The following is a 72,089-nucleotide window of genomic DNA, read 5'->3' as shown; positions in this document are numbered from 1 at the left end:
CTCAACCCCAGTCTCAGCCCCAGTCTCAACTCCAGTCTCAGTCTCAACTCCAGTCTCAGCCCCAGTCTCATTCTCACCCCCAGTCTCAGCCCCAGTCTCAAACCCAGTCTCAGCCCCAGTCTCAACCCCAGTCTCAGCCCCAGTCTCAGCCCCAGTCTCAGCCCCAGTCCCAGCCCCAGTCTCAGCCCCAGTCTCAGCCCTAGTCTCAGTCCCAGTCTCATTCTCAGCCCAGTCTCAGCCACAGTCCCAGTCTCAGCCCCAGTCTCAGGCTCAGCCCCAGTCTCAGCCTCAGTTTCAACTCCAGTCTCAGCCCCAGTCTCAGTCTCAGCCCCAGTCTCAGTCTCAGCCCCAGTCTCAGTCTCAGCCCCAGTCTCAGTCTCAGCCTCAGCCTCAGCCTCAGCCCCAGTCTCAGTCTCAGTCTCAGTCTCAGTCCCAGTCTCAGCCCCAGGCTCAGCCCCAGTCTCAGCCCCAGTCTCACTCTCAGTGTCAGCCCCAGTCTCAGCCCCGGTCTCAGCCCCGGTCTCAGTCTCAGACCCAGTCTCAGCCCCAGCCTCAGCCCCAGCCTCAGCCCCAGTCTCAGTCTCAGCCCCAGTCTCAGCCCCAGTCACAGCCTCAGTCACAGCCCCAGTCCCAGTCCCAGTCTCAGCCCCAGTCTCAGACCCAGCCTCAGTCCCAATCTCAATCTCAGACCCAGTCTCAGCTCCAGTCCCAGTCCCAGTCTAAGCCCCAGCCTCAGTCCCAGTCTCAGCCCCAGTCTCAGTCTCAGCCCCAGTCTCAGCCCCAGTCTCAGTCTCAGTCTCGGCCCCAGCCTCGGCCTCAATCTCGGCCCCAGTCTCAGCTCCAGTCTCAGTCTCAGCCCCAGTCTAAGGCTCAGTCTCAGCCCCAGCCTCACTCCCAGTCTCAGCCCCAGCCTCAGTCCCAGTCCCAGTCTCAGCCCCAGTCTCAGCTTCAGTCTCAGTCTCAGCCCCAGGCTCAGACCCAGTCTCAGCCCCAGTCCCAGACCCAGTCCCAGTCTCAGTCTCAGCCTCAGCCCCAGTCTCAGTCCCAGTGTCAGCTTCAGTCTCAGCCCCAGTCTCAGCCCCAGACTCAGTCTCAGCCCCAGCCTCAGCCCCAGACTCAGTCTCAGCCTCAGCCCCAGACTCAGCCTCAGCCCCAGTCTCAGTCCCAGACTCAGTCTCAGCCCCACTCCCAGTCTCATTCTCTGCCCCAGTCTCAGCCCTAGTCTCAGTCCCAGTCTCATTCTCAGCCCAGTCTCAGCCACAGTCCCAGTCTCAGCCCCAGTCTCAGGCTCAGCCCCAGTCTCAGCCTCAGTTTCAACTCCAGTCTCAGCCCCAGTCTCAGTCTCAGCCCCAGTCTCAGTCTCAGCCCCAGTCTCAGTCTCAGCCCCAGTCTCAGCCTCAGCCTCAGCCCCAGTCTCAGTCTCAGTCTCAGTCTCAGTCTCAGTCTCAGTCCCAGTCTCAGTCTCAGTCTCAGTCTCAGTCCCAGTCTCAGTCTCAGTCTCAGTCTCAGTCCCAGTCTCAGCCCCAGGCTCAGCCCCAGTCTCAGCCCCAGTCTCACTCTCAGTGTCAGCACCGGTCTCAGCCCGGTCTCAGCCCCGGTCTCAGTCTCAGCCCCAGTCTCAGCCCCAGCCTCAGCCCCAGCCTCAGCCCCAGCCCCAGTCCCAGTCTCAGCCCCAGTCTCAGACCCAGCCTCAGTCCCAATCTCAATCTCAGACCCAGTCTCAGCTCCAGTCCCAGTCCCAGTCTAAGCCCCAGCCTCAGTCCCAGTCTCAGCCCCAGTCTCAGTCTCAGCCCCAGTCTCAGCCCCAGTCTCAGTCTCAGTCTCAGTCTCAGTCTCAGTCTCGGCCCCAGCCTAGGCCTCAATCTCGGCCCCAGTCTCAGCTCCAGTCTCAGTCTCAGCCCCAGTCTAAGCCTCAGTCTCAGCCCCAGCCTCAGCCCCAGTCTCAGCCCCAGCCTCAGTCCCAGTCCCAGTCTCAGCCCCAGTCTCAGCTTCAGTCTCAGTCTCAGCCCGAGGCTCAGACCCAGTCTCAGCCCCAGTCCCAGACCCAGTCCCAGTCTCAGTCTCAGCCTCAGCCCCAGTCTCAGTCCCATTGTCAGCTTCAGTCTCAGCCCCAGTCTCAGCCCCAGACTCAGTCTGAGCCCCAGCCTCAGCCCCAGACTCAGTCTCAGCCTCAGCCCCAGACTCAGCCTCAGCCCCAGTCTCAGTCCCAGACTCAGTCTCAGCCCCAGTCCCAGTCTCATTCTCAGCCCCAGTCTCAGCCACAGTCCCAGTCTCAGCCCCAGTCCCAGTCTCTGCCCCAGTCTCAGCCCCAATCTCAGCCCTAGTATCAGCCTCAATCTCAGCCCTAGTCTCAGCCCCAGTCTCAGCCCCAGTCTCAGCCACAGTCCCAGTCTCAGCCCCAGTCTCGGCCCCAGTCTCAGCCCCACTCTCAGCCCTAGTCTCAGCCCCAGTCTCAGTCTCAACTCCAGTCTCAGTCTCAACTCCAGTCTCAGCCCCAGTCTCAGTCTCAACCCCAGTCTCAGCCCCAGTCTCAAACCCAGTCTCAGCCCCAGCCCCAGTCTCAGTCTCAGCCCCAGGCCCAGTCTCAGCCCCAGTCTAAGCCCCAGTCTCAGCCTCAGCCCCAGTCTCAGCCAGAGCACCAGTCTCAGCCCCAGTCTCAGCCTCAGTCTCAGTCTCAGTCCCAGTCTCAGCCCCAGGCTCAGCCCCAGTCCCAGTCCCAGTCCCAGTCCCAGCCTCAGCCCCAGCCTCAGTCTCGGCCCCAGTCTCAGCTCCAGTCTCAGTCTCAGCCCCAGTCTAAGGCTCAGTCTCAGCCCCAGCCTCAGCCCCAGTCTCAGCCCCAGCCTCAGTCCCAGTCTCAGTCCCAGTCTCAGCTTCAGTCTCAGCCCCGGTCTCAGCCCCAGTCTCAGCCTCAGTCTCACTCTCAGCCCCAGTCTCAGCCCCAGTCTCAGTCTCAGCCCCAGTCTCAGCCCCAGTCTCAGTCCCAGTCTCAGTCCCAGTCCCAGCCTCAGTCTCGGCCCCAGTCTCAGCTTCAGTCTCATTCTCAGCCCCAGGCTCAGACTCAGTCTCAGCCCCAGTCCCAGCCTCAGGCTCAGTCCCAGTGTCAGCTTCAGACTCAGCCTCATCCCCAGACTCAGTCTCAGCCCCAGCCTCAGTCTCAGCCTCAGCCCCAGACTCAGTCTCAGCCTCAGCCCCAGTCTCAGCCTCAGCCCCAGTCTCAGCCCCAGACTCAGTCTCAGCCCCAGCCTCAGCCCCAGCCTCAGTCTCAGCCTCAGCCCCAGTCTCAGCCTCATCCCCAGACTCAGTCTCAGCCCCAGCCTCAGCCCCAGACTCAGTCTCAGCCCCAGTCCCAGCCCCAGCCTCAGCCCCAGCCTCAGCCCCAGCCTCAGTCCCAGTCTCAGCCCCAGTCTCAGCTTCAGTCTCAGTCTCAGCCCCAGGCTCAGACTCAGTCTCAGCCCCAGTCCCAGCCTCAGCCTCAGGCTCAGTCCCAGTCTCAGCCCCAGACTCAGTCTCAGCCCCAGCCTCAGCCCCAGAGTCAGTCTCAGCCTCAGCCCCAGACTCAGTCTCAGCCTCAGCCCCAGTCTCAGCCTCAGCCCCAGTCTCAGCCCCAGACTCAGTCTCAGCCCCAGCCTCAGCCCCAGCCCCAGTCTAAGGCTCAGCCCCAGCCTTAGCCCCAGCCTCAGCCCCAGACTCAGCCCCAGCCTCAGTCCCAGTCTCAGCCCCAGTCTCAGCTTCAGTCTCAGTCTCAGCCCCAGGCTCAGACTCAGTCTCAGCCCCAGTCCCAGTCTCAGCCCCAGACTTAGTCTCAGCCTCAGCCCCAGCCTCAGTCTCGGCCCCAGTCTCAGCTCCAGTCTCAGTTATAACTATAATGTTGATATCATGGATGGTCATTCCTGTATAGCCTCATAACATGGTTATAACCATAGTGTTGATGTCATGGATGGTCAGTCCTTGCATCCATAGCTCTGTCTATTAATCTGAGAGTGGTTACATTTCTCCAGGCCCGTCCCTCAGGTTTTTACCAAAACAGAGGCGGGGCGACCATTTTGTTATTGTTTCATCTGTGGACTTGCCCTTTAAAACAGCTGTATATTATCAAGATATCAAAGTGTCACCAACCAAAAGGTAAACAATAGGCCGATAGCAAATGCAGCATATGGCCACAGATAGAGCAATGAGCCAGATATTTCACAGATGTATAAATGTGAAGCATCCGCTTGGCGTTTCCTCTCACGACCAAATATGGTGCAGAGAGGAAGCCCAGTGGCCAGCAGTGGGAGAAGATGAAGCTACACCAATTTTGGCTAAAATTATGCACATTTTCTCATCAATGAAACATTTGATCTCCATACAGTCTTCTGTTTCCAAAACTAGAATCTATAACAAAATAGATATCTAACTGGCTAGCTGATCCCAAGTAGATATCTAGCTGGCTAGCTTGTCCCAAGTAGATATCTAGCTAGCTAGCTTGTCCCAAGTAGATATCTAGCTAGCTTGTATAGATATCTAGCTGGCTAGCTTGTCCCAAGTAGATATCTCACTAGCTAGCTAATTCTCAACTCACACAGAAAAAGCGTACGTGTCTTAAATAGCTATAAATCAATGTCTTTGTAAGTTTTGTACACTACAAGTACTCCTCCTGTGAATCAACTTTTTTTCACGATAAGAAACATATGTCTTCAATAAATACCGTGTTTTTCTGTAAAATGTTCTCTGTGATTTTGTTTAGGGGAGGGGAAGCAATATAAACAATAAAAAATTAATTATTCTTAATTAATTTACCGCTTGATTATGAAATTGTTTGTGTTTGTTGTCAAAGACACGGATAACTACTGCGATTACTGCAATACTGTCCAGAGGAGGAAAATCATTGTTCCAGTTTCCAACAGACGTTGAAAGGTATGTAATAAATAATGAGAAGATGCATTTGGAGTAATTATTGCATGGTGAGACACACGTCATTGGCTGTTTAATCAGAAGGGTGCTGTATCCATGACTACCCTTCGAATCAATCACCAAAGCAAGGATCACTGAAAGACACAAAAAGTGTCAGTAATGAAACAAAACTACAGCTGGGTTTAGCACAACTAGCATGAGGCAGCATGGCTAACTAACTATAGTTCACCAGGAGACCTTAAGCAGAGACCAACATCCAGCAGAAACTACAGTAAGGGGGAGAAAGGCAACAGGAGACCATGAGACCCAACTCCAGCAGATGATGCCGAGTTCAGGCGGAGGCTCAGGTGACAGGAAGAGGTTCAGGTGGTCTGTCAGGTGACCGAGGTGACAGGAGGCTCCTTCACAACCATACACGCGGAGGCTCAGGTGACAGAAGGAGGTTCAGGTGGTCTGTCAGGTGACAGAGGTGACAGGAGGCTCCTTCACAGGTGACAGGAGGAGGCGTCCTCCTGAGCATACAGGAAGCACAGGTGTCAAAGGAAGCAGCGTGTAGCATAGGTGTCATGCAGGAGTCCATCAACCAATAGAAGGAGGTGTATAGTATAATAATAAGACACCCGTGATTGATTGCACACATATTGAAATAAAAATATCACAAAGATAATCTCATACAGATGTTTCATTTTCTTTAAAGAGAATACAGCTCCTGGAAAAGAAGCTGTCAAAATCACACAACCTGGCAAATGCAAAGCAGGTATCCTGCAAGACTGACAGCCACCAAAACCACGCAGTACATCATCATCTCACAGATTGGATTAACACATACGTTGGCTTCCAATAGACAACATTAGGATTGATTATACAATCACTGTGATTTGATCATCATGCATCTATCCTCTTTATAATTTGCAGAACAAAACAAGAACTTCTAAAGTACAACAAGGAGCAGCCACCTCTACCCTGTCTTCTAAAGCACAACAAGGAGCAGCCACCTCTACCTTGCCTTCTAAAGTACTACAGGGAGCAGCCACCTCTACCCTGCCTTCTAAAGTACAACAGGGAGCAGCCATCTCTACCCTGCCTTCTAAAGTACAACAGGGAGCAGCCACCTCTACCCTGCCTTCTAAAGTACAGCCAACTAAAGTACAACAAGGAGCAGCCACCTCTACCCTGCCTTCTAAAGTACAACAGGGGCAGCCACCTCTACCCTGCCTTCTAAACATACAACAGGGAGCAGCCACCTCTACCCTGCCTTCTAAAGTACCCTGCCTTCTAAAGTACAACAGGGAGCAGCCACCTCTACCCTGCCTTCTGTACTCAGGGAAAGTAAATAAACATAAATATGGTCTCTCTCTCTCTCCCCCCTCTCTACCCCCTCTCTCTCTCTCCCTCTCTTTCTCTATCCCCCTCTCTTTCTCTCTGCCCCCTCTCTCTTTCTCTGCCCCCTCTCTCTCTACCCCCCTCTCTCTATCTGTCTCTCTCTCTCTACCCCCTCTCTCTCTACCCCCTCTCTCTTTCTCTCTGCCCCCACTCTGTCTCTCTCTCTACCCCCTCTCTCTCTCTCTACCCCCTCTCTCTCTATCTCTGTCTCTCTCTCTATCCCCTCTCTCTTTCTCTCTCCCCTCTCTTTCTCTATGCCCCCTCTCTCTTTCGCTCTGCCCCTCTCTCTCTCTCTCTTCTTCCCCCCTCTCGCTCTCTTCCCCCCCTCCCCCTCTCTCTCTCACTCTACCCCCCCCTCTCTCTCTACCCCTATAAGTATTTGGTCACCTACAAACAAGCAAGACTTCTGGCTCTCACAGACCTGTAACTTCTTCTTTAAGAGGCTCCTCTGTCCTCCACTCGTTACCTGTATTAATGGCACCTGTTTGAACTTGTTATCAGTATAAAAGGCACCTGTCCACAACCTCAAACAGTCACACTCCTCCGCAAGCGCCGGCCCCCCTTCAGCAGTGAGATAATGGGAGCCGCCACCTGACCAAAACCCCGGATAAACCTCCTGTAGTAATTGGCAAACCCTAAAACCCACTGCACCTCCTTTACCGTGGTCGGAGTCGGCCAATTAAGCACGGCTGTAACGCGGTCACACTCCATCACCACCCCAGAGGTGGAAATGCGATAACCCAGGAAGGAAACGGCTTATTTGGAGAACACACATTTCTCAGCCTTGATGTACAGGTCATGCTCCAGCAGTCGCCCAAGTACCTTAAGCACCAGAGACACATGCGCGGCGCGTGTGGCAGAATAGATCAGTACATCATCCATATACACTACCACACCCTGCCCGTGCAGGCCTCTGAGAATCTTGTCTACTAAAGATTGGAAAATGGCTGTAGCACTTTTCAACCCATACGGCAAGACGAGGTACTCCTAATGGCCAGATGTTGTACTAAACGCGGTCTTCCACTCATCTCCCTCCCGGATACGCACCAAATTATACGCACTCCTAAGGTCCAGTTTTGTGAAAAAACTCGCCCCGTGAAATGATTCCACCGCCGTGGTGATGAGAGGTAGTGGGTAGTGGGTAACTAATCCAAACCTTAACGCGAGCCCACGATCCATAAAGTTCCCAGCTGAGCCTGAATCGACTTGCGCCTTATGCTGTAGAGAGGAGAAAAACTCAGAGAAAGAAATTAGTAAGAACATATGACCAACAAGGAGCTCTGGGTGAGTCTGGTGGGGTGAACGAGGACTGCTCTGCCTGCCATCCTGACTCCCAGACGAGCTCCTCCAGCACCGATCGGCAGTGTGTCCTCTCCGACCACACCAGGTGCAGGAGGAGCCTCCTCCCCCGGTCCCCCTCGATGCAGCCCCCCCTAACTCCCTGGGGATTGGAGCGGGAGGGCCTGGAGGTGGAACCAACAGGGCCCATTCTGGACACCCGCGGGCAGCCAGCAGGTTGTCTAGTCAGATGGGCATGTCAATGAGTTTGTCGAGAGAGAGGGTGGAGTCCTGATAGCGTACGTACTCCCGGAGGCGACAGCGATAGTGGTCCATCAGGGCCCTGTTGTTCCACCCCGCCCCAGCAGCCAAGGTCCGGAACTCCAGCGCAAAGTCCTGCGCGCTCCTCGTCTCCTGACGCAGGTGAAACAGCCGTTAATCTCGGGGTATTGATCCCTTGCAGAGTCTGGGCCATTCCACACTGCGTTGGCCCAGTCCAGGGCTTGACCCGTTAGACAGGAGACGAGGACGCTCACGCTCTCCTCCCCCGAGGGAGTCGGACGAACGGTAGCCAAGTACAGCTCCAGCGGTAGTAGGAACCCCTGGCACCCAGCCGTCGTTCCATCGTACTCCCTGGGGAGTTCCAGACGCAGAGCACTGGATCCGGATGCCGTAGGATGGGTAGGTGGTGCTGGCGGAAGAGGAGCTGGGGGTGAGGTAGGGAGGCCACTCCTCTCCCATCGGTCCATCCTCTCCATCATCTGGTCCATTGCCGACCCGATACGGTGGAGAATGGCCATATGACGGAGGACTCGCTCCTCCATGGATGGGAGACAAGGTGCAGCTGCTCCTGCTGACTCCATTGAGGGGTTCAGAGGATTCTGTCACAAACGCCTGGAGTGGTGGGAGCAGAATCAGATGCAGAGAGGAAACCGACTTTATTAGGATTCCCAAAACCAACACAACGGGCGAAAATAGACAGAAAATAGTCCAACCCAACACAGGGCACAACCGGACAGGAACACAGCACGCACAACCGGACAGGAACACAGGGCACAACCTGACAGGAACACAGGGCACAACCTGACAGGAACACAGGGCACAACCTGACAGGAACACAGGGCACAACCTGACAGGAACACAGGGCACAACCTGACAGGAACACAGGGCACAACCTGACTAACAGAAAAACAATCACGCATAAAAATAGGCGGGCCTAACATACTTAAATAGACATGAATCAAAAACCAAAATAAGAGACAGGTGCAACCAATAAGACCAAACAAACAGAAAAGGGGATCTAGTAGACCGGCGACGACGAGCGCCGCCCAAACAGGCAGGGGAGCCACCTTGGGAGTCGTGACACTAGTGGCCACTAAGAGTACTTCCCAGGGTCTCCCTGTCTTGAGGGGAGTGATTCTCACGGACTCCCCTAATCTTTGTCAGCTGGGTAGCAGGACAGTGTGTGTGTGTAGGATACCTAATGTTTGTGTGTGAAAGTGTGTGCGTAAGAAGCCAGTATAAAATGAATGGTTTTATACAGACCAGTGCCCTCGTGAATAAACCTTATTCATTATTTTAGCTGGGCCTCCGTCTGTTGCATTCAACCAGTATCTTACAAATTCTAGGTTGCAGACTGAGTAATATAATTCAATTGGGTTATGAACCTTGAGAACATAATTCTCATGACAGGGGGAATAGGTTTTGTCGTGCCCTCTTCACAACAGTCTTGGTGTGTTTGGACCATGTTAGTTTGTTGTTGATGTGGACACCTAGGAACTTGAAGCTCTCAACCTGCTACACTACAGCCCGTCAATGACAATGGGGCATGCTCGGTCCTCCTTTTCCTGTAGTCCACAATCATCTCCTTTGTCTTGATCACGTTGAGGGATAGGTTGTTGTCCTGGCACCATACGGCCAGGTCTCTGACCTCCTCCCTATAGGCTGTCTCGTCATTGTCGGTGATCAGGCCTACCACTGTTGTGTCATTGGCAAACTTAATGATGGTGTTGGAGTTGTGCCTGGCCGTGCAGTCATGAGTGAACAGGGAGTACAGGAGGGGACTGAGCACGCACCCTGAGGGGCCCCCGTGTTGAGGATCAGCGTGGCAGATGTGTTGTTACCTACCCTTACCACCTGGGGACGGCCAGTCAGGAAGTCCAGGATCCAGTTGCAGAGGGAGGTGTTTAGTCCCAGGGTCCTTAGCTTAGTGATGAGCTTTGAGGGCACTATGGTGTTGAACGCTGAGCTGTGGTCAATGAATAGCATTCTCACATAGGTGTTCCTTTTTGTCCAAGTGGGAAAGGGCAGTGTGGAGTGCAATAGAGATTGCATCATCTTTGGATCTGTTGGGGCGGTATGCAAATTGGTGTGGGTCTACTGTTTCTGGAATAATGGTGTTGATGTGAGCCATGACCAGCCTTTCAAAGCACTTCATGGCTACAGACATGAGTGCTACGGGTCGGTAGTCATTTAGGCAGGTTGGCTTTGTGTTCTTGGGCACAGGGACTATGATGGTCTGCTTGAAACATGTTGTCCACAGACTTGGACAGGGAGAGGTTGAAAATGTCAGTGAAGACACTTGCCAGTTGGTGAGCGCATACTCGGAGTACAAATCCTGGTAATCCGTCTGGCCCTGCGGCCTTGTGAATGTTGACCTGTTTACAGGTCTTACTTACATCGGCTACGGAGAGCGTGATTAGAGTAATCCGGAACACCTGATGCTCTCATGCATGTTTTAAGTGTTACTTGCCTCGATGCGAGCATAGAAGTAATTTAGCACGTCTTTTAGGCTTGTGCCACTGGGCAGCTCTCAGCTGTGATTCCCTTTGTAGTCTGTAACAGTTTGTTAGCCCTGCCACATCCGACCAGCGTCGGAACCGGTGTCGTACGATTCAATCTTAGTCCTGCATTGATACTTTGACTGTTTGATGGTTCATTGGAGGGCATTCCAGGATTTCTTATAAGTGTCCAGGTTAGCAGTGAAACCTTCCCTGTAATCTGTAACTCCACTCTAACAGTCAGACCTGTCCTGTAATCTGTAACTCCACTGACAGTCAGACCTGTCCTGTAATCTGTAACTCCACTGACAGTCAGACCTGTCCTGTAACCTGTAACTCCACTGACAGTCAGACCTGTCCTGTAATCTGTAACTCCACTGACAGTCAGACCTGTCCTGTAATCTGTAACTCCACTCTAACAGTCAGACCTGTCCTGTAATCTGTAACCCCACTCTAACAGTCAGACCTGTCCTGTAATCTGTAACTCCACTCTAACAGTCAGACCTGTCCTGTAATCTGTAACTCCACTGACAGTCAGACCTGTCCTGTAATCTGTAACTCCACTCTAACAGTCAGACCTGTCCTGTAATCTGTAACTCCACTCTAACAGTCAGACCTGTCCTGTAATCTGTAACTCCACTCTAACAGTCAGACCTGTCCTGTAATCTGTAACTCCACTGACAGTCAGACCTGTCCTGTAATCTTTAACTCCACTGACAGTCAGACCTGTCCTGTAATCTATAACCCCACTGACAGTCAGACCTGTTCATATATTTATTTATTTTTTCCTCAACTTTTTTCCGGACGCTTTATCTCAATTCATGATGCCTTCTCCTGTAATCTGTAACCCCACTGACAGTCAGACCTGTCCTGTAATCTGTAACTCCACTGACAGTCAGACCTGTCCTGTAATCTGTAACTCCACTCTAACAGTCAGACCTGTCCTGTAATCTGTAACTCCACTGACAGTCAGACCTGTCCTGTAATCTGTAACTCCACTGACAGTCAGACCTGTCCTGTAATCTGTAACTCCACTCTAACAGTCAGACCTGTCCTGTAACCTGTAACTCCACTCTAACAGTCAGACCTGTCCTGTAATCTGTAACTCCACTCTAACAGTCAGACCTGTCCTGTAATCTGTAACTCCACTGACAGTCAGACCTGTCCTGTAATCTGTAACTCCACTGACAGTCAGACCTGTCCTGTAATCTGTAACTCCACTTTAACAGTCAGACCTGTCCTGTAATCTGTAACTCTACTGACAGTCAGACCTGTCCTGTAATCTGTAACTCCACTGACAGTCAGACCTGTCCTGTAATCTGTAACCCCACAGGCCCTGCCCCGCCCCCTCAGTCAGACCTGTCCTGTAATCTGTAACTCCACTGACAGTCAGACCTGTCCTGTAACCCCACTCTAACAGTCAGACCTGTCCTGTAATCTGTAACTCCACTCTAACAGTCAGACCTGTCCTGTAATCTGTAACTCCACTCTAACAGTCAGACCTGTCCTGTAATCTGTAACTCCACTCTAACAGTCAGACCTGTCCTGTAATCTGTAACTCCACTGACAGTCAGACCTGTCCTGTAATCTGTAACCCATCTAACAGTCAGACCTGTCCTGTAATCTGTAATTCCACTGACAGTCAGACCTGTCCTGTAATCTGTAACTCCACTGACAGTCAGACCTGTCCTGTAATCTGTAACTCCACTGACAGTCAGACCTGTCCTGTAATCTGTAACTCCACTCTAACAGTCAGATCTGTAACCCCACTCTAACATCCTGCACCTCTAATGTCAGCAGCATACCACCCTGCATACCACTGCTGGCTTGCTTCTGAAGCTAAGCAGGGTTGGTCCTGGTCAGTTCCTGGATCATCATTGCAGACGTCATTTCCGGTCACAACTTGCATGCTTGTTTTCGAGTTGCTGTGCGTTTTGTTGCCAACCTGTTTTGCTACCTGACAACTTTACGGTTTTCACTTTTTAATTACCGTTCATATATTTATTTATTTTTTCCTCAACTTTTTCACTCCGGACGCTTTATCTGGACACGATTCGTCAGGACCTCCAACAGCCGAAGCTAAGTAGTAACATTAACATGATGCCTTCTAATTGCAGTCGCTGTACTCGCCTTACGGTGAGGATAGCTGTGCTGCAAGCCCAGCTTCAGACGCAATCGTTAGGCAAGGGTAATTTCAGTGTAGGAAAGGATGAAACAGCGTCTGTGCCACCAGTAAGTACAGATAGTAGTATAAATCCCTGACACAGTCCCCGCAGCCGGACAACTTTCTCACGGTTTCTGGAAGGAAATGCTGTAGGAACGCTCAACCGGTGTCGCTCATTCAGCCGACAGAAACTTTCAACCGGTTTTCCCCATTAAGCAGCGGGTCGGAGTCAGAGGCCGATTCTTCTCTGGTCTCTACTCCTCCCGTTACGGGGTCTGAGACGCCGAAGCTTCCCACCATTAGCTCTGACAAATTGAAAACTCTAGTCATTGGCGACTCCATTACCCGCAGCATTAGACTTAAAGCGAATCATCCAGCGATCATACACTGTTTACCGGGGCAGGGCTACCGACGTTAAGGCTAATCTGAAGATGGTGCTGGCTAAAGCTAAAACTGGCGAGTGTAGAGAGTATAGAGATATTGTTATCCACGTCGGCACCAACGATGTTAGGATGAAACAGTCAGAGATCACCAAGCGCAACATAGCTTCTGCGTGCATATCAGCTAGAAAGATGTGTCGGCATCGAGTAATTGTCTCTGGCCCCCTCCCAGTTAGGGGGAGTGATGAGCTCTACAGCAGAGTCTCACAACTCAATCGCTGGTTGAAAACTGTTTTCTGCCCCTCCCAAAAGATAGAATTTGTAGATAATTGGCCCTCTTTCTGGGACTCACCCACAAACAGGACCAAGCCTGACCTGCTGAGGAGTGACGGACTCCATCCTAGCTGGAGGGGTGCTCTCATCTTATCTACCAACATAGACAGGGCTCTAACTCTTCTAGCTCCACAATGAAATAGGGTGCAGGTTAGGCAGCAGGCTGTTAGCCAGCCTGCCAGCATAGTGGAGTCTGCCACTAGCACAGTCAGTGTAGTCAGCTCAGCTATCCCCATTGAGACCGTGTCTGTGCCTCGACCTAGGTTGGGCAAAACTAAACATGGCGGTGTTCGCCTTAGCAATCTCACTAGGATAAAGACCACCTCCATTCCTGTCATTACTGAAAGAGATCATGATACCTCACATCTCAAAATAGGGCTACTTAATGTTAGATCCCTCACTTCAAAGGCAATTATAGTCAATGAACTAATCACTGATCATAATCTTGATATGATTGGCCTGACTGAAACATGGCTTAAGCCTGATGAATTTACTGTTTTAAATGAGGCCTCACCTCCTGGCTACACTAGTGACCATATCCCCCGTGCATCCCGCAAAGGCGGAGGGGTTGCTAACATTTACGATAGCAAATTTCAATTTACAAAAAAAAAAAAATGACGTTTTCGTCTTTTGAGCTTCTAGTCATGAAATCTATGCAGCCTACTCAATCACTTTTTATAGCTACTGTTTACAGGCCTCCTGGGCCATATACAGCGTTGCTCACTGAGTTCCCTGAATTCCTATCGGACCTTGTAGTCATAGCAGATAATATTCAAATTTGTGGTGATTTTAATATTCACATGGATAAGTCTACAGACCCACTCCAAAAGGCTTTCGGAGCCATCATCGACTCAGTGGGTTTTGTCCAACATGTCTCTGGACCCACTCACTGTCACAGTCATACGCTGGACCTAGTTTTGTCCCATGGAATAAATGTGGTGGATCTTAATGTTTTTCCTCATAATCCTGGACTATCGGACCACCATTTTATTACGTTTGCAATTGCAACAAATAATCTGCTCAGACCCCAACCAAGAAACATCAAAAGTCGTGCTATAAATTCACAGACAACACAAAGATTCCTTGATGCCCTTCCAGACTCCCTCTGCCTACCCAAGGACGCCAGAGGACAAAAATCAGTTAACCACCTAACTGAGGATCTCAATTTAACCTTGCGCAATACCCTAGATGCAGTTGCACCCCTAAAAACTAAAAAAAATTCTCATAAGAAACTAGCTCCCTGGTACACAGAAAATACCCGAGCTCTGAAGAAAGCTTCCAGAAAATTGGAACGGAAATGGCGCCACACCAAACTGGAAGTCTTCCGACTAGCTTGGAAGGACGGTACCGTGCAGTTCCGAAGAGCCCTTACTGCTGCTCGATCATCCTATTTTCTAACTTAATTGAGGAAAATAAGAACAATCCGAAATTCCTTTTTGATACTGTCGCAAAGCTAACTAAAAAGCAGCATTCCCCAAGAGAGGATGACTTTCACTTTAGCAGTGATAAATTCATGAACGTCTTTGAGGAAAAGATTATGATTATTAGAAAGCAAATTACGGACTCCTCTTTAAACCTGCGTATTCCTCCAAACCTCAGTTGTCCTGAGTCTGCACAACTCTGCCAGGACCTAGGATCAAGAGAGACGCTCAAGTGTTTTAGTACTATATCTCTTGACACAATGATGAAAATAATCATGGCCTCTAAACCTTCAAGCTGCATACTGGACCCTATTCCAACTAAACTACTGAAAGAGCTGCTTCCTGTGCTTGGCCCTCCTATGTTGAACATAATAAACGGCTCTCTATCCACTGGATGTGTACCAAACTCACTAAAAGTGGCAGTAATAAAGCCTCTCTTGAAAAAGCCAAACCTTGACCCAGAAAATATAAAAACTATCGGCCTATATCGAATCTTCCATTCCTCTCAAAAATTTTAGAGAAGGCTATTGCTCAGCAACTCACTGCCTTCCTGAAGACAAACAATGTATACGAAATGCTTCAGTCTGGTTTTAGACCCCATCATAGCACTGAGACGGCACTTGTGAAGGTGGTAAATGACATTTTAATGGCATCGGACCGAGGCTCTGCATCTGTCCTCGTGCTCCTAGACCTTAGTGCTGCTTTTGATACCATCGATCACCACATTCTTTTGGAGAGATTGGAAACCCAAATTGGTCTACACGGACATGTTCTGGCCTGGTTTAGATCTTATCTGTCGGAAAGATATCAGTTTGTCTCTGTGAATGGTTTGTCCTCTGACAAATCAACTGTAAATTTCGGTGTTCCTCAAGGTTCCATTTTAGGACCACTATTGTTTTCACTATATATTTTACCTCTTGGGGATGTTATTCGAAAACATAATGTAAACTTTCACTGCTATGCGGATGACACACAGCTGTACATTTCAATGAAACATGATGAAGCCCCAAAATTGCCCCCGCTAGAAGCATGTGTTTCAGACATAAGGAAGTGGATGGCTGCAAACTTTCTACTATTAAACTCGGACAAAACAGAGATGCTTGTTCTAGGTCCCAAGAAACAAAGAGATCTTCTGTTGAATCTGACAATTAATCTTAATGGTTGTACAGTCGTCTCAAATAAAACTGTGAAGGACCTCGGCGTTACTCTGGACCCTGATCTCTCTTTTGAAGAACATATCAAGACCATTTCGAGGACAGCTTTTTTCCATCTATGTAACATTGCAAAAATCAGAAACTTTCTGTCCAAAAATGATGCAGAAAAATTAATCCATGCTTTTGTCACTTCTAGTTTAGACTACTGCAATGCTCTACTTTCCGGCTACCCGGATAAAGCACTAAATAAACTTCAGTTAGTGCTAAATACGGCTGCTAGAATCCTGACTAGAACCAAAAAATTTGATCATATTACTCCAGTGCTAGCCTCTCTACACTGGCTTCCTGTCAAAGCAAGGGCTGATTTCAAGGTTTTACTGCTAACCTACAAAGCATTACATGGGCTTGCTCCTACCTATCTCTCTGATTTGGTCCTGCCGTACATACCTACACGTACGCTACGGTCACAAGACGCAGGCCTCCTAATTGTCCCTAGAATTTCTAAGCAAACAGCTGGAGGCAGGGCTTTCTCCTATAGAGCTCCATTTTTATGGAACGGTCTGCCTACCCATGTCAGAGACGCAAACTCGGTCTCAACCTTTAAGTCTTTACTGAAGACTCATCTCTTCAGTGGGTCATATGATTGAGTGTAGTCTGGCCCAGGAGTGGGAAGGTGAACGGAAAGGCTCTGGAGCAACGAACCGCCCTTGCTCTCTGCCTGGCCGGTTCCCCTCTTTCCACTGGGATTCTCTGCCTCTAACCCTATTACAGGGGCTGAGTCACTGGCTTGCTGGGGCTCTCTCATGCCGTCCCTGGAGGGGGTGCGTCACCTGAGTGGGTTGATTCACTGTTGTGGTCATCCTGTCTGGGTTGGCGCCCCCCCCCCCTGGGTTTGTGCCGTGGCGGAGATCTTTGTGGGCTATACTCAGCCTTGTCTCAGGATGGTAAGTTGGTGGTTGAAGATATCCCTCTAGTGGTGTGGGGGCTGTGCTTTGGCAAAGTGGGTGGGGTTATATCCTTCCTGTTTGGCCCTGTCCGGGGGTGTCCTCGGATGGGGCCACAGTGTCTCCTGACCCCTCCTGTCTCAGCCTCCAGTATTTATGCTGCAGTAGTTTATGTGTCGGGGGGCTGGGGTCAGTTTGTTATAGCTGGAGTACTTCTCCTGTCCTATTCGGTGTCCTGTGTGAATCTAAGTGTGCGTTCTCTAATTCTCTCCTTCTCTTTCTTTCTCTCTCTCGGAGGACCTGAGCCCTAGGACCATGCCCCAGGACTACCTGACATGATGACTCCTTGCTGTCCCCAGTCCACCTGGCCATGCTGCTGCTCCAGTTTCAACTTCCACCTGACTGTGCTGCTGCTCCAGTTTCAACTGTTCTGCCTTATTATTATTCGACCATGCTGGTCATTTATGAACATTTGAACATCTTGGCCATGTTCTGTTATAATCTCCACCCGGCACAGCCAGAAGAGGACTGGCCACCCCAAATAGCCTGGTTCCTCTCTAGGTTTCTTCCTAGGTTTTGGCCTTTCTAGGGAGTTTTTCCTAGCCACCGTGCTTCTACACCTGCATTGCTTGCTGTTTGGGGTTTTAGGCTGGGTTTCTGTACAGCACTTTGAGATATCAGCTGATGTACGAAGGGCTAAATAAATAAATTTGATTTGGTAGACCAGATGCTGCTGGAAGTGGTGTTGGAGGGCCAGTAGGAGGCACTCTTTCCTCTGGTCTAAAAAATATCCCAATGCCCCAGGGCAGTGATTGGGGACACTACCCTGTGTAGGGTGCTGTCTTTCGGATGGGACGTTAAACGGGTGTCCTGACTCTCTGAGGTCATTAAAGATCCCATGGCACTTATCGTAAGAGTAGGGGTGTTAACCCCGGTGTCCTGGCTAAATTCCCAATCTGGCCCTCAAACCATCACAGTCACCTACTAATCCCCAGTTTACAATTGGCTCATTCATCCCCCTCCTCTCCCCTGTAACAATTCCCCAGGTCGTTGCTGCAAATGAGAATGTGTTCTCAGTCAACTTACCTGGTAAAATAACGGATAAATAAATAAATGAAAAAAATGTTAAACATCCTGCACCTCTAATGTCATGTAATGTTAAACATCCTGCACCTCTAATGTCATGTTGTTACGTTCCCCAGATTATGTGTTGTAGATTGTGTATTTGCATGTGTTTATTTCAGGAAATGGCTTCCTGAAATCCCTCAAGCAGCTGATTGGTCGACTCCAGGGCTAATTGGAGAGCTGACCCCGCCCCCTCGTCAAGACACAGCTGTCTCCAATTACCCATTCCTTCTGACACTATATAAAAGCCAGTGTTCTGTTCAGGAGGGAGATCTTTTTTGGAGGTAGAGATTTTGCTGGAGGTAGGGATTGCGCTGGAGGTAGGGATTGCTGAGATTGATTGTGATAGAGGTTGATTTTGCTGGAAAGTGGTATGTTCTGTGAGTTTGTTGCTCAGATAGAGCTTATTTGACATCCTTTTGTTTCTTAGTTTGAAATTGTTTAATATTCTGTTTCATTTGTTCCCAGGGGGAAAGGGGAAGGCACCTAGGGAGTGTTTAGGCAAGAGGCCCGCGGGCATACATATACCCGTAGCATAATCGCTGTCTAGGCACACTAGGTAAGACCTGGGCGGACCACCCCTTGTATTTTGGTTAGGGCACCAGGTGGTGATAAATTAGGTAAGTAGTGGGTAGGCAGGTAAGATAGGAGAGGGGGGGAGCTTTGAGATTCTTTCTTTGCTTTGGTTCCGTCCAGCCCCTTTTCCCCATATTACCGTGTAAAGGAATAAAGTCCTTGTAAACGGTACCACATTCTGCCTGTTGTCATTCTTACTTGCACCTACAGTCCATACCTTTTTCGCTTCACGGAGAGTTTAGTTGTAGCAGGGTGTTGCGTTCCCTCTTCATAGAGGCGTGCGTAACAATGTTAAACATCAGGACTGTTGAACAAGGCTAATAGGGTAGTGCACTATATAGGGAATAAGGTGCAATTTAGGATGCAGCCTTTGTTAGCAACTACAACAGTATGCTCCATGAAGTTAACAAAGGTGTTAGCTAGTAGGAGCTACCTAGGATGCTATTCTCAGTGGCTTTAAGACGTTAACGGTGTGTTAGCTAGTAGCTACCTAGGATGCTATTCTCCGTGGCTTAAAGACATTAACAACAGTGTTAGCTAGTAGCTACCTAGGATGCTATTCTCAGTTGCTTTAAGACATAACGGTGTTAGCTAGTAGCTACCTAGGATGCTATTCTCAGTTGCTTTAAGACATAACGGTGTTAGCTAGTAGCTACCTAGGATGCTATTCTCAGAGGCCCAAAAGGCACCCTACAGGCTCGGGTCCAAAGTAGTGCCATTTGGGCCAGGGTTTTACGACCAGGACATTATCCAAGCTTGTAAAGCAGTCAGTCAAAAGTAATTTCATTGTCATTTCAGTAAAATATGCATTCCATTTAGACCTGCAGTTTTTAATTATTGCTTTTGTGAGATCACATGAGGTCTGCAGAGTGCACATGTAAAGATTACTTAATGCTTATACCTTATTTGAAAGTTTTAATATTCATTTTAAAAGTTTTGTTCAGGAAAACAACAGGGTCATAAGGAACAAGTTGAGTCCCTAAACAAACCCCAAAACAACCCCATTACTGTCCTCCATCCCAGATGAAAATAACCAAAAATACCCCTTCCCTTCCAAAAAAAAAAATGCAACCACACTTCAAGCGGAGGAGAGGAGGGTGAGCAGATGAGGGGGAGGCGAGGAGTAGGGTGAGGAGAGGAGGGGGGGGGGAAAGGGGGAGGAGGAGGGGGTGAGGAAAGGGGAGGGAGAGGAGAGGAGGTGAGGAGGGGGGGGAGGAGGGAGGAGGGGGGGAGGAGGAGGGTGAGGAGAGGAGGGTAGGGTGAGGAGGAGGGGGGTGAGGAGAGGAGGAGGGGAGGGGGGGGTGAGGAGAGGAGGAGGGTGGGGAGGGGAGGAGAGGAGGAGGGTGAGGAGAGGGGAGGAGGGTGCGAGGAGGATGGTGAGGAGAGGAGGGTGAGGAGAGGAGGGTGAGGAGGGTGAGGGAGGGGGAGGGTGAGGAGAGGAGGGTGAGGAGGGGAGGAGGAGAGGAGGAGGGTGAGGAGGAGGTTGAGGAGAGGAGGAGGGTGAAGGGGAGGAGGAGGGTGAGTAGAGGAGTAGGGTGAGGAGAGGGGGAGGGAGGGGGAGGAGGGTGAGGAGAGGAGTAGGGTGAGGAGAGGAGGAGGGTGAGGAGGAGGGGAGGGAGGGTGAGGAGAGGAGGAGGGTGAGGAGAGGAGGAGGGTGAGGTGAGGAGAGGAGGAGGAGGGAGAGGAGAGGAGAGGAGGAGGGTGAGGAGAGGGGGAGGGTGAGGAGGATGGTGAGGAGAGGAGGATGGTGAGGAGAGGAGGAGGGTGAGGAGAGGGGGAGGGTGAGGAGAGGAGGAGAGTGAGGAGGAGGGTGAGGAGAGGGGTGAGGAGAGGAGGAGCCTTTCTGGCTTGGACAGGGCTACTATCGGCACTGGTCAAAAAGTACTTTATAGGGAAGAGGGTGCCATTTGGGAATGTCCGAGGTGAACCACATCAATGTACAAGGAGGGCCCCGGCTGCGTAGCTAACAGAGCTGTCCTGCCAGTTCCTGCACTGGGAAGACTGGGCATAGTTCAGGAAGGAGAAGTTCATCTCTGTTCCACTCTTCCTCAGCTCAGACACGGCCTGGAAAACAAAATCAATCAAGTAGGAAGAAAGCAAGAAACAGATGTACACTACCGTTCAAAAGTTTAGTGTCACTTTGTCCTTGTTTTTGAAAGAAAAGCAATTTTTTGTCCATTAAAATAACATTAAATTGATCAGAAATACAGTGTAGACATTGTTAATGTTGTAAATGACTATTCTAGCTGGAAATGGCAGATTTTTTATGGAATATCTACACAGGCGTCCAGAGACACTAATGTTCTTGTCCTCTTGCTCAGTTGTGCACCGGGGCCTCCCACTCCTCTTTCTATTCTGGTTAGGGCCAGTTTGATCTGTTCTGTGAAGGGAGTAGTACACAGCGTTGTACGAGATCTTCAGTTTCTTGGCAATTTCTTACATGGAATAGCCTTCATTTCTCAGAACAAGAATAGACTGACGAATTTCAGAAGAAAGGTCTTTGTTTCTGGCCATTTTCAGCCTGTAATCAAAACCACAAATGCTGACGCTCCAGATACTCAATTAGTCTGAAGGCCAGTGCTATTGCTTCTTTAAATCAGAACAGTTTTCAGCAGCGCTAACATAATTGCAAAAGGGTTTTCTATTACTCAATTAGCCTTTTAAAAGTATAAACTTGGATTAGCTAACACAACGTGCCATTGGAAAACAGGAGTGATGGTTGCTGATAATGGGCCTCTGTACCCCTATGTAGATATTCCATCCATTTCCAGCTACAATATTCATTTACAACATTAACAATGTCTACAATGTATTTTTGATCGATTTGATGTTATTTTAAACGGACAAAAAAATAATCTTTCAAATACAAGTACATTTTTAAGTGACCCCAAATGTTTGAACAGTAGTGTACATCACATGACACAGGAACAGTCAGATACACAGATCTTCTGGGCTGTGTCATGTGATGTATAACTAACAAAGGTGTACTGTAGATGTCAGATTCTAACATGGTTGTTGTTGTACCCGTTACGACTCACGTTTAGCAGCACTCCAATAGGATGACGTCCACAGATGGTGTTGTGGTATTTCTTCAAGTAGTTGGTGAAGGACATGGGGTCCAGTGTTTCTATAATGCCCATACCCTGGAAAGACAAGAGAGGGGGGTTTAGAACCCAGTCTGACACAGTTAACTGTATAACCCTAACCCTGGAGAGACAAGATAGAGGGGTTTAGAACCCACTCTGATGCAGTTAACTATATGACCTTAACCCTGGAGAGACAAGAGAGAGGGGTTTAGAACCCAGTCTGACACAGTTAACTGTATAACCCTGGAGAGACAAGAGAGAGGGGTTTAGAACCCACTCTGATACAGTTAACTATATAACCCTAACCCTGGAGAGACAAGGGAGAGGGGTTTAGAACCCAGTCTGATATGGTTAACTATATAACCCTAACCCTGGAGAGACCAGAGAGAGGGGTTTAGAACCCAGTCTGATATGGTTAACTATATAACCCTAACCCTGGAGAGACAAGAGAGAGGGGTTTAGAACCCAGTCTGATATGGTTAACTATATAACCCTAACCCTGGAGAGACAAGAGAGAGGGATTTAGAACCCACTCTGATACAGTTAACTATATAACCCTAACCCTGGAGAGACAAGAGAGAGGGGTTTAGAACCCAGTCTGATACAGTTAACTATATAACCCTAACCGTGGAGAGACAAGGGAGAGGGGTTTAGAACCCAGTCTGATATGGTTAACTATATAACCCTAACCCTGGAGAGACAAGAGAGAGGGGTTTAGAACCCAGTCTGACACAGTTAACTATATAACCCTAACCCTGGAGAGACCAGAGAGAGGGGTTTAGAACCCAGTCTGATATGGTAAACTATATAACCCTAACCCTGGAGAGACAAGAGAGAGGGGTTTAGAACCCAGTCTGACACAGTTAACTATATAACCCTAACCCTGGAGAGACAAGAGAGAGGGGTTTAGAACCCAGTCTGATACAGCTAACTATATAACCCTAACCCTGGAGAGACAAGAGAGAGGGGTTTAGAACCCACTCTGATGCAGTTAACTATATAACCCTAACCCTGGAGAGACAAGAGAGAGGGGTTTAGAGCCCACTCTGATACAGTTCACGATATAACCCTGGAGAGACAAGAGAGAGGGGTTTAGAACCCAGTCTGACACAGTTAACGATATAACCCTGGAGAGACAAGAGAGGGGGGTTTAGAACCCAGTCTGACACAGTTAACTATATAACCCTAACCCTGGAGAGACCAGAGAGAGGGGTTTAGAACCCAGTCTGATATGGTAAACTATATAACCCTGGAGAGACAAGAGAGAGGGGTTTAGAACCCAGTCTGATAAGGTAAACTATATAACCCTAACCCTGGAGAGACAAGAGAGAGGGGTTTAGAACCCAGTCTGACACAGTTAACTATATAACCCTGGAGAGACAAGAGAGAGGGGTTTAGAACCCACTCTGATACAGTTAACTATATAACCCTAACCCTGGAGAGACAAGGGATAGGGGTTTAGAACCCAGTCTGATATGGTTAACTATATAACCCTAACCCTGGAGAGACAAGAGAGAGGGGTTTAGGACCCAGTCTGATATGGTTAACTATATAACCCTAACCCTGGAGAGACCAGAGAGAGGGGTTTAGAACCCAGTCTGATATGGTTAACTATATAACCCTAACCCTGGAGAGACAAGAGAGAGGGGTCTAGAACCCAGTCTGATATGGTTAACTATATCACCCTAACCCTGGAGAGACAAGAGAGAGGGGTTTAGAACCCACTCCAGTCTGATATGGTTAACTATATAACCCTAACCCTGGAGAGACAAGAGAGAGGGGTTTAGAACCCAGTCTGATATGGTGAACTATATAACCCTGGAGAGACAAGAGAGCGGGGTTTAGAACCCAGTCTGACACAGTTAACTATATAAGTTAACTATATAACCCTGCAGAGACAAGAGAGAGGGGTTTAGAACCCACTCTGATACAGTTAACTATATAACCCTAACCCCGGAGAGACAAGGGAGAGGGGTTTAGAACCCAGTCTGATATGGTGAACTATATAACCCTGGAGAGACAAGAGAGCGGGGTTTAGAACCCAGTCTGACACAGTTAACTATATAAGACAAGAGAGCGGGGTTTAACTGATATAACCCTAACCCAGAGACAAGAGAGAGGGGTTTAGAACCCACTCTGATACAGTTAACTATATAACCCTAACCCCGGAGAGACAAGGGAGAGGGGTTTAGAACCCAGTCTGATATGGTGAACTATATAACCCTGGAGAGACAAGAGAGAGGGGTTTAGAACCCAGTCTGATATGGTAAACTATATTACCCTAACCCTGGAGAGAGCAGAGAGAGGGGTTTAGAACCCAATCTGACACAGTTAACTATATAACCCTAACCCTGGAGAGACCAGAGAGAGGGGTTTAGAACCCAGTCTGATATGGTTAACTATATAACCCTAACCCTGGAGAGACAAGAGAGAGGGGTTTAGAACCCACTCTGATACAGTTAACTATATAACCCTAACCCTGGAGAGACAAGATAGAGGGGTTTAGAACCCACTCTGATACAGTTAACTATATAACCCTAACCCTGGAGAGACAAGAGAGAGGGGTTTAGAACCCAGTCTGACACAGTTAACTGTATAACCCTGGAGAGACAAGAGAGAGGGGTTTAGAACCCACTCTGATACAGTTAACTATATAACCTAACCCCGGAGAGACAAGGGAGAGGGGTTTAGAACCCACTCTGATGCAGTTAACTATATAACCCTGGAGAGACTGGAAGAGAGAGGGGTTTACAACCCACTCTGATACAGTTAACTATATAACCCTAACCCTGGAGAGACAAAGGAGAGGGGTTTAGAACCCACTCTGAAACAGTTAACTATATACCCTAACCCTGGAGAGACAAGAGAGAGGGGTTTAGAAACCAGTCTGATATGGTTAACTATATAACCCTAACCCTGGAGAGACAAGAGAGAGGGGTTTAGAACCCACTCTGATGCAGTTAACTATATAACCCTAACCCTGGAGAGACAAGAGAGAGGGGGTTAGAACCCACTCTGATGCAGGTAACTATATAACCCTAACCCCAGAGAGACAAGAGAGAGGGGTTTAGAACCCAGTCTGATATAGTTAACTATATAACCCTAACCCTGGAGAGACAAGAGAAAGGAGTTTAGAACCCAGTCTGATATGGTTAACTATATAACCCTAACCCTGGAGAGACAAGAGAGAGGGGTTTAGAACCCAGTCTGATACAGTTAACTATATAACCCTAACCCTGGAGAGACAAGAGAGAGGGGTTTAGAACCCAATCTGACACAGTTAACTATATAACCCTAACCCTGGAGAGACCAGAGAGAGGGGTTTAGAACCCAGTCTGATATGGTTAACTATATAACCCTAACCCTGGAGAGACAAGAGAGAGGGGTTTAGAACCCAGTCTGATATGGTTAACTATATAACCCTAACCCTGGAGAGACAAGAGAGAGGGGTTTAGAACCCACTCTGATGCAGTTAACTATATAACCCTAACCCTGGAGAGACAAGAGAGCGGGGTTTAGAACCCAGTCTGACACAGTTAACTATTTAAGTTAACTATATAACCCTGCAGAGACAAGAGAGAGGGGTTTAGAACCCACTCTGATACAGTTAACTATATAACCCTAACCCCGGAGAGACAAGGGAGAGGGGTTTAGAACCCACTCTGATGCAGTTAACTATATAACCCTGGAGAGACAAGAGAGAGGGGTTTAGAACCCACTCTGATACAGTTAACTATATAACCCTAACCCTGGAGAGACAAAGGAGAGGGGTTTAGAACCCACTCTGAAACAGTTAACTATATACCCTAACCCTGGAGAGACAAGAGAGAGGGGTTTAGAACCCAGTCTGATATGGTTAACTATATAACCCTGGAGAGACAAGAGAGAGGGGTTTAGAACCCACTCTGATGCAGTTAACTATATAACCCTAACCCTGGAGAGACAAGAGAGGGGGGTTTAGAACCCACTCTGATGCAGGTAACTATATAACCCTAACCCTGGAGAGACAAGAGAGAGGGGTTTAGAACCCAGTCTGATATAGTTAACTATATAACCCTAACCCTGGAGAGACCAGAGAGAGGGGTTTAGAACCCAGTCTGATATGGTTAACTATATAACCCTAACCCTGGAGAGACAAGAGAGAGGGGTTTAGAACCCAGTCTGATACAGTTAACTACATAACCCTAACCCTGGAGAGACAAGAGAGAGGGGTTTAGAACCCAGTCTGATATGGTAAACTATATAACCCTAACCCTGGAGAGACAAGAGAGAGGGGTTTAGAACCCACTCTGATGCAGTTAACTATATAACCCTAACCCTGGAGAGACAAGAGAGCGGGGTTTAGAACCCAGTCTGACACAGTTAACTATATAAGTTAACTATATAACCCTGCAGAGACAAGAGAGAGGGGTTTAGAACCCACTCTGATACAGTTAACTATATAACCCTAACCCCGGAGAGACAAGGGAGAGGGGTTTAGAACCCAGTCTGATATGGTGAACTATATAACCCTGGAGAGACAAGAGAGAGGGGTTTAGAACCCAGTCTGATATGGTAAACTATATTACCCTAACCCTGGAGAGAGCAGAGAGAGGGGTTTAGAACCCAATCTGACACAGTTAACTATATAACCCTAACCCTGGAGAGACCAGAGAGAGGGGTTTAGAAGAACCCAGTCTGATATGGTTAACTATATAACCCTAACCCTGGAGAGACAAGAGAGAGGGGTTAGAACCCAGTCTGATATGGTTAACTATATAACCCTAACCCTGAGAGACAAGAGAGAGGGGTTTAGAACCCAGTCTGATATGGTTAACTATATAACCCTAACCCTGGAGAGACAAGAGAGAGGGGTTTAGAACCCACTCTGATGCAGTTAACTATATAACCCTAACCCTGGAGAGACAAGAGAGCGGGGTTTAGAACCCAGTCTGACACAGTTAACTATTTAAGTTAACTATATAACCCTGCAGAGACAAGAGAGAGGGGTTTAGAACCCACTCTGATACAGTTAACTATATAACCCTAACCCCGGAGAGACAAGGGAGAGGGGTTTAGAACCCACTCTGATGCAGTTAACTATATAACCCTGGAGAGACAAGAGAGAGGGGTTTACAACCCACTCTGATACAGTTAACTATATAACCCTAACCCTGGAGAGACAAAGGAGAGGGGTTTAGAACCCACTCTGAAACAGTTAACTATATACCCTAACCCTGGAGAGACAAGAGAGAGGGGTTTAGAAACCAGTCTGATATGGTTAACTATATAACCCTGGAGAGACAAGAGAGAGGGGTTTAGAACCCACTCTGATGCAGTTAACTATATAACCCTAACCCTGGAGAGACAAGAGAGAGGGGTTGGAACCCACTCTGATGCAGTTAACTATATAACCCTAACCCCAGAGAGACAAGAGAGAGGGGTTTAGAAACCCACTCTGATACAGTTAACTATATAACCCTAAACCTGGAGACAAGGGAGAGGGGTTTAGACCCCACTCTGATACAGTTAACTATATAACCCTAACCCTGGAGAGACCAGAGAGAGGGGTTTAGAACCCAGTCTGATATGGTTAACTATATAACCCTAACCCTGGAGAGACAAGAGAGAGGGGTTTAGAACCCAGTCTGATACAGTTAACTACATAACCCTAACCCTGGAGAGACAAGAGAGAGGGGTTTAGAACCCAGTCTGATATGGTAAACTATATAACCCTAACCCTGGAGAGACAAGAGAGAGGGGTTTAGAACCCAGTCTGATACAGTTAACTATATAACCCTAACCCTGGAGAGACAAGAGAGAGGGGTTTAGAACCCAATCTGATACAGTTAACTATATAACCCTAACCCTGGAGAGACAAGGGAGAGGGGTTTAGAACCCAGTCTGATATGGTTAACTATATAACCCTGGAGAGACAAGAGACAGGGGTTTAGAACCCAGTCTGATATGGTTAACTATATAACCCTAACCCTGGAGAGACAAGAGAGAGGGGTTTAGAACCCAGTCTGATATGGTAAACTATATAACCCTAACCCTGGAGAGACAAGAGAGAGGGGTTTAGAACCCAGTCTGATATGGTTAACTATTTTACCCTAACCCTGGAGAGACAAGAGAGAGGGGTTTAGAACCCAGTCTGATACAGTTAACTATATAACCCTAACCCTGGAGAGACAAGAGAGAGGGGTTTAGAACCCACTCTGAAACAGTTAACTATATAACCCTAACCCTGGAGAGACAAGAGAGAGGGGTTTAGAACCCAGTCTGATATGGTTAACTATGTAACCCTGGAGAGACAAGAGAGAGGGGTTTAGAACCCACTCTGATACAGTTAACTATATAACCCTAACCCTGGAGAGACAAGGGAGGGGTTTAGAACCCAGTCTGATATGGTTAACTATATAACCCTAACCCTGGAGAGACAAGAGAGAGGGGTTTAGGACCCAGTCTGATATGGTTAACTATATAACCCTAACCCTGGAGAGACCAGAGAGAGGGGTTTAGAACCCAGTCTGATATGGTTAACTATATAACCCTAACCCTGGAGAGACAAGAGAGAGGGGTCTAGAACCCAGTCTGATATGGTTAACTATATAACCCTAACCCTGGAGAGACAAGAGAGAGGGGTTTAGAACCCAGTCTGTTAACTATATAACCCTAACCCTGGAGAGACAAGAGAGATATGGTTAACTATATAATAACCCTAACCCTGGAGAGACAAGAGAGAGGGGTTTAGAACCCACTCTGATACAGTTAACTATATAACCCTAACCCTGGAGAGACAAAGAGAGGGGTTTAGAACCCAGTCTGACACAGTTAACTATATAAGTTAACTATATAACCCTGCAGAGACAAGAGAGAGGGGTTTAGAACCCACTCTGATACAGTTAACTATATAACCCTAACCCCGGAGAGACAAGGGAGAGGGGTTTAGAACCCAGTCTGATATGGTGAACTATATAACCCTGGAGAGACAAGAGAGCGGGGTTTAGAACCCAGTCTGATACAGTTAACTATATAACCCTAACCCTGGAGAGACAAGAGAGAGGGGTTTAGAACCCAGTCTGATACAGTTAACTATATAACCCTAACCCTGGAGAGACAAGGAGGGGGGGTTTAGAACCCAGTCTGATATGGTGAACTATATAACCCTGGAGAGACAAGAGAGAGGGGTTTAGAACCCAGTCTGATATGGTAAACTATATTACCCTAACCCTGGAGAGAGCAGAGAGAGGGGTTTAGAACCCAATCTGACACAGTTAACTATATAACCCTAACCCTGGAGAGACCAGAGAGAGGGGTTTAGAACCCAGTCTGATATGGTTAACTATATAACCCTAACCCTGGAGAGACAAGAGAGAGGGGTTTAGAACCCAGTCTGATATGGTTAACTATATAACCCTAACCCTGGAGAGACAAGAGAGAGGGGTTTAGAACCCACTCTGATGCAGTTAACTATATAACCCTAACCCTGGAGAGACAAGAGAGCGGGGTTTAGAACCCAGTCTGACACAGTTAACTATTTAAGTTAACTATATAACCCTGCAGAGACAAGAGAGAGGGGTTTAGAACCCACTCTGATACAGTTAACTATATAACCCTAACCCCGGAGAGACAAGGGAGAGGGGTTTAGAACCCACTCTGATGCAGTTAACTATATAACCCTGGAGAGACAAGAGAGAGGGGTTTACAACCCACTCTGATACAGTTAACTATATAACCCTAACCCTGGAGAGACAAAGGAGAGGGGTTTAGAACCCACTCTGAAACAGTTAACTATATACCCTAACCCTGGAGAGACAAGAGAGAGGGGTTTAGAAACCAGTCTGATATGGTTAACTATATAACCCTGGAGAGACAAGAGAGAGGGGTTTAGAACCCACTCTGATGCAGTTAACTATATAACCCTAACCCTGGAGAGACAAGAGAGAGGGGGTTAGAACCCACTCTGATGCAGGTAACTATATAACCCTAACCCCAGAGAGACAAGAGAGAGGGGTTTAGAACCCAGTCTGATATAGTTAACTATATAACCCTAACCCTGGAGAGACAAGAGAGAGGGGTTTAGAACCCAGTCTGATATGGTTAACTATATAACCCTAACCCTGGAGAGACAAGAGAGAGGGGTTTAGAACCCAGTCTGATACAGTTAACTACATAACCCTAACCCTGGAGAGACAAGAGAGAGGGGTTTAGAACCCAGTCTGATATGGTAAACTATATAACCCTAACCCTGGAGAGACAAGAGAGAGGGGTTTAGAACCCACTCTGATGCAGTTAACTATATAACCCTAACCCTGGAGAGACAAGAGAGCGGGGTTTAGAACCCAGTCTGACACAGTTAACTATATAAGTTAACTATATAACCCTAACCCTGCAGAGACAAGAGAGAGGGGTTTAGAACCCACTCTGATACAGTTAACTATATAACCCTAACCCCGGAGAGACAAGGGAGAGGGGTTTAGAACCCAGTCTGATATGGTGAACTATATAACCCTGGAGAGACAAGAGAGAGGGGTTTAGAACCCAGTCTGATATGGTAAACTATATTACCCTAACCCTGGAGAGAGCAGAGAGAGGGGTTTAGAACCCAATCTGACACAGTTAACTATATAACCCTAACCCTGGAGAGACCAGAGAGAGGGGTTTAGAACCCAGTCTGATATGGTTAACTATATAACCCTAACCCTGGAGAGACAAGAGAGAGGGGTCTAGAACCCAGTCTGATATGGTTAACTATATAACCCTAACCCTGGAGAGACAAGAGAGAGGGGTTTAGAACCCAGTCTGATATGGTTAACTATATAACCCTAACCCTGGAGAGACAAGAGAGAGGGGTTTAGAACCCACTCTGATGCAGTTAACTATATAACCCTAACCCTGGAGAGACAAGAGAGCGGGGTTTAGAACCCAGTCTGACACAGTTAACTATATAAGTTAACTATATAACCCTGCAGAGACAAGAGAGAGGGGTTTAGAACCCACTCTGATACAGTTAACTATATAACCCTAACCCCGGAGAGACAAGGGAGAGGGGTTTAGAACCCACTCTGATGCAGTTAACTATATAACCCTGGAGAGACAAGAGAGAGGGGTTTACAACCCACTCTGATACAGTTAACTATATAACCCTAACCCTGGAGAGACAAAGGAGAGGGGTTTAGAACCCACTCTGAAACAGTTAACTATATACCCTAACCCTGGAGAGACAAGAGAAAGGAGTTTAGAACCCAGTCTGATATGGTTAACTATATAACCATGGAGAGACAAGAGAGAGGGGTTTAGAACCCACTCTGATGCAGTTAACTATATAACCCTAACCCTGGAGAGACAAGAGAGAGGGGGTTGGAACCCACTGTGATGCAGTTAACTATATAACCCTAACCCCAGAGAGACAAGAGAGAGGGGTTTAGAACCCACTCTGATACAGTTAACTATATAACCCTAAACCTGGAGACAAGGGAGAGGGGTTTAGACCCCACTCTGATACAGTTAACTATATAACCCTAACCCTGGAGAGACCAGAGAGAGGGGTTTAGAACCCAGTCTGATATGGTTAACTATATAACCCTAACCCTGGAGAGACAAGAGAGGGGGGGTTTAGAACCCAGTCTGATACAGTTAACTACATAACCCTAACCCTGGAGAGACAAGAGAGAGGGGTTTAGAACCCAGTCTGATAGGTAAACTATATAACCCTAACCCTGGAGAGACAAGAGAGAGGGGTTTAGAACCCAGTCTGATACAGTTAACTACATAACCCTAACCCTGGAGAGACAAGAGAAGGGGTTTAGAACCCAATCTGATACAGTTAACTATATAACCCTAACCCTGGAGAGACAAGGGAGAGGGGTTTAGAACCCAGTCTGATATGGTTAACTATATAACCCTGGAGAGACAAGAGACAGAGGGGGTTTAGAACCCAGTCTGATATGGTAAACTATATAACCCTAACCCTGGAGAGACAAGAGAGAGGGGTTTAGGAACCCAGTCTGATATGGTAAACTATATAACCCTAACCCTGGAGAGACAAGAGAGAGGGGTTTAGAACCCAGTCTGATATGGTTAACTATTTTACCCTAACCCTGGAGAGACAAGAGAGAGGGGTTTAGAACCCAGTCTGATACAGTTAACTATATAACCCTAACCCTGGAGAGACAAAGAGAGGGGTTTAGAACCCACTCTGAAACAGTTAACTATATACCCTACCCTGGAGAGACAAGAGAGGGGTTTAGAACCCAGTCTGATATGGTTAACTATGTAACCCTGGAGAGACAAGAGAGAGGGGTTTAGAACCCACTCTGATGCAGTTAACTATATAACCCTAACCCTGGAGAGACAAGAGAGAGGGGTTAGAACCCACTCTGATGCAGGTAACTATATAACCCTAACCCAGAGAGACAAGAGAGAGGGGTTTAGAACCCAGTCTGATATAGTTAACTATATAACCCTAACCCTGGAGAGACAAGAGAAGGGGTTTAGAACCCAGTCTGATATGGTTAACTATATAACCCTAACCCTGGAGAGACAAGAGAGAGGGGTTTAGAACCCACTCTGATGCAGTTAACTATATAACCCTAACCCTGGAGAGACAAGAGAGAGGGGTTTAGAACCCACTCTGATACAGTTAACTATATAACCCTAAACCTGGAGACAAGGGAGAGGGGTTTAGACCCCACTCTGATACAGTTAACTATATAACCCTAACCCTGGAGAGACAAGGGAGAGGGGTTTAGAACCCACTCTGATACAGTTAACTATATAACCCTAACCCTGGAGAGACCAGAGAGAGGGGTTTAGAACCCAGTCTGATATGGTTAACTATATAACCCTAACCCTGGAGAGACAAGAGAGAGGGGTTTAGAACCCAGTCTGATACAGTTAACTACATAACCCTAACCCTGGAGAGACAAGAGAGAGGGGTTTAGAACCCAGTCTGATATGGTAAACTATATAACCCTAACCCTGGAGAGACAAGAGAGAGGGGTTTAGAACCCACTCTGATGCAGTTAACTATATAACCCTAACCCTGGAGAGACAAGAGAGCGGGGTTTAGAACCCAGTCTGACACAGTTAACTATTTAAGTTAACTATATAACCCTGAGAGACAAGAGAGAGGGGTTTAGAACCCACTCTGATACAGTTAACTATATAACCCTAACCCGGAGAGACAACCCCTAACCCTGGAGAGACAAAGGAGAGGGGTTTAGAACCCACTCTGATGCAGTTAACTATATAACCCTGGAGAGACAAGAGAGAGGGGTTTACAACCCACTCTGATACAGTTAACTATATAACCCTAACCCTGGAGAGACAAAGAGAGGGGTTTAGAACCCACTCTGATGCAGTTAACTATATAACCCTAACCCTGGAGAGACAAGAGAGAGGGTTTAGAACCCACTCTGATGCACTCTGATACAGTTAACTATATAACCCTAACCCAGAGAGACAAGAGAGAGGGGTTTAGAACCCAGTCTGATATAGTTAACTATATAACCCTAACCCTGGAGAGACAAGAGAGAGGGGTTTAGAACCCAGTCTGATACAGTTAACTATATAACCCTAACCCCGGAGAGACAAGGGAGAGGGGTTTAGAACCCAGTCTGATATGGTTAACTATATAACCCTGGAGAGACAAGAGACAGGGGTTTAGAACCCAGTCTGATATGGTAAACTATATAACCCTAACCCTGGAGAGACAAGAGAGAGGGGTTTAGGACCCAGTCTGATATGGTTAACTATATAACCCTAACCCTGGAGAGACAAGAGAGAGGGGATTAGAACCCAGTCTGATATGGTTAACTATTTTACCCTAACCCTGGAGAGACAAGAGAGAGGGGTTTAGAACCCAGTCTGATACAGTTAACTATATAACCCTAACCCTGGAGAGACAAGAGAGAGGGGTTTAGAACCCACTCTGAAACAGTTAACTATATACCCTAACCCTGGAGAGACAAGAGAGAGGGGTTTAGAACCCAGTCTGATATGGTTAACTATGTAACCCTGGAGAGACAAGAGAGAGGGGTTTAGAACCCACTCTGATGCAGTTAACTATATAACCCTAACCCTGGAGAGACAAGAGAGAGGGGGTTGGAACCCACTCTGATGCAGTTAACTATATAACCCTAACCCTGGAGAGACCAGAGAGAGGGGTTTAGAACCCAGTCTGATATGGTTAACTATATAACCCTAACCCTGGAGAGACAAGAGAGAGGGGTTTAGAACCCAGTCTGATACAGTTAACTACATAACCCTAACCCTGGAGAGACAAGAGAGAGGGGTTTAGAACCCAGTCTGACACAGCTAACTATATAACCCTGGAGAGACAAGAGAGAGGGGTTATTCACCTACACCTATTCATTAAAGGGTTTTTCTTGATTTTTACTATTGTCTACATTGTAGAAAAATAGTGAAGAAATCAAAACTATGAAATAACACATATGGAATCATGTAGTAACCAAAAAAGTGTCAAAAAAATAAAATGTTTTGAGATTCTTCAAATTTGCCACCCTTTCTTTAACTTGATGACAGCTTTGCATACTCTTGGCATTCTCTCAACCAGCTTCATGAGGTAGTCACCTGGAATGCATTTCAATTAACAGGTGTGCCTTTCTTTCCATCTTAATGCATTTGAGCCAATCAGTTGTGTTGTGACAAGGTAGGGGTGGTCAGTCAATACGGAAAACTTCAAGAACTTTCGTTTCTTCAAGTGCAGTCACAAAAACCATCAAGGGCTTTGATGAAACTGGATCTCATGAGGACCGCCACAGGAAAGGAAGACCCAGAGTTACCTCTGCTGCAGAGGATAAGTTCATTAGAGTTACCAGCCTCAGAAATTGCAGCCCAAATAAATGCTTCACAGAGTTCAAGTAACAGACACATCTCAACATCAACTGTTCAAAGGAGACTGCGTGAATGAGGCCTTCGTGGTAAAATTGTTGTAAAGAAACCACAACTAAAGGACACCAATAAGAAGAGACTTGTTTGGGCCAAGAAACAGGAGCAATGTACATTAGACCGGTGGAAATCTGTCCTTTGGTCTGATGAGTCTTTGTGAGATGCAGAGTAGGTGAACGGATGATCCCCGCATGTGTGATTCCCACCATGAAGCATGGAGGAGGAGGCCTGATGGTGCTTTGCTGGTGACACTGTCAGTGATTTATTTAGAATTCAAGGCACACTTAACCAGCATGGCTACCACAGCATTCTGCAGCGATACACCATCCCATCTGGTTTGCTCTTAGTGGGACTATCATTTGTTTTTCAACAGGACAATGATCCAACACACCTCCAGGCTGTGTAAGGGCTATATGACCAAGAAGGAGAGTGATGGTGTGCTGCATCAGATGACCTGGCCTCCACAATAACCCGACCTCAACCCAATTGAGATGGTTTGGGATGAGTTGGACCGCAGAGGGAAGGAAAAGCAGCCAACAAGTGCTCAGCATATGTGGGAACTCCTTCAAGACGTTTGGAAAAGCATTCCTCATGAAGCTGTTGAGAGAATGCCAAGCGTGTACGAAGCTGTCATCAAGGCAAAGGGTGGCTACTTTGAAGTATCTGAAATATGAAGTGGAAACATCTTGGAGCAACAACGGCTCAGCCGCAAAGTGGTAGGCCACAGAAGCTCACAGAACAGGACTGCCAAGTGCTGAAGCGCATAAAAACCGTCTGTCCTCAGTTACAACACTCACTACAGAGTTACAAACTGCATCTGTAAGTAACGCCAGCACAATAACTGTAAGTCTGGAGCTTCATGAAATGGGTTTCCATGGCCGAGCAGCCGCACACAAGCCTAAGATCACCATGCGCAATGCCAAGCGTCGGCTGAAGCTGAAGCGGTATAAAGCTCGACCACCATTGGACTCTGGAGGAGTGGAAACATCTTCTCTGGAGTGATGAATCACGCTTCACCATCTGGCAGTCCAAATCAAATCAAATCAAATCCAACGGACTAATCTGGGTTTGGATACCAGGCGAACACCACCTGCCCGAAAGCATAGTGTCAACTATAAAGTTTGGTGGTGGAGGGTTAATGGCCAGGGGATGTTTTCATGGTTCGGGCCCCATAGTTCCAGTGAAGGGAAATCTTAATGCTACAGCATACAATGACATTCCAGACGATTCTGTGCTTCCAACTTTGTGGCAACAGTTTGTGGAAAGGGTCAGCATGATGATGCCCAGGTGCACAAAGAGAGGTCCATACAAAAACTGTTTGTCGAGATCGGTGTGGAAGAACTTGACTGGCCTGCACAGAGCCCTGACCTCAACCCCATCGAACATCTTTGGGAGGAATTGGAACACAGACTGTGAGCCAGGCCTAATCAACAACATCAGTGCCCGACCTCCTTAATACTCTTGTGGCTGAACGGAAGCAAATTCCTGCAGCAACGTTCCAACATCTAATGGAACTCCTTCCCAGAAGAGGGATGGCTGTTATAGCAGCAAACGGGGGGGGATCAACTCCATATTAATACCCATGGTTTTGGAATGAGATGTTTGATAAGCAGGTGTCCACATACTTTTGGTCAAGTAGTGTATTTTACATATGTTATTGCAGGTGTAGCGAAATGTTTACGTTCATAGCTTCAACAGTGCTGTAATACTTAACAAAATAAGCAAATCCCCAAAAATAAAGAGAACGGAATTAAGAAATATAGAAATATTAGAACAAGCAATGTCAGAGTCCTGAATATATAAACACAGATATGATGGTGTGTACAGACATCTTTCATGTTACTAGAAATACCTGAATATCAGACTGTGTTTACCATTTTATCAAGGTGTTCAATGGATCTGTGGATCTCTCCTAGAGCCTCGTCATAGTACGTGTAACGGAACCGTTGGCCTGTGGGAAGGAGGTAGACATATTAACTGTTGGCCTGTGGGAAGGAGGTAGACATTAACCATTGGCCTGTGGGAAGGAGGTAAACATATTAACTGTTGGCCTGTGGGAAGGAGGTAAACATATTAACTGTTGGCCTGTGGGAAGGAGGTAAACATTAACCATTGGCCTGTGGGAAGGAGGTAAACATAATAACTGTTGGCCTGTGGGAAGGAGTTAGACATATTAACTGTTGGCCTGTGGGAAGGAGGTAAACATATTAACTGTTGGCCTGTGGGAAGGAGGTAAACATATTAACTGTTGGCCTGTGGAAGGAGGTAAACATTAACCGTTGGCCTGTGGGAAGGAGGTAAACATATTAACCGTTGGCCTGTGGGAAGGAGGTAAACATATTAACTGTTGGCCTGTGGGAAGGAGGTAAACATATTAACTGTTGGCCTGGGGAAGGAGGTAAACATATTAACTGTTGGCCTGTGGGAAGGAGGTAAACATTAACCGTTGGCCTGTGGGAAGGAGGTAAACATATTAACTGTTGGCCTGTGGGAAGGAGGTAAACATATTAACTGTTGGCCTGTGGGAAGGAGGTAGACCTAACCGTTGGCCTGTGGGAAGGAGGTAAACATATTAACTGTTGGCCTGTGGGAAGGAGGTAAACATTAACCGTTGGCCTGTGGGAAGGAGGTAAACATATTAACTGTTGGCCTGTGGGAAGGAGGTAAACATTAACCGTTGGCCTGTGGGAAGGAGGTAAACATTAACCGTTGGCCTGTGGGAAGGAGGTAAACATTAACTGTTGGCCTGTGGGAAGGAGGTAAACATTAACCGTTGGCCTGTGGGAAGGAGGTAGACATTAACCGTTGGCCTGTGGGAAGGAGGTAAACATTAACCGTTGGCCTGTGGGAAGGAGGTAAACATTAACCATTGGCCTGTGGGAAGGAGGTAGACATTAACCCTTAAATCACACATTTTCATCACTAATTGTGTATAAAATGGGAAATTACAAGGTTGACAAACGTTGACCTCTAAAAATAGTATTTTAGAATGATGAAATTACTAATGTTATTTTATAATTTTAGGAAGCCTTGAAAAATATGCAGGTGGTTGAGTTGCCCATTAAAGGAATGATATTTAGTCAACGGTAGCTACTATGGACAATGGAGAAATATTGTTATGGGATTGCTCTATCTGTCACATCCATATTAGTATCTACTGTCTGTCTGTTATCATCCAATATCGTTCCCAATATTATTCAGTACATGTCATTTTACTTGTGCTAAGCCTTTAAAACTGTAAACGTATTAATGTTCATATTCAGTGAGCTCCAAAACTAAAGTATATATATTGTTGTTTTGTCCTTGTACTCCAGCACTTTAGATTGGAAATGATACAATGACCATGAGGTTACAATGCAGACTGTCAGCTTTAACGGGTATTTTCATCCATATCAGGTGAAACATTTACAAAATACAGCATTTATTGTACATGGGTACATACAGTGCCTTGCGAAAGTATTCGGCCCCCTTGAACTTTGCGACCTTTTGCCACATTTCAGGCTTCAAACATAAAGATATAAAACTGTATTTTTTTGTGAAGACTCAACAACAAGTGGGACACAATCATGAAGTGGAACGACATTCATTGGATATTTCAAACTTTTTTATCAGATCAAAAACTGAAAAATTGGGCGTGCAAAATTATTCAGCCCCTTTACTTTCAGTGCAGCAAACTCTCTCTAGAAGTTCAGTGAGGATCTCTGAATGATCCAATGTTGAACTAAATGACTAATGATGATAAATACAATCCACCTGTGTGTAATCAAGTCTCCGTATAAATGCACCTGCACTGTGATAGTCTCAGAGGTCCGTTAAAAGCGCAGAGAGCATCATGAAGAACAAGGAACACACCAGGCAGGTCCGAGATACTGTTGTGAAGAAGTTTAAAGCCGGATTTGGATACAAAAAGATTTCCCAAGCTTTAAACATCCCAAGGAGCACTGTGCAAGCGATAATATTGAAATGGAAGGAGTATCAGACCACTGCAAATCTACCAAGACCTGGCCGTCCCTCTAAACTTTCAGCTCATACAAGGAGAAGACTGATCAGAGATGCAGCCAAGAGGCCCATGATCACTCTGGATGAACTGCAGAGATCTACAGCTGAGGTGGGAGACTCTGTCCATAGGACAACAATCAGTCGTATATTGCACAAATCTGGCCTTTATGGAAGAGTGGCAAGAAGAAAGCCATTTCTTAAAGATATCCATAAAAAGTGTCGTTAAAAGTTTGCCACAAGCCACCTGGGAGACACACCAAACATGTGGAAGAAGGTGCTCTGGTCAGATGAAACCAAAATTGAACTTTTTGGCAACAATGCAAAACGTTATGTTTGGCGTAAAAGCAACACAGCTCATCACCCTGAACACACCATCCCCACTGTCAAACATGGTGGTGGCAGCATCATGGTTTGGGCCTGCTTTTCTTCAGCAGGGACAGGGAAGATGGTTAAAATTGATGGGAAGATGGATGGAGCCAAATGCAGGACCATTCTGGAAGAAAACCTGATGGAGTCTGCAAAAGACCTGAGACTGGGACGGAGATTTGTCTTCCAACAAGACAATGATCCAAAACATAAAGCAAAATCTACAATGGAATGGTTCAAAAATAAACATATCCAGGTGTTAGAATGGCCAAGTCAAAGTCCAGACCTGAATCCAATCGAGAATCTGTGGAAAGAACTGAAAACTGCTGTTCACAAATGCTCTCCATCCAACCTCACTGAGCTCGAGCTGTTTTGCAAGGAGGAATGGGAAAAGATTTCAGTCTCTCGATGTGCAAAACTGATAGAGACATACCCCAAGCGACTTACAGCTGTAATCGCAGCAAAAGGTGGCGCTACAAAGTATTAACTTAAGGGGGCTGAATAATTTTGCAAGCCCAATTTTTCAGTTTTTGATTTGTTAAAAAAGTTTGAAATATCCAATAAATGTCGTTCCACTTCATGATTGTGTCCCACTTGTTGATTCTTCACAAAAAAATACAGTTTCATATCTTTATGTTTGAAGCCTGAAATGTGGCAAAAGGTCGCAAAGTTCAAGGGGGCCGAATACTTTCGCAAGACACTGTATACCCCCCCCACCACTGTAAGGGTTTTCTTCTGGTGAAAGAGAGGCGGACCAAAATGCAGCGTGGTGGTTATTCATGTTTTTAATAAAGACGACTATACATGAACAGACTAAACAAAACCAGAAAAGTGCAAACCTAAACAGTCCTATCTGGTGCAAACACAGAGATAGGAACAATCACCCACAAAACCCAACACAAAACAGGCTACCTAAATATGGTTCCCAATCAGAGACAATGACTAACACCTGCCTCTGATTGAGAACCATATCAGGCCAAACATAGAAATAGACAAACCAGACACACAACATAGAATGCCCACCCAGCTCACGTCCTGACCAACACTAAAACAAGGAAAACACATACGAATGATGGTCAGAACGTGACAACCACATTTTTAAGGGACCAAAAGTATTGTGACTCGACAAACCCGTTGGATGCTTTGGCTGGTTGATTTGGTTGTGTTTCAGATTATTTTGTGCCCAATAGAAATGAATGGTAAATAATGTATTATTTAACCTAGGAAGAGTAGCTGCTGCCTTGGCAGGAACTAATGGGGATCCATAATAAACCCCAGGAAGAGTAGCTGCTGCCTTGATAGGAACTAAGGGGGATCCATAATAAACACCAGGAAGAGTAGCTGCTGCCTCGGCAGGAACTAATGGGGATCCATAATAAACCCCAGGAAGAGTAGCTGCTGCCTTGGCAGGAACTAATGGGGATCCATAATAAACCCCAGGAAGATTAGCTGCTGCCTTGACAGGAACTAATCGGGATCCATAATAAACCCCAGCAAGCAATGCAGGTGTAGAAGCACCTGCAGGTGTAGAGTAGCTGCTGCCTTGACAGGAAGGAACTCATGGGGATTATTAACCCAAATTACAACACAAAATTAGTTTGCCCTAAATTGAGCAACTCGGCTGGTTGTGATGTTTACGATGCACTATCACATTTTAAGTCATACAAATAACAATTATTTATAGCCTATACAGAGGCTAAATACAAGTATTCAAAAACATAATTTGATATTTTTTGGGGTGAGTGACAGTTAAGGATGAAGGAAAGGTTTTTCCACAAGACAGAACCACTGTTTCCTTATAGAACCCCAAGGAGACAGAACCACTGTTTCCTTATACAACCCCAAGGAGACAGAACCACTGTTTCCTTATAGAACCCCAAGGAGACAGAACCACTGTTTCCTTATACAACCCCAAGGAGACAGAACCACTGTTTCCTTATAGAACCCCAAGGAGACAGAACTCTGTTTCCTTATAGAACCCTTTTCACCGACCTGGCTATTCTTTCCAGCAACTACAGCGAATGGATGTATAACCAGACTAGCTCAACTCAGTAGTGTGAACAGGGTATAATATATTGATCTCTACCAGTCCTGTTCAGTACGTACCCCAGTGGCAGAAGTCCGAGGAGATGATGAACAAGTTGGAGGAATCAGCCAGATACCTGCTGAGCAGTTTCCCATAATGCTGTTCTTTAGACTCACTGAGGGATCCAACCAGCACCGGGACAATGCTGAGCTCATCTTTATGACTGCAGTAGGAAATGGAGACAACACATTACAAGTCTGTATGGGTGTGGTGCACTGGGGACAGTTACCTGACTGAGATGGTAGAAGCTGTTACAGAGACACGTATTAACCCAACCTGATTAAAAGGAAGGTGTGGGTATTAACCCAACCTGATTAAAAGGAAGGTGTGGGTATTAACCCAACCTGATTAAAAGGAAGGTGTGGGTATTAACCCAACCTGATTAAAAGGAAAGTGTGGGTATTAACCCAACCTGATTAAAAGGAAGGTGTGGGTATTAATCCAACCTGATTAAAAGGAAGGTGTGGGTATTAACCCAACCTGATTAAAAGGTGTGGGTATTAACCCAACCTGATTAAAAAGTGTGGGTATTAACCCAACCTGATTAAAAGGTGTGGGTATTAATCCAACCGGATTGAAAGGTGTGGCTATTAATCCAACCTGATTAAAAGGTGTGGGTATTAATCCAACCCGATTAAAAGGTGTGGCTATTAATCCAACCCGATTAAAAGGTGTGGGTATTAATCCAACCCGATTAAAAGGTGTGGGTATTAATCCAACCCGATTAAAGGTGTGGCTATTAAACCAAACCGATTAAAAGGTGTGGGTATTCATCCAACCTGATTAAAAGGTGTGGGTATTAATCCAACCTGATTAGCTGGGACCGAGACTGTGCTTCTATCTCAAGGCCATCAGACTGTTAAACAGCCACCACTAACATTGAGTGGCAATCCTCTACTCCAGCCACTTTAATCATGGGAATTGATGAAATTATGTAATATATCACTACCACAATGTCTGCTCATATGCATACGTTGATTCTATATCCGAAGATATCATCTACTGTATCTTGCCTATGCTGCTCTGTACCATCACTCATTCACTGTAGTACATATTCTTTACCCCCTTACCTGTGTATAAGACAGTAGTTTTTTTTTTTTTTTTTTTTTGGAATTGTTAGCATTTTACTGAACATCTGCAAACAGGTGTGGGTATTAATCCAACCTGATTAAAAGGTGTGGGTATTAATCCAACCTGATTAAAAGGTGTGGGTATTAATCCAACCTGATTAAAAGGTGTGGGTATTAACCCAACCTGATTAAAAGGTGTGGGTATTAATCCAACCTGATTAAAAGGTGTGGGTATTCATCCAACCTGATTAAAAGGTGTGGCTATTAATCCAACCTGATTGAAAGGTGTGCGCGCTTATTGAGTGGGTTCATTAATTGAGCATGCAGGCTTTAATTAGATTAGATTCTTGATTTACAATGACTCTCCATTAGCGACAGCTAGTCTTAGTGGGGTTTGACACAGTAAACAACCAATCATTAGTAAACAACCAATCATTAGTAAAACAACCAATCATAAACCATGGTAATGAAGCAAAACATAATGGGGCTTGGGGATGACAGAACTACACAAAATGTCAAGGCAAACCAGTCATTAGACCCACAACTCTCCTCCATTAGTCATGAGGCCCTGCTGGCTCCCACAACCTGGCAGACAGGTCAGGTCTGTATCGTGGCTCTCTAGTCTCTTAATCACTGTACTCTCCACTGATGGATGGCTTGTGATGAATGAAGCAGACAACATGTCCTGACAGACTGTACTCTGTCTTACCTCTCCATGGCTTTAGCAGTGTAAGGCAGGTGCATTTCAATGCTGTGCTCATCCTCGTCTGTCTGAAGACTCATCCTCTCAAACATCCCAGTCTTCCAGAGGTCAGCATAGACTAGAGGGAGGTGAGGATTCAATATACAGGAGGTCAACATAGACTAGAGGGAGGTGAGGATTCAATATACAGGAGGTCAACATAGACTAGAGGGAGGTGAGGATTCAATATACAGGAGGTCAACATAGACTAGAGGGAGGTGAGGATTCAATATACAGACATCAACATAGACTAGAGGGAGGTGAGGATTCAATATACAGACATCAACATAGACTAGAGGGAGGTGAGGATTCAATATACAGGAGGTCAGCATAGACTAGAGGGAGGTGAGGATTCAATATACAGGAGGTCAACATAGACTAGAGGGAGGTGAGGATTCAATATACAGGAGGTCAGCATAGACTAGAGGGAGGTGAGGATTCAATATACAGGAGGTCAACATAGCATAGACTAGGTCAGGGACTAGAGGGAGGTGAGGATTCAATATACAGGAGGTCAACATAGACTAGAGGGAGGTGAGGATTCAATATACAGACATCAACGTAGACTAGAGGGAGGTGAGGATTCAATATACAGGAGGTCAACATAGACTAGAGGGAGGTGAGGATTCAATATACAGGAGGTCAGCATAGACTAGAGGGAGGTGAGGATTCAATATACAGGAGGTCAACATAGACTAGAGGGAGGTGAGGATTCAATATACAGACATCAACGTAGACTAGAGGGAGGTGAGGATTCAATATACAGGAGGTCAACATAGACTAGAGGGAGGTGAGGATTCAATATACAGACATCAACGTAGACTAGAGGGAGGTGAGGATTCAATATACAGGAGGTCAACATAGACTAGAGGGAGGTGAGGATTCAATATACAGGAGGTCAACATAGACTAGAGGGAGGTGAGGATTCAATATACAGACATCAACGTAGACTAGAGGGAGGTGAGGATTCAATATACAGGAGGTCAGCATAGACTAGAGGGAGGTGAGGATTCAATATACAGGAGGTCAGCAAAGACTAGAGGGAGGTGAGGATTCAATATACAGGAGGTCAGCATAGACTAGAGGGAGGTGAGGATTCAATATACAGGAGGTCAACATAGACTAGAGGGAGGTGAGGATTCAATATACAGGAGGTCAACATAGACTAGAGGGAGGTGAGGATTCAATATACAGACATCAACGTAGACTAGAGGGAGGTGAGGATTCAACATCCACATTATTACTGGTGAACAGAGGCTCGTATCAGCATTAGTTAGTTCAGACGCACTGATATGTGTTTGGTAGCGTCAGTGAGAATGTCTCTTTTCCAGTATCAGTCAGATGATTGGTCCCCTGACGACAACTCAGGTTTTTGTTTGTGTCAAGCTTTAAAAAAAGGCACAATAAACACTGGATTAGGGCTGTGGCGGTCATGGAATTTAGGATGACTGTAATTGGCCAGCCAAATGACCATGGTCTCAGTAATAACTTGAAAAATAATAATTAGGCACTCCTCTCCTTCACTCCGGACTGCATGTGCTGCCATATAAAGAGGATAGAAGGGGCATCCCCATTCAAGTCAATGGTAGCGTAATGGTTGGACTGGAGGCCCTTGGTGAGTGTACCAATAGGAGCAAAGCAGGAAGTGTACCCATCAATATGTGCTGTGATTTGTTGGTGCCGATTAAACAGCATGATCATTACACAAGTGCACCTTGTGCTGGGGACAATAAAAGGCTACTAAAATGTGCAGTTTTGTCACAACACAATGCCACAGATGTCTCAAGTTGAGGGAGAGCGCAATTGGCATGCTGACTGCAGGAATGTCCACCAGAGTTGTTGCAAGATCATTTTGTTAATTTCTTTTCCATAAGCTGCCTCCAACGTCGTTTTAAAGAATTTGGCAGTATGTCCAACCGGCCTCATATCCGCAGACCACGTGTAACCACGCCAGCCCAGGACCTCCACATTCGGCTTCTTCACCTGAGGCATCGTCTGAGACCCGCCACCCGGACAACTGATAAAACTGGGTTTGCACAAACTAAGATTTTCTGCACAAACTGTCAGAAACCATCTCAGGGAAGCTGATTTGTGTGCTCGTCGTCCTCACCAGGGTCTTGGCCTGACTGCATTTTGGCGTCGTGACCGACATCAGTGGGCAAATGCTCACCTTCGATGGCCAATGGCACACTGGCCCAGACCAGCTATGAAGAGGCCTTGGCCCAGACCAGTTATGAAGAGGCCTTGGCCCAGACCAGTTATGAAGAGGCCTTGGCCCAGACCAGTTATGAAGAGGCCTTGGCCCAGACCAGCTATGAAGAGGTCTTGGCCCAGACCAGTTATGAAGAGGCCTTGGCCCAGACCAGTTATGAAGAGGCCTTGGCCCAGACCAGTTATGAAGAGATCTTGGCCCACCTTCCTTTTAATCAGGTTGGGTTTTTCTCAACGCCCCTCCCCTCCCTCTCAGGGCCCCTCCTCCGCCTGCATCAGCTCTGGTTAATAAAGTTACATTCAAATGGACTTTTCTGCTGCTTCCCTAACTCGGATCTGCCCACGTCAACACGGAACTGGTCATCATCAGGTCCGTTTGGAAACAATCTCTATACTGAAAAATGTATTTATGCGTATTTGTTTGGGTGGGAAAGCCCCAGGTCCATTTCAGAATGGGTTCAACTTCTTAGACCGCTACTTGAGGCCCAACAACAGACAACGCCAGGAATATTGTAAACAATGTCACAGAAACTGGACTTGGGGCCTGGAATAGGGTGGTTTGTTTTTGCCAAATAAACAAAAATGGACTACAGTAAGTATCTGAATTTAATTTCTCCTCTGTACCGTAACCCTGAAACCGGCAGGGACAACTAGAGGGAGGCAGGGACAACTAGAGGGAGGCGGGGACAACTAGAGGGAGGCGGGGACAACTAGAGGGAGGCGGGGACAACTAGAGGGAGGCGGCGACAACTAGAGGGAGGCGGGGACAACTAGAGGGAGGCGGGGACAACTAGAGGGAGGCGGCGACAACTAGAGGGAGGCGGCGACAACTAGAGGGAGGCGGGGACAACTAGAGGGAGGCGGGGACAACTAGAGGGAGGCGGCGACAACTAGAGGGAGGCGGCGACAACTAGAGGGAGGCGGGGACAACTAGAGGGAGGCGGGGACAACTAGAGGGAGGCGGGGACAACTAGAGGGAGGCGGGGACAACTAGAGGGAGGCGGGGACAACTAGAGGGAGGCGGGGACAACTAGAGGGAGGCGGGGACAACTAGAGGGAGGCGGGGACAACTAGAGGGAGGCGGGGACAACTAGAGGGAGGCGGGGACAACTAGAGGGAGGCGGGGACAACTAGAGGGAGGCGGGACAACTAGAGGGAGGCGGGGACAACTAGAGGGAGGCAGGGACAACTAGAGGGACGTGGGGACAACTAGAGGGAGGCGGGGACAACTAGAGGGAGGCGGGGACAACTAGAGGGAGGCGGGGACAACTAGAGGGAGGAGGGGACAACTAGAGGGAGGCGGGGACAACTAGTGGGAGGTGGGGACAACTAGAGGGAGGCGGGGACAACTAGAGGGAGGCGGGGACAACTAGAGGGAGGCGGGGACAACTAGAGGGAGGTGGGGACAACTAGAGGGAGGCAGGGACAACTAGAGGAAGGCGGGGACAACTAGAGGGAGGCGGGGACAACTACAAATGATCCAGCCTCCTGGTCAATCCTGAGGTGATTTATAAACCTCCGCAGAGGACAGGGCACAGTGTGTGTGTGTACCTACCCTCCTGGTCAATCCTGAGGTGATTTATAAACCTCCGCAGAGGACAGGGCACAGTGTGTGTGTGTACCTACCCTCCTGGTCAATCCTGAGGTGATTTATAAACCTCCGCAGAGGACAGGGCACAGTGTGTGTGTGTACCTACCCTCCTGGTCAATCCTGAGGTGATTTATAAACCTCCGCAGAGGACAGGGCACAGTGTGTGTGTGTACCTACCCTCCTGGTCAATCCTGAGGTGATTTATAAACCTCCGCAGAGGACAGGGCACAGTGTGTGTGTGTACCTACCCTCCTGGTCAATCCTGAGGTGATTTATAAACCTCCGCAGAGGACAGGGCACAGTGTGTGTGTGTACCTACCCTCCTGGTCAATCCTGAGGTGATTTATAAACCTCCGCAGAGGACAGGGCACAGTGTGTGTGTGTACCTACCCTCCTGGTCAATCCTGAGGTGATTTATAAACCTCCGCAGAGGACAGGGCACAGTGTGTGTGTGTACCTACCCTCCTGGTCAATCCTGAGGTGATTTATAAACCTCAGCAGAGGACAGGGCACAGTGTGTGTGTGTACCTACCCTCCTGGTCAATCCTGAGGTCGTAGAGAGGTGTTTTATAAACCTCAGCAGAGGACAGGGCACAGCGGGACAGAGGAACATGGTGAGACGGACCCAAGATGAACACCCTGCGACTACAGGGGAAAGAGAGGACTCAGTCACCTCACTGTCCTCAGTAGGACTAGGCTCAGCAGCTCAGTGGGCCAGTCATCATGGACCAGTCATCATGGACCAGTCAACAGGCCACTAGCAGCGTTGGCAGACCAGGCTTCGCTCATGTTGTTCCAAGGTGAGGCTGTGACAGAGGTTATACTGCTCCCTACTGTCTGTCTGAGGTAACTACAGGCTGATAGTTTCTTCATGGTGAAACAGAGCAGGCTAAGGATTTGATAAGGAGGGACAATGTAGAAAAAGCTATTTAAAAACCTGATGATACTTAAATTGTCGATGAAAATGTATTTTGTTACTGAAAAAATGTGTTTAATTTAGAAAACTCACTGAACATTAGTAATAGACATGATCAATGACTTACGTAACAGAAGGGTCTATTTGTTTGTAGGCGTGTGCAGCACAAGCACCACAGTAGGAATATCCTGCATGGCTGAAAACACATTACAATACACCATTACAACCTGCCTGAAAACATATTACAACCTGCCTGAAAACACATTACAACCTGCCTGGCTGAAAACACATCACAACCTGCCTGGCTGACAACACATCACAACCTGCCTGGCTGAAAACACATTATAACCTGCCTGGCTGACAACACACCACAACCTGCCTGGCTGAAAACACATTACAACCTGCCTGGCTGAAAACACATTACAACCTGCCTGGCTGACAACACATTATAACCTGCCTGGCTGACAACACATTACAACCTGCCTGGCTGAAAACACATTACAACCTGCCTGGCTGAAAACACATTACAACCTGCCTGGCTGAAAACACATTACAACCTGCCTGGCTGACAACACATTACAACCTGCCTGAAAACACATTACAACCTGCCTGGCTGAAAACACATTACAACCTGCCTGGCTGAAAAACATTACCTGCCTGGCTGAAAACACATTACAACCTGCCTGGCTGAAAACACATTACAACCTGCCTGGCTGACAACACATTACAACCTGCCTGACTGAAAACACATTACAACCTGCCTGAAAACACATTACAACCTGCCTGAAAACACATTACAACCTGCCTGGCTGAAAACACATTACAACCTGCCTGGCTGAAAACACATTACAACCTGCCTGAAAACACATTACAACCTGCCTGGCTGAAAACACATAACAAGACACCATTACAACCAATAGAAGACATGACCCCCACCGCCCCAATCACTACATTCACATTTCAGTCATTCATATGCTGTGATCAAATGATATTCAGAATGACTTGGTGACAAGATGAGGCCTTTTCCTCGACTTTTCCTCAGAACAACTAGCACTGGAGCTTACGGTGCTATGATGGCTCTAGCAGGGCTGACAGTGGATTGTGCTTGAGACAGCCAACCTTCTAGTTGTGTATTCAGCTGGGAGCCTGCAGAGAGGGAGAAGAACACTTCATTAATCCATACCAAACAGAAACGACTCTTCTGCTGAACCCAATGCCTCTTATACACAGGGGAAAATAAACAACTCTTCTGCTGAACCCAATGCCTCTTATACACAGGGGAAAATAAACGACTCTTCTGCTGAACCCAATGCCTCTTATACACAGGGGAACATAAACGACTCTTCTGCTGAACCCAATGCCTCTTATACACAGGGGAAAATAAACGACTCATCTGCTGAACCCAATGCCTCTTATACACAGGGGAACATAAACAACTCTTCTGCTGAACCCAATGCCTCTTATACACAGGGGAACATAAACGACTCTTCTGCTGAACCCAATGCCTCTTATACACAGGGGAACAGACTCAGGTCGACATTATTAACTGCAATAGAGAGAGTCAGCGGTTTTTAAGTTTCTTGGCATCCACGTCACAGAGGACTTGACATGGCTGAGGTTCGGCATGCTACCCCGGGGCCTCTCTAAGTACTACTGCTTCACCGTTGAGAGAATCGTGACCAGTTGCATCACAGACTGGTGCAGGAATTGCTCTGTCCACGACCGCAAGGCCCTCCAGCGGGTGGTGAAGACGGCCCAGTAGATGTGTAAGAGGACAGTCCTCCCACCCATCCAGGACATCTCCTCTAAAACGGTGGCTGAGGAAGGCCTGCAGCATCACCAAGGACCCCACACACCAGCTGTACACTGCCTTACCGTCCAGCAGACAGCATCGGAGCACCTCACCTTAGCACACATCCCCCTTCCCCAAAACCTACCATGCACAATTTAAACACTTGTCCCCCTATCCCCCTTCCCCAAAACCTACCATGCACAATTTAAACACTTGTCCCCCTATCCCCCTTCCCCAAAACCTACCATGCACAATTTAAACACTTGTCCCCCTATCCCCCTTCCCCAAAACCTACCATGCACAATTTAAACACTTGTCCCCCTATCCCCCTTCCCCAAAACCTACCATGCACAATTTAAACACTTGTCCCCCTATCCCCCTTCCCCAAAACCTACCATGCACAATTTAAACACTTGTCCCCCTATCCCCTTCCCCAAAACCTACCATGCACAATTTAAACACTTGTCCCCCTATCCCCCTTCCCCAAAACCTACCATGCACAATTTAAACACTTGTCCCCCTATCCCCTTACCCAAAACCTACCATGCACAATTTAAACACTTGTCCCCCTATCCCCCTTACCCAAAACCTACCATGCACAATTTAAACACTTGTCCCCCTATCCCCCTTCCCCAAAACCTACCATGCACAATTTAAACACTTGTCCCCCTATCCCCCTTACCCAAAACCTACCATGCACAATTTAAACACTTGTCCCCCTATCCTCCTTCCCCAAAACATGTGTAAATACCGGACTATAAATGGTGCATTCCTGTTTTATACACTGAAAGGTTTATTCTATTCTACTGAGACATTTACTTGATGTTCGTGTTCTTATCATTTAGTATATCTTATCGTTTCCAGAAGGAATCTGCAGTCAGCATTTGGCTGGATGGTGTAGACCATGTGTGTACTGTACATACAACTAATACAACTAAACACATTTGGTTGGAGTCTGTATGTGAAATAATGCAAGTCCTTGTGATGCTAAACATTGTCTGCATGGTAAGGAGTTTGACAGCACAGAAAGATCTGGGACAAGGCTAATAGAAGCTACTTCATTGTTATGTGTGACTGACTGGGCTGGAGCAGAGAGATAACAAGGAGATACAGGTCTGGTTAATGTGTTTACATCCCAAGTGGCACCTTATTCCCTTTATAGGGCACTAATTTGACCAGGGACCATAGAATAGGGCACTAATTACTAGGGAACATAGAATAGGGCACTAATTTGACTAGAGACTATAGAATAGGGCACTAATTTGACCAGGGACCATAGAATTAGGGCACTAATTTGACCAGGGACCATAGAATAGGGCACTAATTTGACCAGGGACCATAGAATAGGGCACTAATTTGACCAGGGACCATAGAAAAGGGCACTAATTTGACCAGGGACCAAAGAATAGGGCACAATTTGACCAGGGACCATTAGGGCACTAATTTGACCAGGGACCATAGAATAGGGCACTAATTTGACCAGGGACCATAGAATAGGGCACTAATTTGACCAGGGACCATAGACTAGGGCACTAATTTGACCAGGGACCATAGAATAGGGCACTAATTTAACCAGGGACCATAGAATAGGGCACTAATTTAACCAGGGACCATAGAATAGGGCACTAATTTGACCAGGGACCATAGGGGACTAATTTGACCAGGGACCATAGGGGACTAATTTGACCAGGGACCATAGAATATGGCACTCATTTGACCAGGGACCATAGAATAGGGCACTAATTTGACCAGGGACCATAGAATAGGGCACTAATTTGACTAGGGACCATAGAATAGGGCACTAATTACCAGGGACCATAGAATAGGGCACTAATCTGACCAGGGACCATAGAATAGGGCACTAATTTAACCAGGGACCATAGAATAGGGCACTAATTTAACCAGGGACCATAGAATAGGGCACTAAATTTGACCAGGGACCATAGGGGACTAATTTGACCAGGGACCATAGGGGACTAATTTGACCAGGGACCATAGAATATGGCACTCATTTGACCAGGGACCATAGAATAGGGCACTAATTTGACCAGGGACCATAGAATAGGGCACTAATTTGACTAGGGACCATAGAATAGGGCACTAATTACCAGGGACCATAGAATAGGGCACTAATCTGACCAGGGACCATAGAATAGGGCACTAATTTGACCAGGGACCATAGAATAGGGCACTAATTACCAGGGACCATAGAATAGGGCACTAATTTGACCAGGGACCATAGAATAGGGCACTAATTTGACCAGGGACCATAGAATAGGGCATTAATTACCAGGGACCATAGAATAGGGCACTAATTACTAGGGACCATAGAATAGGGCACTAATTTGACCAGGGACCATAGAATAGGGCACTAATTTGACCAGGGACCATAGAATAGGGCACTAATTTGACCAGGGACCATAGAATAGGGCACTAATTTGACCAGGGACCATAGAATAGGGAACTAATTTGACCAGAGACCATAGAATAGCGCACTCATTTGACCAGGGACCATAGAATAGGGCACTAATTTGACCAGGGACCATAGAATAGGGCATTAATTACCAGGGACCATAGAATAGGGCACTAATTACCAGGGACCATAGAATAGGGCACTAATTTAGTTCAACAGAAAACCCAAACATATGGCAGCAGATCCACAAGGTCTGCCATGAGAGGTGACTGTATAGTTCCCTTAAGGAAAAGCACCTTTAGTAAATCTGTTTTCTCTGTGAGAGCTTCCCATGTCTGGAATACACTGCCATCAGACACACATAACTGCACCACATATCACACTTTCACAAAATGCTTGAGTTAAAAGAAGTCGCTACATCCTCACGGTAAGATATTTTGAACACAGTAATATCCTAACTCACAGATTCCTTCACATGTATATTGCAATGTGAGAGAAAAATGTATGTAACGTGACATACACTAAACCCCTTGGATTAGGGTTTGTTTAAATGCCACCCCCCACAAAAAATCTACTTTTGATGATCATTTGACAGAAGCCGTATCCCTTCTAGCCACAACCCTAGACTAGTCGCTACAGTTGGCTAATAAGGAACATAGTAGCAAGCTTGTTAAATAAACTAAATGAATAGTGATGTGTGAGATGAGAGATAAACTAGCTAGCTGGTCCCAATATGAGCACTCAATTTGCTGCCTAGACCTACACAGGGAGGTGGTCCTTTTGTTCCAGGCGAGAGGGATTTACAGTGCCTTGCGAAAGTATTCGGCCCCCTTGAACTTTGCGACCTTTTGCCACATTTCAGGCTTCAAACATAAAGATATAAAACTGTATTTTTTTGTGAAGAATCATCAACAAGTGGGACACAATCATGAAGTGGAACGACATTTATTGGATATTTCAAACTTTTTTAACAAATCAAAAACTAAAAAATTGGGCGTGCAAAATTATTCAGCCCCTTTACTTTCAGTGCAGCAAACACTCTCTAGAAGTTCAGTGAGGATCTCTGAATGATCCAATGTTGACCTAAATGACTAATGATGATAAATACAATCCACCTGTGTGTAATCAAGTCTCCGTATAAATGCACCTGCACTGTGATAGTCTCAGAGGTCCGTTAAAAGCGCAGAAAGCATCATGAAGAACAAGGAACACACCAGGCAGGTCCGAGATACTGTTGTGAAGAAGTTTAAAGCCGGATTTGGATACAAAAAGATTTCCCAAGCTTTAAACATCCCAAGGAGCACTGTGCAAGCGATAATATTGAAATGGAAGGAGTATCAGACCACTGCAAATCTACCAAGACCTGGCCGTCCCTCTAAACTTTCAGCTCATACAAGGAGAAGACTGATCAGAGATGCAGCCAAGAGGCCCATGATCACTCTGGATGAACTGCAGAGATCTACAGCTGAGGTGTCCATAGGACAACAATCAGTCGTATATTGCACAAATCTGGCCTTTATGGAAGAGTGGCAAGAAGAAAGCCATTTCTTAAAGATATCCATAAAAAGTGCCGTTAAAAGTTTGCCACAAGCCACCTGGGAGACACACCAAACATGTGGAAGAAGGTGCTCTGGTCAGATGAAACCAAAATTGAACTTTTTGGCAACAATGCAAAACGTTATGTTTGGCGTAAAAGCAACACAGCTCATCACCCTGAACACACCATCCCCACTGTCAAACATGGTGGTGGCAGCATCATGGTTTGGGCCTGCTTTTCTTCAGCAGGGACAGGGAAGATGGTTAAAATTGATGGGAAGATGGATGGAGCCAAATACAGGACCATTCTGGAAGAAAACCTGATGGAGTCTGCAAAAGACCTGAGACTGGGACAGAGATTTGTCTTCCAACAAGACAATGATCCAAAACATAAAGCAAAATCTACAATGGAATGGTTCAAAAATAAACATATCCAGGTGTTAGAATGGCCAAGTCAAAGTCCAGACCTGAATCCAATCGAGAATCTGTGGAAAGAACTGAAAACTGCTGTTCACAAATGCTCTCCATCCAACCTCACTGAGCTCGAGCTGTTTTGCAAGGAGGAATGGGAAAAAATGTCAGTTTCTCGATGTGCAAAACTGATAGAGACATACCCCAAGCGACTTACAGCTGTAATCGCAGCAAAAGGTGGCGCTACAAAGTATTAACTTAAGGGGGCTGAATCATTTTGCACGCCCAATTTTTCAGTTTTTGATTTGTTAAAAAAGTTTGAAATATCCAATAAATGTCGTTCCACTTCATGATTGTGTCCCACTTGTTGTTGATTCTTCACAAAAAAATACAGTTTTATATCTTTATGTTTGAAGCCTGAAATGTGGCAAAAGGTCGCAAAGTTCAAGGGGGCCGAATACTTTCGCAAGGCACTGTATATGTGGACCAAACAACCAGGGAGGGCCAGTCAGCTAGCCAGATCAACTCGCTGCAGAAGTACGTTGGTGGAGTAGGCTATAATGATAGATGGATGGGGAAATCTTTGCTATAATGGTTAACTGACTGTTCACTGAGATGGTTGTCAGTGTTTTGACATAATTAGCTAGCTAATGCTGTTGACAAGGGTACCTGTAACTACCTAGCCATTTATTAGCCATTTAACTACCTAGCCATTTTAATGACCAGGTCATAGAGCACACCATTTATTCCAATGACCAGGTCATGTAGCACACCATTTATTCCAATGACCAGGTCCTAGAGCACACCATTTATTCCAATGACCAGGTCATGTAGCACACCATTTATTCCAATGACCAGGTCATAGAGCACACCATTTATTCCAATGACCAGATCCTAGAGCACACCATTTATTCCAATGACTAGGTCATCTAGCACACCATTTATTCCAATGACCAGGTCCTAGAGCACACCATTATTCCAATGACTAGGTCAAAGAGCACACCATTTATTCCAATGACCAGGTCATGTAGCACACCATTTATTCCAATGACCAGGTCCTAGAGCACACCATTTATTCCAATGACCAGGTCATGTAGCACACCATTTATTCCAATGACCAGGTCCTAGAGCACACCATTTATTGCAATGACTAGGTCATCTAGCACACCATTTATTCCAATGACCAGGTCCTAGAGCACACCATTATTCCAATGACTAGGTCAAAGAGCACACCATTTATTCCAATGACCAGGTCATGTAGCACACCATTTATTCCAATGACCAGGTCATAGAGCACACCATTTATTCCAATGACCAGGTCATGTAGCACACCATTTATTCCAATGACCAGGTCATAGAGCACACCATTTATTCCAATGACCAGGTCATAGAGCACACCATTTATTCCAATGACCAGGTCATGTAGCACACCATTTATTCCAATGACCAGGTCCTAGAGCACACCATTATTCCAATGACTAGGTCAAAGAGCACACCATTATTCCAATGACCAGGTCATAGAGCACACCATTTATTCCAATGACCAGGTCATAGAGCACACCATTTATTTTATAGAGCACACCATTCCAATGACCAGGTCATAGAGCACACCATTTATTCCAATGACCAGGTCATAGAGCACACCATTTATTCCAATGACCAGGTCATAGAGCACACCATTTATTCCAATGACCAGGTCATAGAGCACACCATTTATTCCAATGACCAGGTCATAGAGCACACCATTTATTCCAATGACCAGGTCATAGAGCACACCATTTATTCCAATGACCAGGTCATAGAGCACACCATTTATTCCAATGACCAGGTCATAGAGCACACCATTTATTCCAATGACCAGGTCATAGAGCACACCATTTATTTCGCCAAACCATTTCCACTGAACGCCCATGGATAAAAGTTCTGAGTAAACAAGACATGAGTGGATCAAATAAATGTTATGTGTTAGCTATATTCTAACCTAGTTTGTAAATTACAAATCTGCCTATTCCGCTGTTTGATAAAGAAGTGACAGCTGATGCAAGCTAAGTAGCAGCCTGTTGCTCTGGACCAGCTGATAGAGAACGGCCTGTTGTTTTTCCTCACCTCTCTCCTACTCAAATAGACAGCTAGCTAACTAACTAACTAGTTACTCCCCCTGGACAACAGTCCCATTGAAAGATAGATCTGTAGCTGGCTAGTTAGCAAGGTTTGGTAACCAGTTTAGCTACTTACCCGGACAACAACCCAAACATTACAGAGGCCCATATGCAGCTAGTTATCTTGACCCTATTAGCTAACGTTAAAACTAGTTAACCCTGGTCTCTGACCCGTCCCCCGGTCCAGTTCTATACCTGAGGTGGTGTACCCTGGTCTCTGACCCGTCCCCCGGTCCAGTTCTATACCTGAGGCTGTGTACCCTGGTCTCTGACCCGTCCCGCGGTCCAGTTCTATACCTGAGGCTGTGTACCCTGGTCTCTGACCAGTTCCCCGGTCCAGTTCTATACCTGAGGCGGTGTACCCTGGTCTCTGACCCGTCCCGCGGTCCAGTTCTATACCTGAGGCTGTGTACCCTGGTCTCTGACCCATTCCCGGTCCAGTTCTATACCTGAGGCTGTACCCTGGTGACCCTGGTCTATACCTGACCCATTCCCGGTCCAGTTCTATACCTGAGGCTGTGGTCTCTGACCCTGGTCTACCTGAGGCCCGTTCTGACCCGGTCCAGTTCTATACCTGAGGCTGTGTACCCTGGTCTCTGACCCGTGCCCCGGTCCAGTTCTATACCTGAGGCTTTGTACCCTGGTCTCTGACCCATTCCCCGGTCCAGTTCTATACCTGAGGCTGTGTACCCTGGTCTCTGACCCATTCCCCGGTCCAGTTCTATACCTGAGGCTGTGTACCCTGGTCTCTGACCCATTCCCCGGTCCAGTTCTATACCTGAGGCTGTGTACCCTGGTCTCTGACCCGTGCCCCGGTCCAGTTCTATACCTGAGGCTTTGTACCCTGGTCTCTGACCCATTCCCCGGTCCAGTTCTATACCTGAGGCTGTGTACCCTGGTCTCTGACCCATTCCCGGTCCAGTTCTATACCTGAGGCTGTGTACCCTGGTCTCTGACCCGTTCCCCGGTCCAGTTCTATACCTGAGGCGGTGTACCCTGGTCTCTGACCCGTCCCGCGGTCCAGTTCTATACCTGAGGCTTTGTACCCTGGTCTCTGACCCATTCCCCGGTCCAGTTCTATACCTGAGGCTGTGTACCCTGGTCTCTGACCCATTCCCGGTCCAGTTCTATACCTGAGGCTGTGTACCCTGGTCTCTGACCCGTTCCCGGTCCAGTTCTATACCTGAGGCGGTGTACCCTGGTCTCTGACCCATTCCCCGGTCCAGTTCTATACCTGAGGCTGTGTACCCTGGTCTCTGACCCATTCCCCGGTCCAGTTCTATACCTGAGGCTGTGTACCCTGGTCTCTGACCCGTTCCCCGGTCCAGTTCTATACCTGAGGCGGTGTACCAACTGCCGGAGTGACTTGCTTCTCTGCAAACGGTTCGGTTCGACATCTTAGCTCCCGAACTGCCTTTCTTGGTAAGATGTCCGGTAGAAATAAACATCAATTAAAAACTCGGAGAAAAACAACTACCTAAATAGAAACCACCAATAAAAACAAAAAGTTGGCTAGACAAAGAAAGAATACAAAAATAGTTATCCAGATGGCGAAGTTGACATGTTGAGAAAAGTGTGCGTTTGATAGCAGACTAATATTACTTCAAAATAAGATTTTAAAACGAGGGTTTTAGTTACGGATGAACAAAACCCTCAATGCAGTTTGTCTGTTGTTTGCCAAAATAGCACTATTGGTTTGTCATAAATCGGACTCGATGGTAGCAACAGTACATCATAATAGACTAAAACTAAGATGTCTGGTTTAGCAGAGATCCAGTTCATAGGAGATATTAATCCCAGTGGGCAGAAGATGCATCACCGCACCAAGCAGACCGTCGACTAAATGCTAAATTATAAATTGTCATGCTGCGTCACCAGGTTGCTGAGATAATCCTCACGCAATTACATTTTAAATTGAGGGTATAAATCGAGCAGTCGAGTAAATTAATCGAGCAAACTGTTATTTTATTTTTTTATTAACAAATCAATGCAAAAAGTACATGGGAAACACAAGTATATATAAAGAATATGCTAATTACATTTGGGCTATTGGGTACAATATCACATTAAACAAGGACCTTAAGAGGCATACACACATTTATAATTATAACAGCTTTTTTGTTGGCAGAGTATTTCATTGTTTTAAAATGTAAATTAAATGTTCAATCTCTGCATAGAGTCAGAGCAAGTCAAAGCTGCTGCGTTGATCACGCCAGTCGGAACTAAAGTAACTCGGGAATTTTCCACCTGCTGATTTGTTGAGTTACAACCAGATAGCCTGTCGGAAATGTCCGAGTTTCTTAGTTCTGAAAAGCGTGTATGAATCGATTCCTTGATTCCCGATGGTCGCAAACATTTTCTTAAAATGACGTAAACCTGCGTGGATTGGCTGCTCGAGGAGAATATAGAGAAACGATTGGTTAAAATGTTTTGTAGGCGTGTAGAAAGAGTGGGTGATATGCCATAGATGTCTATGGGTAAATGCTCGGTTTGACTCAGTTCACGCATATATTCTATATTTCCTGATTTCCCCCATGAAAAACTGGAATAGATATGATTACAAAGCATAGTTATTACGTTCAGAACACATTTTCTAAAAGAATATCCCTTTTGCCGTGACATTGTGTATCGCAATGCCGTGACCCGGATTCGAACCGGGGTTGCTGCGGCCACAACGCAGAGTACTAACCACTATACGATCACGGCGAGCTACCAGGGCTTAAACTCACTTGGGAGATATTCCCCGAATAGTGTTCATCGAAAGATCAAGACATTGCTCATGCTGATATTAACACATGGTACAGGGCTGATTTTGCCCAATGCAGACCGTACGGGGACTTCTTCTGGACTAATAAACGAAACCAGGCCACATGGAATAATCCACAGAGTGTATTTAGGACTGGTAATGTCTGTTACTATATGGTTGCAGCGGCAGTTTATGTAAAGTTACCATAGTTAGCAACACTAACAACATGAACCCGACAGGTATTCACACAACTGTCAACTACGTACTTAAAAAACAATATGAATACTGTACAATGGAAATAAAACCATGTATTTGGTGTATCGTAGGCATCACATAGCACCTGATGCGAGTGTATTGTCTCACTAACAATGATTTAGCTGATAGTTGCTTTATTGAAGTTTCCATTATAATGATTTGTGATACGTGTTTTTTTAAGAATACAGAATGTCGCTCAAAATATCAGACTTTTGATATAAGGCATGTCAAGTTGAATGTGTTTATACGGCTGAAGAAACACTCCATAACATGTAGTCAATTACAGAAACATGTTTTATTTGTTCAACAAAAATGTATCATATAAAATAACAGGGAATCAGTACACACCAGCTGGTACACCTACACTATATATAGTGGTATATATTATACGTCCACCAGTGTAGTTCCTTCAGAGGTGTTAGATGCAGTCCTCATATTGAGAATGGTTTTGGAGGAGATGTGCAGCTAGAAACATAATGGGATTATGAGTCCTGGAAAAGAAGAAAAGCTAGGATTAATACAAATCAGTCATCAAATAAAACCAATAAAACAATTAGGTTTCATCAATGTGGGAATAACTATTCTTTATTTCAGTGCCCAGCTTCACAACACAACACAGGCTGATGTGAGACTGGGAAAGGAAATGTATTGGAGCCTGGTTCCTCTCTAGGTTTCTTCTTAGGTTCCTGCCTTTCTAGGGAGTTTTTCCCAGCCACTGTGCTTCTGCCTCTGCATTGCTTGCTCTTTGGGGTTTTAGGCTCGGTTTCTGTAAAGTACTTTGATATAAAAAGGGCTTTATAAAATAGATTTGATTGATATTGTAGCCCACCTTTCTTTGGCACAGAGAGCACCACAGGTCCAGATATGCCCGTGTTGGGAGAGACTGAAGATCTACCTTCTGTTTAGAGAGCTCTGCGTTGGACCTCTCGGTATCCTCCATCTTCTGGAGGGGAAGAGTAATGTAGAAGCACGTCAGCCTATATTTCCCTAGCCCCACAAGTTCACCATCATGTAGACAGTTAGTAACTTGTAGAGTTATTATAACAGTAACATCAATGTCTATAACATGGGCTAATAGTTCCCCAACCTCGGCTCAAGGCTTCATTCACGTTGAGGTGAAAGCATGTGGCAGAGGCTAATATTTCCCTAAAAACACTCTCTCACACACACACACACACACACACAATATAGTATTCTTAATTACCTTATCGTGTTCTTCTTAGTTCTTGTTTTTATAACTCACGTTTTTGTTCTACCTTGTTATTTTTAGTATTACATTGTTATTGATTAGTGCATTGTTGGTATTATTTGGTATTTTATTAGGATCCCCACTAGCTGTTGCAACTAACTACATACATATTTTTTAAAGGCACACATAGCCTACATATCAATATATACACACAAACTATCACAGTCAAGTAGGGGAGAGTTGTGCCCTGAGGTGTTGCTATATCTGTTTTTTGAAACCAGGTTTGCTGTTTACTGAGCAATCGGGGGAGAAGGGCCTTGGTCAGGGAGGAGACCAAGAACCTGCTGGTCACAACGAATGAGCTCCTGAGTTCCTAAGTGGAGATGGGAGATTCTTCCAGAAGGACAACCATCTCTACAGCACTCCACCAATCAGGCCTTTATGATAGAGTGGCCAAACGGAAACCACTCCTCAGTAAAAGGCACATGACTGTAGCTGGCTAACATACTGTAGTTGGCTACTTTAGCTAGCTAGCTGGCTAACATATTGTAGTTGCCTACTTCAGCTAGCTGGCTGGCTAAAATACTGTAGTTGGCTACTTTAGCTAGCTAGCTGGCTAACATACTGTAGTTGGCTACTTTAATTAGCTAGCTGGCTAACATACCGTAGCTGACTACTTTAGCTAGCTAGCTGGCTAACATACCATAGCTAGCTACTTCAGCTAGCTGGCTGGCTAAAATACTGTAGTTGGCTACTTTAGCTAGCTAGCTGGCTAACATACTGTAGTTGGCTACTTTAATTAGCTAGCTGGCTAACATACCGTAGCTGACTACTTTAGCTAGCTAGCTGGCTAACATACTGTAGTTGGCTACTTTAGCTAGCTAGCTGGCTAACATAACGTAGCTGACAACTTCAGCTAGCTAGTCTCTTTACATTGATTTGATGCACTCAAGACAGGCACTATCAGATGGTATGATAGAGAACCTATGGCAGCAACTAGCCCGAACACCGGTCCCTACCCCTCTCCCTCCCCTCCCCCACATTCTGCTGAAATAGGCAGCGTACCAGCTCTCTCCCAATCAGAGCGCAGCACCAGCTCTCTCCCAATCAGAGCGCAGCACCAGCTCTCTCCCAATCAGAGCGCAGCACCAGCTCTCTCCCAATCAGAGCGCAGCACCAGCTCTCTCCCAATCAGAGCGCAGCACCAGCTCTCTCCCGAGCAGAGCGCAGCACGAGCTCTCTCCCAATCAGAGCGCAGCACCAGCTCTCTCCCAATCAGAGCGCAGCACCAGCTCTCTCCCGAGCAGAGCGCAGCACGAGCTCTCTCCCAATCAGAGCGCAGCACCAGCTCTCTCCCAATCAGAGCGCAGCACGAGCTCTCTCCCAATCAGAGCGCAGCACCAGCTCTCTCCCAAGCAGAGCAGCATCTCTGTATATCCAGAAAAATAAATAAATACTAATATTATTATTCTAATTGTGAAATTATTTCAAATGTCCATATGGTCCTGCACTTCCTCTACCTCGGACACAGGACAGTCCTGCACTGCCTCTACCTCCACCATGAACACAGGACAGTCCTGCACTGCCTCCACCTCCACCTTGGACACAGGACAGTCCTGCACTGCCTCCACCTCCACCATGAACACAGGACAGTCCTGCACTGCCTCCACCTCCACCTTGGACACAGGACAGTCCTGCACTGCCTCCACCTCCACCTTGGACACAGGACAGTCCTGCACTGCCTCTACCTCCACCATGAACACAGGACAGTCCTGCACTGCCTCCACCTCCACCATGAACACAGGACAGTCCTGCACTGCCTCCACCTCCACCATGAACACAGGACAGTCCTGCACTGCCTCCACCTCCACCTTGGACACAGGACAGTCCTGCACTGCCTCCACCTCCACCTTGGACACAGGACAGTCCTGCAGTGCCTCTACCTCCACCATGAACACAGGACAGTCCTGCACTGCCTCTACCTCCACCATGAACACAGGACAGTGTCTTCACTGCTTCTACCTCCCTCCACTATGAACACATGACAGTCCTGCACTGTCTCTACCATGAACACAGGACAGTCCTGCACTGCCTCTACCATGAACACAGGACAGTCCTGCACTGCCTCCACCATGAACACAGGACAGTCCTGCACTGCCTCTACCATGAACACAGGACAGTCCTGCACTGCCTCCACCTTGGACACAGGACAGTCCTGCAATGCCTCTACCTCCACCATGAACACAGGACAGTCCTGCACTGCCTCTACCTCCCTCCACCTTGGACACAGGACAGTCCTGCACTGCCTCTACCTCCACCATGAACACAGGACAGTCCTGCACTGCCTCTACCTCCACCATGGACACAGGACAGTCCTGCACTGCCTCTACCTCCACCTTGGACACAGGATAGTCCTGCACTGCCTCTACCATTAACACAGGACAGTCCTGCACTGCCTCTACCTCCCTCCACCATGAACACAGGACAGTCCTGCACTGCCTCTACCTTCACCATGAACACAGGACAGTCCTGTACTGCCTCTACCTCCACCATGGACACAGGACAGTCCTGCACTGCCTCTACCATGGACAGGACAGTCCTGCACTGCCTCTACCTCCACCATGGACACATGACAGTCCTGCACTGCCTCTACCTCCACCATGGACACAGGACAGTCCTGCACTGTCTCTACCTCCACCTTAGACACAGGACAGTCCTGCACTGCCTCCATCATGAACACAGGACAGTCCTGCACTGCCTCTACCATTAACACAGGACAGTCCTGCACTGCCTCCATCATGAACACAGGACAGTCCTGCACTGCCTCTACCATTAACACAGGACAGTCCTGCACTGCCTCTACCTCCCTCCACCATGAACACAGGACAGTCCTGCACTGCCTCTACCTTCGCCATGAACACAGGACAGTCCTGTACTGCCTCTACCTCCCTTCACCATGAACACAAGACAGTCCTGCACTGCCTCTACCTCCCTCCACCATGAACACAGGACAGTCCTGCACTGCCTCTACCTCCACCATGGACACAGGACAGTCCTGCACTGCCTCTAACCCTAACTTTATTTGACTCTTTGCAAACTGGAATCCATTTATTCGGAGGCTGCATTCATTGTAGCTGGGGATTTTAACAAGGCTAATCTGAAAACAAGACTCCCTAATTTTTATCAGCATATCGATTGCGCAACCAGGGGTGGAAAAACCTTGGATCATTGTTACTCTAACTTCCGCGACGCATATAAGGCCCTGCCCCGCCCTCCTTTCGGAAAAGCTGACCACGACTCCATTTTGTTGATCCCTGCCTACAGACAGAAACTAAAACAAGAAGCTCCCACGCTGAGGTCTGTCCAACGCTGGTCCGACCAAGCTGACTCCACACTCCAAGACTGCTTCCATCACGTTGACTTGGATATGTTTCGTATTGCGTCAGATAACAATATTGACGAATACGCTGATTCGGTGTGCGAGTTCATTAGAACGTGCGTTGAAGATGTCGTTCCCATAGCAACGATTAAAACATTCCCTAACCAGAAACCGTGGATTGATGGCAGCATTCGCGTGAAACTGAAAGCGCGAACCACTGCTTTTAATCAGGGCAAGGTGACTGGTAACATGACCGAACACAAACAGTGCAGCTATTCCCTCCGCAAGGCTATCAAACAAGCTAAGCGTCAGTACAGAGACAAAGTAGAATCTCAATTCAACGGCTCAGACAAAAGAGGCATGTGGCAGGGTCTACAGTCAATCACGGACTACAAGAAGAAATCCAGCCCAGTCACGGACCAGGATGTCTTGCTCCCAGGCAGACTAAATAACTTTTTTGCCCGCTTTGAGGACAATACAGTGCCACTGACACGGCCTGCAACGAAAACATGCAGACTCTCCTTCACTGCAGCCGAGGTGAGTAAGACATTTAAACGTGTTAACCCTCGCAAGGCTGCAGGCCCAGACGGCATCCCCAGCCGCGCCCTCAGAGCATGCGCAGACCAGCTGGCCGGTGTGTTTACAGACATATTCAATCAATCCCTATACCAGTCTGCTGTTCCCACATGCTTCAAGAGGGCCACCATTGTTCCTGTTCCCAAGAAAGCTAAGGTAACTGAGCTAAACGACTACCGCCCTGTAGCACTCACTTCCGTCATCATGAAGTGCTTTGAGAGACTAGTCAAGGACCATATCACCTCCACCCTACCTGACACCCTAGACCCACTCCAATTTGCTTACCGCCCAAATAGGTCCACAGACGATGCAATCTCAACCACACTGCACACTGCCCTAACCCATCTGTACAAGAGGAATACCTATGTGAGAATGCTGTTCATCGACTACAGCTCGGCATTCAACACCATAGTACCCTCCAAGCTCGTCATCAAGCTCGAGACCCTGGGTCTCGACCCCGCCCTGTGCAACTAGGTACTGGACTTCCTGACGGGCCGCCCCCAGGTGGTGAGGGTAGGCAACAACATCTCCACCCCGCTGATCCTCAACACTGGGGCGCCACAAGGGTGCGTTCTGAGCCCTCTCCTGTACTCCCTGTTCACCCACGACTGCGTGGCCACGCACGCCTCCAACTCAATCATCAAGTTTGCGGACGACACAACAGTGGCAGGCTTGATTACCAACAACGACGAGACGGCCTACAGGGAGGAGGTGAGGGCCCTCGGAGTGTAGTGTCAGGAAAATAACCTCACACTCAACGTCAACAAAACTAAGGAGATGATTGTGGACTTCAGGAAACAGCAGAGGGAACACCCCCCTATCCACATCGATGGAACAGTAGTGGAGAGGGTAGCCAGTTTTAAGTTCCTCGGCATACACATCACAGACAAACTGAATTGGTCCACTCACACAGACAGCATCGTGAAGAAGGCGCAGCAGCGCCTCTTCAACCTCAGGAGGCTGAAGAAATTCGGCTTGTCACCAAAAGCACTCACAAACCTCTACAGATGCACAATCGAGAGCATCCTGGCGGGCTGTATCACCGCCTGGTACGGCAACTGCTCCGCCCACAACCGTAAGGCTCTCCAGAGGGTAGTGAGGTCTGCACAACGCATCACCGGGGGCAAACTACCTGCCCTCCAGGACACCTACACTACTCGATGTTACAGGAAGGCCATAAAGATCATCAAGGACATCAACCACCCGAGCCACTGCCTGTTCACCCCGCTATCATCCAGAAGGCGAGGTCAGTACAGGTGCATCAAAGCTGGGACCGAGAGACTGAAAAACAGCTTCTATCTCAAGGCCATCAGACTGTTAAACAGCCACCACTAACATTGAGTGGCTGCTGCCAACACACTGACACTGACTCAACTCCAGCCACTTTAATAATGGGAATTGATGGGAAATGATGTAAATATATCACTAGCCACTTTAAACAATGCTACCTTATATAATGTTACTTACCCTACATTATTCATCTCGTATGCATACGTATACTCTATGTACTCTATATCATCGACTGCATCCTTATGTAATACATGTATCACTAGCCACTTTAACTATGGCACTTTGTTTACATACTTATCTCATATGTATATACTGTACTCGATACCATCTACTGTATCTTGCCTATGCTGCTCTGTACCATCAATCATTCATATATCCTTATGTACATATTCTTTATCCCCTTACACTGTGTATAAGACAGTAGTTTTGGAATTGTTAGTTAGATTACTTGTTGGTTATTACTGCATTGTCGGAACTAGAAGCACAAGCATTTCGCTGCACTCGCATTAACATCTGCTAACCATGTGTATGTGACAAATAAAATTTGATTTGATTTGATTTGACATGGTGTTATTATAGGGACATGGTGTTATTATAGAAACATAGCCTTATGGGGACATGGTGTTATTATAGAAACACAGCCTTATGGGGACATGGTGTTATTATAGAAACATAGCCTTATGGGGACATGATGTTATTGTGGGGACATGGTGTTATTATGGGGACATGGTGTTATTATAGAAACATAGCCTTATGGGGACATGGTGTTATTATAGAAACATAGCCTTATGGGGACATGGTGTTATTATGGGGACATGGTGTTATTATGGGGACATGGTGTTATTATAGAAACACAGCCTTATGGGGACATGGTGTTATTATGGGGACATGGTGTTATTATGGGGACATGGTGTTATTATAGAAACATAGCCTTATGGGGACTATTATGGGGACATGGTGTTATTATAGAAACATAGCCTTATGGGGACATGGTGTTATTATAGAAACATAGCCTTATGGGGACATGGTGTTATTATGGGGACATGGTGTTATTATAGAAACATAGCCTTATGGGGACATGGTGTTATTATAGAAACATAGCCTTATGGGGACATGGTGTTATTATAGAAACACAGCCTTATGGGGACATGTTATTATGGGGACATGTTAGGGACATGGTGTTATTATAGAAACATAGCCTTATGGGGACATGGTGTTATTATGGGGACATGGTGTTATTATAGAAACATAGCCTTATGGGGACATGGTGTTATTATGGGGACATGGTGTTATTATGGGGACATGGTGTTATTATAGAAACATAGCCTTATGGGGACATGGTGTTATTATGGGGACAGAAAAACACAGCCTTATGGGGACATGGTGTTATATGGGGACATGGTGTTATTATGGGGACATGGTGTTATTATAGAAACATAGCCTTATGGGGACATGGTGTTATTATAGAAACACAGCCTTATGGGGACATGGTGTTATTATGGGGACATGGTGTTATTATGGGGACATGGTGTTATTATAGAAACACAGCCTTATGGGGACATGGTGTTATTATAGAAACATAGCCTTATGGGGACATGGTGTTATTATTAGCCTTATGGGGACATGGTGTTATTATAGAAACATAGCCTTATGGGGACATGGTGTTATTATAGAAACAGCCTTATGGGGACATGGTGTTATTATGGGGACATGGTGTTATTATAGAAACATAGCCTTATGGGGACATGGTGTTCTTATAGGGACATGGTGTTATTATAGAAACATAGCCTTATGGGGACAAGGTGTTATTATAGAAACATAGCCTTATGGGGACATGGTGTTATTATAGAAACATAGCCTTATGGGGACATGGTGTTATTATAGAAACATAGCCTTATGGGGACATGGTGTTATTATGGGGACATGGTGTTATTATAGAAACATAGCCTTATGGGGACATGGTGTTATTATAGAAACACAGCCTTATGGGGGGGACATGGTGTTATAGAAACATAGCCTTATGGGGACATGGTGTTATTATAGAAACATAGCCTTATGGGGACATGGTGTTATTATAGAAACATAGCCTTATGGGGACATGTTATTATAGTAGCCTTATGGGGACATAGTGTTATTATAGAAACATAGCTTATGGGGACATGGTGTTATTATTATGGGGACATAGTGTTATTATAGAAACATAGCCTTATGGGGACATGGTGTTATTATAGAAACATAGCCTTATGGGGACATGGTGTTATTATAGAAACAGCCTTATGGGGACCTTATGGGGACATGGTGTTATTATAGAAACACAGCCTTATGGGGACATGGTGTTATTATGGGGACATGGTGTTATTATAGAAACATAGCCTTAGGGGACATGGTGTTATTATAGAAACATAGACTTATGGGGACATGGTGTTATTATGGGGACATGGTGTTATTATGGGGACATGGTGTTATTATAGAAACATAGCCTTATGGGGACATGGTGTTATTATAGAAACACAGCCTTATGGGGACATGGTGTTATTATAGAAACATAGCCTTATGGGGACATGGTGTTATTATAGAAACATAGCCTTATGGGGACATGTTATTATGGGGACATGGTGTTATTATGGGGACATGGTGTTATTATGGGGACATGGTGTTGTTATGGGGACATGGTGTTATTATAGAAACACAGCCTTATGGGGACATGGTGTTATTATAGAAACATAGCCTTATGGGGACATGGTGTTATTATAGAAACATAGCCTTATGGGGACATGGTGTTATTATAGAAACATAGCCTTATGGGGACATAGTGTTATTATAGAAACATAGCCTTATGGGGACATAGTGTTATTATAGAAACATAGCCTTATGGGGACATAGTGTTATTATAGAAACATAGCCTTATGGGGACATAGTGTTATTATAGAAACACAGCCTTATGGGGACATGGTGTTATTATAGAAACACAGCCTTATAGGGACATGGTGTTATTATGGGGACATGGTGTTATTGTAGAAACACAGCCTTATAGGGACATGGTGTTATTATGGGGACATGGTGTTATTATAGGGACATGGTGTTATTATGGGGACATGGTGTTATTATAGAAACACAGCCTTATGGGGACATGGTGTTATTATAGAAACACAGCCTTATGGGGACATGGTGTTATTATAGAAACATAGCCTTATGGGGACATGGTGTTATTATAGACATAGCCTTATGGGGACATGGTGTTATTATAGAAACATAGCCTTATGGGGACATGGTGTTATTATGGGGACATGGTGTTATTATGGGGACATGGTGTTATTATAGAAACACAGCCTTATGGGGACATGGTGTTATTATAGAAACATAGCCTTATGGGGACATGGTGTTATTATAGAAACATAGCCTTATGGGGACATGGTGTTATTATAGAAACATAGCCTTATGGGGACATGGTGTTATTATAGAAACATAGCCTTATGGGGACATGGTGTTATTATAGAAACATAGCCTTATGGGGACATGGTGTTATTATGGGGAAACATAGCCTTATGGGGACATGGTGTTATTATAGAAACATAGCCTTATGGGGACATGGTGTTATTATAGAAACACAGCCTTATGGGGACATGGTGTTATTATAGAAACACAGCCTTATGGGGACATGGTGTTATTATGGGGACATGGTGTTATTATAGAAACAACTTATGGGGACATGGTGTTATTATGGGGACATGGTGTTATTATAGGGACATAGCCTTATGGGGACATGGTGTTATTATAGAAACACAGCCTTATGGGGACATGGTGTTATTATAGAAACATAGCCTTATGGGGACATGGTGTTATTATAGAAACATAGCCTTATGGGGACATGGTGTTATTATGGGGACATGGTGTTATTATAGAAACATAGCCTTATGGGGACATGGTGTTATTATAGAAACATAGCCTTATGGGGACATGGTGTTATTATAGAAACATAGCCTTATGGGGACATGGTGTTATTATAGAAACATAGCCTTATGGGGACATGGTGTTATTATAGAAACATAGCCTTATGGGGACATGGTGTTATTATAGAAACATAGCCTTATGGGGACATGGTGTTATTATAGAAACACAGCCTTATGGGGACATGGTGTTATTATAGAAACATAGCCTTATGGGGACATGGTGTTATTATGGGGACATGGTGTTATTATGGGGACATGGTGTTATTATAGAAACATAGCCTTATGGGGACATGGTGTTATTATAGAAACATAGCCTTATGGGGACATGGTGTTATTATAGAAACATAGCCTTATGGGGACATGGTGTTATTATAGAAACATAGCCTTATGGGGACATGGTGTTATTATGGGGACATGGTGTTGTTATGGGGACATGGTGTTGATATAGAAACATAGCCTTATGGGGACATGGTGTTATTATAGAAACATAGCCTTATGGGGACATGGTGTTATTATGGGGACATGGTGTTGTTATGGGGACATGGTGTTATTATAGAAACACAGCCTTATGGGGACATGGTGTTATTATGGGGACATATTATATGGGGACATGGTGTTATTATAGAAACATAGCCTTATGGGGACATGGTGTTATTATAGAAACATAGCCTTATGGGGACATGGTGTTATTATGGGGACATGGTGTTATTATATTATAGAAACACAGCCTTATGGGGACATGGTGTTATTATAGAAACATAGCCTTATGGGGACATGGTGTTATTATAGAAACACAGCCTTATGGGGACATGGTGTTATTATAGAAACATAGCCTTATGGGGACATGGTGTTATTATAGAAACATAGCCTTATGGGGACATGGTGTTATTATGGGGACATGGTGTTATTATGGGGACATGGTGTTATTATGGGGACATGGTGTTATTATGGGGACATGGTGTTATTATAGAAACACAGCCTTATGGGGACATGGTGTTATTATAGAAACATAGCCTTATGGGGACATGGTGTTATTATAGAAACATAGCCTTATGGGGACATGGTGTTATTATAGAAACATAGCCTTATGGGGACATGGTGTTATTATAGAAACATAGCCTTATGGGGACATGGTGTTATTATAGAAACATAGCCTTATGGGGACATGTGTTATTATAGAAACATAGCCTTATGGGGACATGGTGTTATTATAGAAACATAGCCTTATGGGGACATGGTGTTATTATAGAAACACAGCCTTATGGGGACATGGTGTTATTATAGAAACACAGCCTTATGGGGACATGGTGTTATTATGGGGACATGGTGTTATTATGGGGACATGGTGTTATTATAGGGACATGGTGTTATTATGGGGACATGGTGTTATTATAGGGACATGGTGTTATTATGGGGACATGGTGTTATTATAGAAACACAGCCTTATGGGGACATGGTGTTATTATAGAAACATAGCCTTATGGGGACATGGTGTTATTATAGGGACATGCCTTATGGGGACATGGTGTTATTATGGGGAGTTATTAACACATGGGGACAGTGTTATTATGGGGACATGGTGTTATTATGGGGAAACATAGCCTTATGGGGACATGGTGTTATTATAGAAACACAGCCTTATGGGGACATGGTGTTATTATAGAAACATAGCCTTATGGGGACATGGTGTTATTATAGAAACATAGCCTTATGGGGACATGGTGTTATTATAGAAACATAGCCTTATGGGGACATAGTGTTATTATAGAAACATAGCCTTATGGGGACATAGTGTTATTATAGAAACATAGCCTTATGGGGACATAGTGTTATTATAGAAACATAGCCTTATGGGGACATAGTGTTATTATAGAAACACAGCCTTATGGGGACATGGTGTTATTATAGAAACACAGCCTTATAGGGACATGGTGTTATTATGGGGACATGGTGTTATTGTAGAAACACAGCCTTATAGGGACATGGTGTTATTATAGGGACATGGTGTTATTATGGGGACATGGTGTTATGGTGTTATTATAGAAACATAGCCTTATGGGGACATGGTGTTATTATAGAAACATAGCCTTATGGGGACATGGTGTTATTATAGAAACATAGCCTTAGCCTTATGGGGACATGGTGTTATTATAGGGACATGGTGTTATTATGGGGACATGGTGTTATTATAGAAACATAGCCTTATGGGGACATGGTGTTATTATAGGGACACAGCCTTATGGGGACATGGTGTTATTATAGGGACATATTATAGAAACATAGCCTTATGGGGACATGGTGTTATTATAGAAACATAGCCTTATGGGGACATGGTGTTATTATAGAAACATAGCCTTATGGGGACATGGTGTTATTATGGGACATGGTTATTATAGAAACATGGGGTGTTATTATAGAAACATAGCCTTATGGGGACATGGTGTTATTATAGAAACATAGCCTTATGGGGACATGGTGTTATTATAGAAACATAGCCTTATGGGGACATGGTGTTATTATAGAAACATAGCCTTATGGGGACATGGTGTTATTATAGAAACATAGCCTTATGGGGACTTGGTGTTATTATAGAAACATAGCCTTATGGGGACATGGTGTTATTATAGAAACACAGCCTTATGGGGACATGGTGTTATTATAGAAACATAGCCTTATGGGGACATGGTGTTATTATGGGGACATGGTGTTATTATGGGGACATGGTGTTATTATAGAAACATAGCCTTATGGGGACATGGTGTTATTATAGAAACATAGCCTTATGGGGACATGGTGTTATTATAGAAACATAGCCTTATGGGGACATGGTGTTATTATAGAAACATAGCCTTATGGGGACATGGTGTTATTATGGGGACATGGTGTTGTTATGGGGACATGGTGTTGATATAGAAACATAGCCTTATGGGGACATGGTGTTATTATAGAAACATAGCCTTATGGGGACATGGTGTTATTATGGGGACATGGTGTTGTTATG

General features: G+C 46.1%; 1 protein-coding gene and 1 non-coding gene across 2 annotated transcripts; both read right to left on the bottom strand.

Moving 5' to 3' along the window:
* Window positions 1–20,198: 20,198 nt before the first annotated feature.
* LOC112237440 (protein MEMO1-like) lies at window positions 20,199–57,551 on the bottom strand. The gene is made up of 9 exons (XM_042305796.1): window positions 57,040–57,551; window positions 48,457–48,538; window positions 47,520–47,588; window positions 47,009–47,121; window positions 42,642–42,753; window positions 40,883–41,025; window positions 36,286–36,362; window positions 21,470–21,574; window positions 20,199–20,495 (listed from the first exon to the last, which is right to left on the bottom strand). The coding sequence occupies exons 1-9, from the start codon at window positions 57,149–57,151 to the stop codon at window positions 20,364–20,366; spliced, it is 945 nt and encodes a 314-aa protein (XP_042161730.1). The 5' UTR covers window positions 57,152–57,551; the 3' UTR covers window positions 20,199–20,363.
* Window positions 57,552–58,337: 786 nt separating this feature from the next.
* trnah-gug lies at window positions 58,338–58,409 on the bottom strand. Its single transcript has one exon. It is a non-coding gene; the product is annotated as a tRNA-His (tRNA).
* Window positions 58,410–72,089: the final 13,680 nt, after the last annotated feature.

The sequence above is a fragment of the Oncorhynchus tshawytscha genome, linkage group LG25, assembly GCF_018296145.1.
Source record: "Oncorhynchus tshawytscha isolate Ot180627B linkage group LG25, Otsh_v2.0, whole genome shotgun sequence".
In the NCBI taxonomy this organism is placed as follows: domain Eukaryota; kingdom Metazoa; phylum Chordata; class Actinopteri; order Salmoniformes; family Salmonidae; genus Oncorhynchus; species Oncorhynchus tshawytscha.
Note: the sequence above shows the minus strand (reverse complement) of the source record. Positions and strands in the feature narration are given on the sequence as shown.

Bases quoted from the DNA above. Each gene is read 5' to 3' on its own strand.
- LOC112237440 (XM_042305796.1), bottom strand. From the start codon at position 57,151: ATGTTTATTTCTACCGGACATCTTACCAAGAAAGGCAGTTCGGGAGCT. The intron at 41,026-42,641 runs GTAAGACAGAGT...TTCCTACTGCAG, and splicing joins ACTGCTAAAGCCATGGAGAG to TCATAAAGATGAGCTCAGCA. The intron at 21,575-36,285 runs GTAAACACAGTC...TTGTCTTTCCAG, and splicing joins TTGAACACCTTGATAAAATG to GGTATGGGCATTATAGAAAC.